Source organism: Dipodomys merriami, unplaced genomic scaffold, assembly GCF_024711535.1.
Source record: "Dipodomys merriami isolate MVZ:Mamm:240054 unplaced genomic scaffold, mDipMer1.0.p SCAF_2, whole genome shotgun sequence".
Classification (NCBI taxonomy): domain Eukaryota; kingdom Metazoa; phylum Chordata; class Mammalia; order Rodentia; family Heteromyidae; genus Dipodomys; species Dipodomys merriami.
The window spans coordinates 121,432,080-121,493,027 of record NW_027203381.1 but is presented as its reverse complement, the minus strand read 5'-3'; the positions used below and the strand labels follow the sequence as shown (position 1 = coordinate 121,493,027).

At 58.1% G+C, this 60,948-nt stretch overlaps 2 protein-coding genes across 2 annotated transcripts; both read left to right on the top strand.

Annotated features, from left to right (window-relative positions):
- The first annotated feature begins 1,394 nt into the window (after positions 1-1,394).
- Itgb2 (integrin subunit beta 2) lies at positions 1,395-33,219 on the top strand. The gene is made up of 16 exons (XM_070030831.1): positions 1,395-1,518; positions 7,334-7,394; positions 8,666-8,754; positions 9,179-9,359; positions 12,860-13,030; positions 13,840-14,081; positions 15,906-16,061; positions 17,529-17,624; positions 21,389-21,478; positions 22,112-22,252; positions 22,710-22,897; positions 27,059-27,303; positions 27,787-28,006; positions 28,291-28,493; positions 31,530-31,696; positions 31,934-33,219. The coding sequence occupies exons 1-16, from the start codon at positions 1,507-1,509 to the stop codon at positions 31,994-31,996; spliced, it is 2,325 nt and encodes a 774-aa protein (XP_069886932.1). The 5' UTR covers positions 1,395-1,506; the 3' UTR covers positions 31,997-33,219.
- Positions 33,220-40,604: 7,385 nt separating this feature from the next.
- Pttg1ip (PTTG1 interacting protein) lies at positions 40,605-56,634 on the top strand. The gene is made up of 6 exons (XM_070030852.1): positions 40,605-40,813; positions 46,526-46,578; positions 47,209-47,317; positions 50,707-50,878; positions 51,944-51,990; positions 54,995-56,634. The coding sequence occupies exons 1-6, from the start codon at positions 40,699-40,701 to the stop codon at positions 55,030-55,032; spliced, it is 534 nt and encodes a 177-aa protein (XP_069886953.1). The 5' UTR covers positions 40,605-40,698; the 3' UTR covers positions 55,033-56,634.
- Positions 56,635-60,948: the final 4,314 nt, after the last annotated feature.

The following is a 60,948-nucleotide window of genomic DNA, read 5'->3' as shown; positions in this document are numbered from 1 at the left end:
TCCTCAGAGAAGGGCTCTTGATGGGCAGCCTGCGGTGGAGGCCCCCTGGGCTCCCGGGTCAGCTGCGAAGGAGCCCGCCTGGCCTCCAGGGTCAGCCGCGGCGCTTCCTGCCGCCTGGGCTTCCGGGTCAGCTGCGCTGAGGCCGCCTGGCCTCCCGGGTCAGCCGCGGCGCTTCCTGCCGCCTGGGCTCCCGGGTCAGCTGCGCTGAGGCCGCCTGGGCTCCCGGGTCAGCCGCGGCGCTTCCTGCCGCCTGGGCTCCCGGGTCAGCTGCGCTGAGGCCGCCTGGCCTCCCGGGTCAGCCGCGGCGCTTCCTGCCGCCTGGGCTCCCGGGTCAGCTGCGCTGAGGCCGCCTGGGCTCCCGGGTCAGCCGCGGCGCTTCCTGCCGCCTGGGCTCCCGGGTCAGCTGCGCTGAGGCCGCCTGGGCTCCCGGGTCAGCCGCGGCGCTTCCTGCCGCCTGGGCTCCCGGGTCAGCCGCGGCGCTTCCTGCCGCCTGGGCTCCCGGGTCAGCCGCGGCGCTTCCTGCCGCCTGGGCTCCCGGGTCAGCCGCGGCGCTTCCTGCCGCCTGGGCTTCCGGGTCAGCTGTGCTGAGGCCGCCTGGGCTCCCGGGTCAGCCGCGGCGCTTCCTGCCCCCTGGCCGTGCTCAGGCCTCCGTCTACTTTGCCTGCGTTGTTAAGCCCCGGGGTTGCGTCCCGGGTGCCACCCTGGGGTCGGCTGTGCGCGGCGCCCGCGGGGTCCCGGGCCGCCCCGGGAAGCCGAGCCCGCTGCCCATCCGTGGGCACCTGCCCATCGGTCAGGATCGATGATGGGTGGCCTCTGTTTGGAGGGCCAGCGACCGCGGACGCCTTTCTTCCCGTGCTCGCTGGACCCCGTGGCAGGCCCGGCCGCCGGCCTTAAGCAGAGCTCAGGAGGCCATGCACCCAACCCCCTCGGCTTCGTGCCTTCTTTCCTTGGCCCGTGCCCGGTGTGACCTCGGGGCCTCTCGCTTGCCGGACTCGGTTGCTCTGCCGCGTGAGCCGGCCTGTGGGGCAGGCCCCTCCCTCGGCGGCAGGCCCAGCCCCCTCGGCGGCAGACCCCACCCTCCTCGGTGGCACCCCTTCCATCTGGGCCAGACCCCGCCCCTTTGCGACAGGCCGCTCCCTTTGGGGCAAGGCCCACCCTCCTCGGCAGCAGGCTCCACCCTCCTTGGTGGCAGACCCCGTCCTTCAGGGGTAGGCCACGCCCATCTAGGCAGTCCCCCTTGCAACAGGTCCCTCCCCTCGGCCAGGCCCCACCCCTTGGCGGCAGGCCCCACCCCTCGGGGGCAGGCCCCGCCCTCCCCGGCGGCAGGCCCCGCCCTCGGCAAGCCGGCCGTGGGGCCTCGGCAGCACTCCTGTCACCACTTCCTCTGAGGAGCTGACTGAACAGGAAGCTTCCACCGCAGAGTCTTCAGATTTGACCGCGGAGCCTGCTGCCCGGAGCAGGCGCCGCCACCCGCCACCCAGCGCGGCCTGACGCCCGAGCTCCGAGATGCTGCGTGGGGTGAGTCAGGTCCCGCGTCGCCGCGGCTCCCGCCCGGGCCTCAGCCCTGGGCGCCCCCCGGCCGCCGCCTCGGAGACCGAGTGGGCCGCGGAGGTCTGGCCTCGTGGTGCTGCGTGGGGCGAGTGCGGGCCCTGGGCCGGGCCGGGCCTCAAGGCCGGGGCGAGTGCGGGCCCTGGGCCGGGCTGGGGCTCAAGGCCGGGGCGAGTGCAGGCCCTGGGCCGGGCCTCGAGGCCGGGGCGAGTGCGGGCCCTGGGCCGGGCCTCAAGGCCGGGGCGAGTGCGGGCCCTGGGCCGGGCCGGGGCTCAAGGCCGGGGCGAGTGCGGGCCCTGGGCCGACGCCGGCCGCGTGGACGCTGGGGGCCAGTCACACGGCTGCCTTGTGGAGGGGCGGCTGGGGATGGCATGTCACCGAGGGACCGGCTCCAAGTGCCGGCCCGGGACTCCCGTGCCACCAGCCTCCCTGCCAGGGGCCGGCACATCTGACCAAACGAGGAAGCCCTCCACGGTCACGGGTGAATGGCCTCGGGGTCCCTGAGGCCACCGGCCGTGTGGTGGGCAGCCCTGCTCAGCTCAGCAGCTGGGGTTCTGCTCCCAGCCCACGGAGCCCACGGGTGGAGGTGCCGGGGTCAGGCTTGCCCAGTCAGGCACCGAGGCCTCCTCCCTGGTGGAGGACCACAGATGGGGAAGGAAACCCGGCTTCTGCCCCCTCGCCCTCCCCTGGGTTGTTCAGCCAAGCAGTAGCCAGCAACCTGCCTGTGGTAGTCCAGCCAGGGGGCCCGGGGAGAGAACTTTGGAGGGGGACTGCCCTGCCTGGTGTGTGCTCACTGGAGGAGCACAGGGAGACAAGTACAAGAGGCCTCTGGCCTCCCTGGGACACATTCCCTGGCCGTGAAAAGGGACGGTGAGCCGGCCAGCTGTGTGGACTCCACCTGTCTCTGAAATCAATCAGAGCGTAAACTCACTTCCTTTGGAGGGACAGCTGGAGCTCCCGGGCCAGCAACACTGTGCACTTGGGGGCAGTGGAGCTCCACAAACCACAGGCTTAGAGGCGCGTTTGCCGGTGAGGCTAGGGCACGGTCCCTCTAGCCTGCTTTTTCACTGGCCAGGGCTGGCGTCCGGGCCCCCAGCAGTCAGAGCAGCCCCTTGGAGCAGAAGCAGGCCCCAGAGAGGGGAGGGATGGAGGCCAGGCCAGATTCCAGAGAAAAGTTGGTGTGGCCTCAGCAGACCTCTGCCCTGGCCAGGCCTCCTCCTCTGAGGGATGGGGGGGCTGGATTGCCCACCCACATGGGGGTCAAGGCAACAGGAACCGAGTCAGAGATCCAAGAGACCTAGCTTCCGCACCAGCCCAGGCGAGAGGAACCACAGGAGGTGCAGGCAGGGTGGTACCCACGGGTGTGTGGCAACAAGCAAAGAAACCCACAGCAGCTCTGCTGCCTCCTGGACCCCAGCCGGAAGTCGAGGCTCCGCCCCCACCTCTGCCCACAGTGCTGTTCTTCAGTTCCTCACGTGTCCTCCCTCGCTCAGTCTTGTCTCGGGCCCACTTGAGGCGTGTCCCTGGCCTGACGGGAAGTGGTCCCCCACACTTCACGAGACAGGCTGTGTTCAGAGTCCACGGGCCTGCTCTAAACACACCTGCGTGGTGATGGCCAGAATTCCGGCCATGCCTGTGGCCCAGTCACAGTGAAATGATATCTACCTCCACAGGGTTCTCTGCTCTCTATGACAAGGGGAGAAACAGAGGCCAGCGGTAGGCGTGACTGTCCATACTCCCTAGACAGCTGGGCAGAGGTGTGACAGACAACCTGGGGCTGGGCTGACAGGCGCTCCAGTCCCTGCTCTGTCCTGGCTGTGTGGTTTGGGCAGTGAGCCGAAGATCTCAGAGCAGGCCCCTAGCAGAACAGGGAGCAAGAATGGCCCACAGAGAGCACACAGGGCAAAGGGCCGGGATGCCCAGTCCTGCTTCTGTCCAAGTCCTGCCCAGTGCTGTCCCTGACCTCAGTGCGGTGGCCTGGACCTTCCACAGTCCTCCTGACTGGCAGATGCATGGGGACTGAGCAGGGTTGGATCTGACTGCGCAGACGGCTAACCAGATGTGCTTCTGCTCCATGAATTATCTTTCCGACAGCGGCCTTTTCTCATATATTTATCTTCTGTTATTAACCTCTAAGGTCTCTTTAGATATCAAGATTAGTTTCTTCTATTCACTTCGTTGTCTATAACATGTTTCCTTTTTTTGTGGCAATACTTGGGGTTTGAACTCAGGACCTTGCACTTGACAGGCAGGTGCTGTACCACTCAAGCCATGTCCCGGCCTTTTGTTTTTGTTCTTTCTAATAACATTTTTGTCTAGGGCTGTACTGGACTTTGGTCTTCCTACCTGTGCCATTTCTGTAGCTAGGTACATGCTACCACACCCAGCTTGCTGGGTTAGATGAAAACTGACATTCTTTGCTCTAGCTGTCCTCAGATGGACAGTAGCTGGGATTGCAGGTGTAAGCTACAGTTCTTGGCTGAAACATGTCATTTTTAGATTCTTTTTTCTTGATGTTTTCCCCTTAGGTTTTACACTTGGATTTCCCTGCTCTGAGAAACATAGTCTTCTATTTGTTGGCTTTATCTGCTAAAATTACATTTATACAACTCATTTTTCTTTGTTGTGCACAATGAAAGCACTGTTGCTGGGCTGGAGGCCCTGCATCCTTCCCCACACACTGGGCCGCCTCCCGTGCAGGACGCCTGTGCAGAAGATTTTATTTCCATATGGACGTGAGAGTGTTTCTCCAAGTGGTTCTGAAGTTACCATTTTGTTGTTGTTGTTGTTTGGTCAGCTATGGGGCTTGAACTCTGGGCCTGGGCACTATCCCTCAGCTCTTCAGCCCAAGGCAAGTGCTGTACCACTTGAGCCAGAGCACCACTTCCGGTTTTCTGGTAGTTCATTGGAGATAAGAGTTTCACGGACTTTCCTGCCCGGGCTGGCTTTGAACCGATCCTCATATCTCAGCCTCCTGAGTAGCTAGGATGACAGGCGTGAGCCACTGGCGCCCAGCTCCAAAGTAATCTTTAAGGAGGCATTTAGTTCCTTTGGTCAGTACCTGTGGCCCTTGAAGCTTTCGGTCCCTGAGACACGAGGGGAGGCTTGCTTGTGTGGGGTTCGGAGTTTTCCTGAGTCGTTCCTGCCCCTTGGGTCTGCCAAGGGCTCTGCCCCAGACCCAGCTGCCCCGGTCCTTTTCTGTCTGTGTGAGGCTGAGATGCTCAGTCCGAGTCCTCTTTTGCATGCGTCATACACGTTTGCTTTTTCTATCTGAGACAGGCCTTGGAGATTGGATTTTGCTTCTCCTTCTCCTCCTCCTCCTCCTCTGCGGTGCCATTTCCCCTGCTTGCTGTGAGCAGGGCAGGGTCACTCCGTGATTCAGTGTTATCAAGGCCCACGTGGCCTCGGGTTTCTCAGGTCAACTGAGTGCAGAGTTTTGCAAACCTTTGTGACAACTGTGGCAGGAAGTGACTCAGGAAGCTTTTATCCAACACCTGCCTCTCAGCCCCTCCTGCTGTTTCATGGTTTTCGTGCTGGGCGCTCCCTCTTTCTCGCTATCACCGTGGGAAGCCGGTGCTCTGAAGACACGAGTCTGTTTCCTTCAAATGCCACTTGTGTCGGCACCTGGACTCCGGATCTTCTCTCTCAGAGACGGGTCTTTTTTGGGCATTGAGGGTGGTGGGCACCCTAAGCACCCTTGTCCAGGGCAGTACAGGGGCTTGACAGTCACTGCTTCCTGAGGTGGCGCCAGCCCTTCCTGAGCAGAGGGTCAGATCAAGGCTCTGGTGGAAGTCAGAGGGTCAAATCAAGGCGCTCTGGTGGAGGTCAGAGGACAGGTCAAGGTGCTCTGGTGGAGATCAGAGGGTCAGATCAGGGCTCTGGTGGAGGTCAGAGGGTCAGATCAGGGCTCTGGTGGAGGTCAGAGGTCAGATCAAGGCTCTGGTGGAGAGCTCTGGTGGCCACTGGGCTGGGGTCCTCTCCCGTCTCTGTCAAAGGCTCTGTCACAGGCCTGAGGCGAGCCCCAGGAGCTTGGCCTGCATCCATCCGCTCTGGCAGCTCCCACAGCTGCCACTGTGTGGCCTCGGCAGCAGGAGACGGCCCGGAGAGACTCCTAGGACCAAGCAGAGTGCAGTGCAGAACAGGAGACCGCTGCCCGCCTCCTGCTTCCTGGGGTCAAGATCTGTCTCTGCGGTCTGAGGGCTGATCTTGTGATGGAGCCCTCTGCGGGGGATAGGCACGCAGGACAGCAGCTCTGCCTCCTGCTGTGGCGGGTCCCCAGTGTCCCTATTTGGGGACCTGAAGCATTCACATGCAGGTTGTGCAGGTGTGTTTAGAGGCTGTGGAAGGAACCCCAGTCTGTGGCTGTGGGAGAGAGCACAAAGTACAGGTTATTACCCGGAGCTGGTGGTTGACTTCGTCTGCTACATTCGTGGTTTAGGGTGTTGTGGGAGGGTGGCTCTCACTCTCTGCTCAGAACAGTCGTGGGCTCCGTGTGCCAGGGTGTGAGTCCTGGGGACAGGGCCATGTCCCCTGTGGGGTCAGCAGACCCAAGGTGGCCTCTGGCATTGCAGCAGGGAGCTCTGCTGCAGCCACCGCTACCTCGACCTGAGCTTGAGTCCTGGGGTGAGGAGGTGAGGGAGTCGGCGGTGGTCTCCGTCCTGGTCAACCAAAACCACCTCCCGCATTGCCAAACAGGAAGGACTGAGGGCTGTCTGGACAGCTCTGGGCTCTGACTGTGATCTTTCCAGAGAGGGACAAGACACCTGAAAAGGGCATGGTTGAGGGTCCTTTCAGGGCCTCTGTCGCCCGGAACCCCAGTGGAGGTCCCCCACTGCAGAGCCAGGGCACACGTGTAGGACCCGTGGACTCCACGCACCCAAGCCCCTTTGGCCACAGCATAGGGCCGGTGTTGTGCCCGGGATGGGCAGTGCTGGGTTGGGGTCCCTTGGCCTGGGGCTGTCCACTCAGCTCTGAGCTCTGAGGCAACTCCAGGGCAGACAGGGTACCCCGTGGGCTCAGTGCCCACCCCGTGGGAGGACGGGCCCTTGCTTGGGGAGGGGCCTGATTTCATTTCTGATACAGGCTCTGGCAGAGAGGAATCTTCTTGCCTGATTGCTAAGTAGGCCTCTGCCAGCTACAAAGTTCTCCTGCCCTGGTCAGTCAGGCTGCCTCACCTCACCCAGAGCCCCCAGGCACCCAGGAGCTGACTCTGGGCCGCTCTGAGCCCTTCTAGAGGAGGGAGGGCAGCACCCAGACAGTTCCACTTTCAGGGAAGGTGCAGCCCGGGCTCCCACACATCTAGTCCTGAGGCCATCTTAGTTACTTGGTGCTAGTCCTGCTACTTGCCCAGGGCCAGTCCCGCCTGTGTGCCAGGCCCAAGCTCACCTACTGACAGGGTGTGCTAGAAGCTCTGCCTGGCCCACTCAGGTAGGACGCCAGGTTTGTTTGGAGTATGTTGTGTGCCTGTGTGGTACATGTGTACATGCAGATGTGTTTACATACATTTGTGTGATGTGTGTATGGTACATTGCACACATGTCTACACGTGTATATGTGCATCCATATGACAGCCAGGTATGCATATCTGTACATGTGTGCGTGGTGCACCTGTGTACACGCATGTGCGTGTGTCCCTTCAGGACATTCCTGGCCCCTGCGGCCCTGCTCTCTCTGGACAGTCCCCAGCACTGGGACTCAGAGTGGCAGGCTGTGTGGGTTGCACCGGGTCTCACACTCTGTGCTAGTGCAAGTGCAGGCCCGCAGTCACCGTCCTCCCCCTCCACAGGCCACGCCCAGCTGCCGTTGCCTCCTGCTCCTCCTGGTGGGGCAGCTTCTCCTAGGATCTGGTGAGTTCTGTGGAGCCAGCCCCGTGGGCAGGACCCAGGTCAGGATTTTGGTGTGTGTGGGCCCCTAGCCCCGTGGATGGGTACCGGGTCAGGATCATGGTGTGTGGGGGGGCACCAGCTCCATGGGTGGGTCCCGGGTCAGGATCACATGGTGTGGGGGGGGCACCAGCCCCGTGGGTGGGTACCGGGTCAGGACCTCAGTGTGTGGGGGGGGGCATCAGCCCCGTGGGTGGGTCCCGGGTCAGGATCAAGGTGTGTGTGGGGCACCAGCTCTGTGGGTGGGTCCCGGGTCAGGATCATGGTGTGGGGGGGCCCTAGCCCCGTGGGTGGGTCCCGGGTCAGGATCATGGTGTGTGGGGGGCCCTAGCCCCGTGGGTGGGTCCCGGGTCAGGATCAAGGTGTGTGTGGGGGCACCAGCTCCATGGGTGGGTACTGGGTCAGGATCATGGTGTGGGGGGGGCACCAGCCCCGTGGGTGGGTACCGGGTCAGGATCATGGTGTGTGGGGGGGGCACCAGCCCCGTGGGTGGGTCCCTGGTCAGGACCAAGGTGTGTGTGGGGGCACCAGCCCCGTGGGTGGGTACTGGGTCAGGATCATGGTGTGGGGGGGCACCAGCCCCGTGGGTGGGTCCCGGGTCAGGATCAAGGTGTGTGTGTGGGGCACCAGCCCCGTGAGTGGGTCCCGGGTCAGGACTCCAGGGCACTTCCATCTTCCTGGTAGAAGCCCTGGGGGCTGAGAAAAGACCATTCCTGCAGAGCAGGTCCCCCATGTGGCCTCTGTCCCCGACATAACAGGGGGTACTTAGTCCTGCATGTCCCTCATAGCTGTGTGCAGTGACCTGAAGTCCCTTCCCAGGCCTCCTCCTCCCTCTTCCTCCCCCTTCTTTCTCCCCCCCTTGTCTTCCTCTTCTCACTGCCCTTCTTTCTCCTCCCCCTCCCCTTCCTCCTTCTCTCATAAGTCTCCTCCTCCTCTTCTTCCTCCTTTTCATTCTCCTCATCCTCTTGTTCCTCCTCCTCTTCTCCTTTTTTCTTCCCCTCTCTGCTTCTTGCTCCTCCTGCTCCTCTTCCCCTCCTCCTCTCCTCCTCCTCCCCTTCTCCTCTGATTCTCTTCCTTTCTTTGCCCCCCCCTTCTCCTCCTCCCCTTCTCCTCTGATTCTCTTCCCCTCTTTGCCTCCTCCTTCCTCCTCCTGTGCCTGCTCCCACTCCTCCCCCTTCTTGCCCTTGAGGGTGGTCATGGAGGGCAGGAGCCACTCACCCAGCCTGTCTCCTCAGCCCTGTCCCAGGAATGCACCAAGTACAAGGTCAACTCCTGCCAGGATTGTATCCAGCTGGGGCCTGGCTGTGCCTGGTGCCAGAAGCTGGTAAGACGCTTGGCCCTGAGTTCTGGTCGTCTCCTGTCCCAGGGTTCCTGGGGGTCCCAGGGCGGTCACACTGCTGGAGAGAATGAGCACATGTCCCCTTGGTGGGCAGCTCCCAGGACACAGGCCCTGCCACGGGACAGTGCTGGTGACGAGGCTGCCCTGAACTGCTGGGTCTCCCAGGCTGCCCTCAAGGATCAGCCCATGGGCCGGAGCCCCTCCAGCTGCCTGGCACAGTGGCCAGGGGTGGGAGGAGGGCCTGTGGTCTGACTCCGGTCTGCCTGGGCTCCCGGGGAAGCTGTCTGGGAGGCTGGGGTCTTCCCTGGCCACTGTACCCCCCCAGGGGGTTCTCTCCCCAAGTCTGAGCATAGACAAGGGTACAGCTGGTCCTACAGCCTCCCCTGAGTCAGCCGCCCCCCACCCGCAGAACTTCACAGACCAAGGGGAGCCTGACTCCACCCGCTGTGACACCCGGGAGCAGCTGCAGAAGAAGGGCTGTGAGGCAGACAACATCCTAGACCCCAGGAGCTTCGCCATGCCCCAGAAAGACCTGCAGAGGGGCAGCACACAGCTGTCCCCACAGCACGTGACCCTTCACCTGCGGCCAGGTAGGCGTGACACCTGTGTGGTGAACTTAGCTCACTTTGGCGGCCAGGGCTGACCACCTGGGCATGTGTCCAGGATGGACAGCTAGGTGGGCCAGGGAAGGCCTGAGGGCTGTGGGGACCTCATGACCTAACTCTGACCTCCACCATGCCCCTTCCTCTCTCTGTGCCCCAGGCAAGTGTCCCCCAGTGTCCTGTCTGTGGCTGAGGGTCTGGCCTCTGTTTTGAGGTGTTATTTAGCACAAAGAACATGCTGTTGGGAAAACACTGTTCTCGTCCACCCTCAGAAGGCCAGTGCACTCTTGGCAGAACTTCAGATAAGAGCTGTGATACGTCCTGCAGCCAAGAATCTGGGGAACCAGGATTGGCCAGCAGCCCTGAGACCACAACCTCTGTTTCAGAGCACAGCCCTGGTGCTGCTTAGGCGGGGCTGGGGAGGGGAGTGGCGGGGAGAGGGGAGAGCGGAAGGCTCTGCTCTCATTACCCAGTGCTGCTGGGCCATTTGAGGTTGGTGAGGACAGCCTCATCCCTGCACGCTGCCACGTGGGAAGGCCAGGGTGGCTGCAGGGAGAGGACAGCGGGTGGGCGAGGAAGCCGTGTCGGAGGGCTCTGGAAGCCCAGGCCGGAGCTTGGCTGTAGACACAGGTCAAAGTCGGCAAACAAGGACATCCGGAGAGCCGACAGCAGGCAAGGCGTGAGGCGCGGGCCCAGGGAGGAGCCCCAGGGCCAGCGCATGCAGGGACAGACGTCCTGGGGCCAGCTGGAGACAGAGCCTGCCCCTCCTGCCTGTGAACTGGCACAGGCCCCTCTGCTTGTGACCTCACGAGTTCCCGTCGACCTCTGAGGGCAGCACCGGGGCGTCAGCGCAGACACCATTTCTCAGCAAGGAAACTGAGTCAGGCACGGCACGGCCACACTTGTGGGATAGAGAGGCAGCTCCCCATGCCACAGGCCTTGGGGACACCACCTCGCACCCTACGCACTCACAGAGGCCCCACCTTCCACGCCTCCACCTCCAGGGTAAATTTGGGGAGAGGGAGAATGCAAACAGTCCGCAACAAATGGCGCCTTTATACTTGGAGTGAGCTGACTTCACACCTGCCACACCGCCCCCAGTCCCAGCCTCTGACCCGCTGGGGTGAAGAGGGAGTCAGTAAGGAGTTGGAGGCTGTGAGGAGTGCAGTGCAGCCAGTGCCAAGTGCTCATGGGTGCCTAGAACATGTGTGGGGAGCGTGACCCGGGGTCCCTGGAACTGTGTGGGGAGTGTGTCCCAGGTCTGGAACGTGTGTGGGGAGTGTGCTCCCAGGTCTGGAACGCGCGTGGGGAGCGTGCTCCCAGGTCTGGAACGCGGGTGGGGAGCGTGCTCCCAGGTCTGGAACGCCTGTGGGGAGCGTGCTCGCAGGTCTGGAACGCCTGTGGGGAGCGTGCTCCCAGGTCTGGAACGCCTGTGGGGAGCGTGCTCCCAGGTCTGGAACGCCTGTGGGGAGCGTGCTCGCAGGTCTGGAACGCGCGCGGGGAGCGTGCTCCCAGGTCTGGAACGCCTGTGGGGAGCGTGCTCCCAGGTCTGGAACGCCTGTGGGGAGCGTGCTCCCAGGTCTGGAACGCCTGTGGGGAGCGTGCTCCAGGTCTGGAACGCCTGTGGGGAGCGTGCTCCCAGGTCTGGAACGCCTGTGGGGAACGTGCTCCCAGGTCTGGAACACGCGTGGGGAGCGTGCTCCCAGGTCTGGAATGCGCGTGGGGAGCGTGCTCCCAGGTCTGGAACACGCGTGGGGAGCGTGCTCCCAGGTCTGGAATGCGCGTGGGGAGCGTGTTCCCAGGTCTGGAACGTCTGTGGGGAGCGTGCTCCCAGGTCTGGAACGCGGGTGGGGAGCGTGCTCCCAGGTCTGGAACGCGGGTGGGGAGTGTGCTCCTAGGTCTGGAACGCAGGTGGGGAGCGTGCTCCCAGGTCTGGAATGCGCGTGGGGAGCGTGCTCCCAGGTCTGGAACACGCGTGGGGAGCGTGCTCCCAGGTCTGGAACGTCTGTGGGGAGTGTGCTCCCAGGTCTGGAACGTCTGTGGGGAGCGTGCTCCCAGGTCTGGAACGCCTGTGGGGAGCGTGCTCCCAGGTCTGGAACGCGGGTGGGGAGCCTGCTCCCAGGTCTGGAACGCGGGTGGGGAGTGTGCTCCCAGGTCTGGAACGTCTGTGGGGAGTGTGCTCCCAGGTCTGGAACGTCTGTGGGGAGTGTGCTCCCAGGTCTGGAACGCCTGTGGGGAGCGTGCTCCCAGGTCTGGAACGCCTGTGGGGAGTGTGCTCCTAGGTCTGGAACGCGGGTGGGGAGTGTGCTCCCAGGTCTGGAACACGCGTGGGGAGCGTGCTCCCAGGTCTGGAACGCCTGTGGGGAGCGTGCTCCCAGGTCTGGAACGCCTGTGGGGAACGTGCTCCCAGGTCTGGAACACGCGTGGGGAACGTGCTCCCAGGTCTGGAATGCGCGTGGGGAGCGTGCTCCCAGGTCTGGAACGTCTGTGGGGAGCGTGCTCCCAGGTCTGGAATGCGCGTGGGGAGCGTGTTCCCAGGTCTGGAACGCCTGTGGGGAGCGTGCTCCCAGGTCTGGAATGCGCGTGGGGAGCGTGTTCCCAGGTCTGGAACGTCTGTGGGGAGCGTGCTCCCAGGTCTGGAACGCGGGTGGGGAGCGTGCTCCCAGGTCTGGAACGCGGGTGGGGAGTGTGCTCCTAGGTCTGGAACGCGGGTGGGGAGCGTGCTCCCAGGTCTGGAATGCGCGTGGGGAGCGTGCTCCCAGGTCTGGAACACGCGTGGGGAGCGTGCTCCCAGGTCTGGAACGTCTGTGGGGAGTGTGCTCCCAGGTCTGGAACGTCTGTGGGGAGCGTGCTCCCAGGTCTGGAACGCCTGTGGGGAGCGTGCTCCCAGGTCTGGAACGCGGGTGGGGAGCCTGCTCCCAGGTCTGGAACGCGGGTGGGGAGTGTGCTCCCAGGTCTGGAACGTCTGTGGGGAGTGTGCTCCCAGGTCTGGAACGCACGTGGGGAGTGTGCTCCCAGGTCTGGAATGCGCGTGGGGAGTGTGCTCCCAGGTCTGGAACGCACGTGGGGAGCGTGCTCCCAGGTCTGGAACGCCTGTGGGGAGCGTGCTCCCAGGTCTGGAACGCCTGTGGGGAGTGTGCTCCCAGGTCTGGAACGCCTGTGGGGAGTGTGCTCCTAGGTCTGGAACGCGGGTGGGGAGTGTGCTCCCAGGTCTGGAACACGCGTGGGGAGCGTGCTCCCAGGTCTGGAACGTCTGTGGGGAGCGTGCTCCCAGGTCTGGAACGCCTGTGGGGAGCGTGCTCCCAGGTCTGGAACGCCTGTGGGGAGCGTGCTCCAGGTCTGGAATGCGCGTGGGGAGCGTGCTCCCAGGTCTGGAACGTCTGTGGGGAGCGTGCTCCCAGGTCTGGAACGCGTGTGGGGAGTGTGCTCCCAGGCCTGGAACACGCGTGGGGAGTGTGGGTGTGCTTCCTGAGCCCATCTCACCACAGGTCAGGAGGCTGCATTCAACGTGACTTTCCGGCGGGCGGAGGGCTACCCCATCGACCTGTACTACCTCATGGACCTCTCCTACTCCATGCTGGACGATCTCATCAACGTCAAGAAGCTGGGGGGTGACCTGCTGCGTGCGCTGAATGAGATCACCAAGTCTGGCCGCGTGGGTGAGACCCCACTGCCGTGGCTGGCTCAGCTCTGTCCCTGTCCCCATCCGCCCCACCCCACCCCCACCGCCCTGGGCAGTTTGCACTCCACACACCTCCAACACACAGAGGAGCTCAGACCAGCATCCTCTGGGGTGGCCGTGGGGCCGGGGAGGGGCCTGCATCTCCACTAGGCCAGACCTGGTCCCTGAACCCCCTCAAGTGCGCATCATTTAGCCCTATTTCTCTTCTTGTTTCTGATATGCTCTGCCTCATTCTCTGTGTGCAGCGAGGCATACACACATATTGGACCTTGTGGTTCACAATCTCACCTGTGGGTGTGTGCATGCAGTGTTCTCACAGTCACATGTAGCTGACTGCATTCTGGGCACACGTGTGTGCACATGTGGCTATGATCACATGTTCAGAGGTATGAGTGCATGCACACGTGTCACACATTCATGTCCACCCAGGTACATGGTCACAATCAGTCCCTCGTGCATACCCAGGAACATGTGTGTAGAGTTCACACACCTATGCCCATATGTACAGACATACATGTGCACACACTCACACTCACATGTGTAGACCATGTATCTGGATTCATGTGCGTACATTGATATGCCACACCTATACTCACATTACACGCACACACTCATGCTCAGAGGTGTGCATGACTTGCACATGTGCACACACATGTTCCTCGGGGCCCTGGTGTGCTTTCTCCCTTGTCCTCCGATGATAACAAGGTCACACTCCCTCAAGGCTGGCTGCTTGCCTGTATCCCCTCCTGTTCCCTGTCCTCCTCAGCCAGTGCCATGTGTCCTCAGGCTTTGGGTCCTTCGTGGATAAGACAGTGCTGCCGTTTGTCAACACACACCCTGAGAAGCTGAAGAACCCGTGTCCCAACAAGGAGAAGGGGTGCCAGGCCCCGTTTGCCTTCCGGCACGTGCTGAAGCTCACCGACAACTCCAACCAGTTCCAGACGGAGGTTGGGAAGCAGCTGATTTCTGGAAACCTGGATGCCCCCGAGGGTGGGCTGGATGCCATGATGCAAGTGGCCGCCTGCCCGGTGAGTGCCCGGCCTGCCTGGGTCCTGCGGGCCCACCAGGGGCTGCGGGCCTCGGGCCCTGGCACCACAGGCCGGTGGGCTCGGACTGGCCCTGCCTGCTGGGTCCTGACCTTACCTGCTAGTGGGGCCTCAAGAGGACAGCACCTGCCTTGGGCTGCCGCCCTCCCCCAGCCTCCAGGCCGCAGAGCCAGGGACATGAGGCGCAGGGTTTCATGGCTAACTGGTGACCCCTATGCTCTTCTGAAGTCTAACGTCTTCTACAAAAGGTCCTTGGGAGCCAAAGCTGATTTCTCTCCTTCCTCACCAGCCAAGAGGGCTCTGCCAAGCTGTGTCCTCACCATGTCCCGTGTCCTCACCCACGTCCCGTGTCCTCACCCATGTCCCGTGTCCTCACCATGTCCCGTGTCCTCACCATGTCCTGTGTCCTCACCCACATCCCATGTCCTCACCATGTCCCGTGTCCTCACCATGTCCCGTGTCCTCACCATGTCCCGTGTCCTCACCATGTCCCGTGTCCTCACCCATGTCCCGTGTCCTCACCACGTCCCGTGTCCTCACCCATGTCCCATGTCCTCACCATGTCCCGTGTCCTCACCATGTCCCGTGTCCTCACCATGTCCCGTGTCCTCACCCACATCCTGTGTCCTCACCATGTCCCGTGTCCTCACCCACATCCTGTGTCCTCACCATGTCCCGTGTCCTCACCATGTCCCGTGTCCTAACCCACATCCTGTGTCCTCACCACGTCCCATGTCCTCACCACGTCCCGTGTCCTCACCATGTCCCGTGTCCTCACCATGTCCCGTGTCCTCACCATGTCCCGTGTCCTCACCCACGTCCCGTGTCCTCACCACATCCTGTGTCCTCACCACGTCCCATGTCCTTACCCACATCCCGTGTCCTCACCATGTCCCGTGTCCTCACCATGTCCCGTGTCCTCACCCATGTCCTGTGTCCTCACCCACATCCCGTGTCCTCACCCATGTCCCATGTCCTCACCCACGTCCTGTGTCCTCACCCATGTCCCGTGTCCTCACCATGTCCCATGTCCTCACCCACGTCCCATGTCCTCACCATGTCCCATGTCCTAACCATGTCGCGTGTCCTCACCCACGTCCCATGTCCTCACCACGTCCCATGTCCTCACCATGTCCCGTGTCCTCATCCATGTCCCATGTCCTCACCATGTCCCATGTCCTTGCGACGTCCTGTCTACTCACTCATGTCCTGTCCATACCTGTTGCAGGCTGTCTCTGTAACTAACGTTGATGTGACTATGGTGTCCTGACATGCACAGCCTAGTGCAGCCACGCTGGGGTCTGGGGCACTTGGTGCTCGTGCACGTTCTAGATGAGCCTTCCATGCTGTGAGGTCATGAATGTGTGTGAGACCTACATCGTGCACATGGGCCCCGCCAGGGACACACCAGCCACTCCTGTGGACATCCCTCGGGCTCTTCCTTTCACTTGGAGTTTTCCACACTGGTGGATGTTTCTACACTGTGGTGGATGGTTGTCAACTGTGGTGATGTTTCTATACTGTAATGGATGTTTCTGTGTATGTTTCTTCTCTTTTGGGATCTGTTTCTGGCTAATCAGGTGGCTAATCCAGGCTTTCTTTTAGACTGTGACCTATGTTCCAGCCCCTACCTCCCACGGAGCAGGCCTGGGGGCGTCAGCTTGGGCACGTTGCCTGCTCTGGCCTGTCCCTTTCTTCCTGTTCTCCTAGCTGTGAGAACGCAGGAGGGGCCACTGCTGCCCGGCCCAGCTACCAGAGGGTCCGGTGGGAAGCCAAGGCTGGCAACACCCGACCTTCTTCCTCCAGGAGGAAATTGGCTGGCGCAATGTCACGCGGCTGCTGGTGTATGCCACAGATGATGGCTTCCACTTTGCGGGCGACGGGAAGCTGGGCGCCATCTTGACCCCTAATGACGGCCGCTGCCACCTGGAGAACAACATGTACAAAAGAAGCAATGAATTCGTGAGTGCCCTCCTGGCCCCCACCTCGAGGGTCCCTGGGGTGGGTTAGGAGCCCCTGGGGCTCTTAGGGACCACTGGGGAGAAGCAGGGGGGCAGCGGGGAGAGCAGCCTCTGCACACGGTCTTGTTCGGGTCACCTTGTCAGAGCCTGGACACCTCCTTCCAACCTAAGAAACTTCCAGAAGCCCTGAGTGTGCCCAGTGAGGTCCTGGGGACCTAGTGGCAGGCTAGGAGAGGACAGTGGGTGGCTGAGGCGTCTCTGGCCCTGGACTTCATGCAGGGATCCTGCCTTCGCAGCCTCCCCCTCAGGCTGCCCCAGCTCCTGTCCCGGGGCCTGTAACATCGGTACAGGAACCTTCGCCCACAGTCCTCCTGGACTCCATCCAGCCCTCACTAGAGGAGACGGGCCAGGGCTGAGGCCATCCCTGGACACCCTCTCACTCCCCCGAAGGATTGCAAAGCTGCTACAACTCGGGCTCCCCACCAGCATCCCGCAGCTGAGCAGTGTTGAGGGGAGAACTGGGGATCCAAGACATAGACAGAGAGTGTGGCACCTGATATCCAAGAGGCTCTGCCTCTTGAGCGTCTCCCAGAGATGTAGACATCACTTTGGCCAGGGTAGTATCAGAGTGCTACCCTGGGGAGACCAGATGTATGCCCCATATCCCCAGCACGGGACCATCAAAACGCTGCTCTCAAGCCTGTATGTCTGTGCCTCACACTTGTAATCCTAGCTACTCAGGAGGCTGAGATCTGAAGATTGTGGTTTAAGGCCAGCCCAGGCAGGAAAGTCTGTGAGACTCTTATCTGCAATGAACTACCAAGAGCTGTGGCTCAAGTGTTAGGGTACTAGGCTTGTGCAAAAAGTAAAGGGACAGCGCCCAGGCCCTGAGTTCAAGCCCTAGGATAGTGCATGCATGCATGCAAGCACGCATGCGTGTGCGCGCGCACGCGCACACACACACACAGAGCTCTCACTTTAGCTGGCTTTAAATCAAGAGTGGTTATTCATGCTCCATTCTATATCAAGTGTCGATACAGAAAATTGTAACTGTGGGCTGGGAAGGTGGCTCAGTGGTAGAGTGCTTGCCTTGCATGCCTGAGCCCCTGGGATCGATTCCTCAGCACCACATAAGCAAAAAGAAAAAAGCCGGAAGTGGCGCTATGGCTCAAGTGCCAGAGCACTAGCCTTGAGCTGAAGAGCTGAGGGACAGCGCCCAGGCCCAGAGTTCAGGCCCCACAACCGGACCCCCCCCCAAAAAAAAGAAAATTGTAACTGTGTTTTGATGGAGCCAGTTTCCTGCACAACTTACAAACCTTATTCAGAGAAGAGGCCACCATAATACCAGATGGGCAGGCCTGAATTGCCAGCAGCTGGTGCAGGGGTCTTGGACACTGGCTTTCTTAAACAAGGTGACCTGGAAGGCTTGCTCTCTGCCCCAGGCACCATCTGACAGGTGTCTCTCCAGGACTACCCATCGGTGGGCCAGCTGGCACACAAACTGGCAGAAAACAACATCCAGCCCATCTTTGCAGTGACCAAGAGGATGGTAAAAACCTATGAGGTGAGTGGGGTGGGGTCTTGGGCAATGTGGGGTAGGTGGGGGAGGGCGGACCACGTCACTGTGGGATGACAAAACCCAGCCTGCTGGGGCGTCGCCTCATTCTGCTTCCTGTGCTGGTGTGTGGCCCCCTGGCCTTGGCCACGCTGTTGTGGGTGGGATGGTGGTTTGGGAGGCGTGGGGAGCTCTTTGTGACATGGTGTTCATGTGTGGCGTCCAGCAAGTGTTTCTCCTGACGTGAAGTTCTGTAATAATCATGGCATAGGTCTTGCTGGTGGTGTTCCTGTTTTTTTTTTTTTTTTTTTTTTTTACTGGAATGTGGCAATTCTGCAGATCTGATTTGTTAATTTGGGGGAACTTCCTTGTTTTCTGCTCATATGCATTTGAATGGCGACATTTCACACAGAGTCAGACATTGCGAAGGAGCCCACACATCCGGGGCACAGTGGGGTGGATTTCATATAGGGGATCTAGCTGGGTGACCAGAGCCTGGTCCTTCTGTAGCCACCCGGGGGAGGCCTGGGCAGGGCCTACCACTAACGCCTCTTCTTCCCATGGTTGGTTGGAGCAAGTGTCCCCTAAAGACCCTGGAAGGCGGGAGCTGAGACATGACCAACTGTGGAGGGCATCGCTCTGAGACCACCTGTCACTTTGCTTTGAAGCAGCCAGACATCTTGCCTGGGGAAGGACGCAGCCCTCATCTGTACGCTATGTTTTGGGTTTAGACAGTGCAGTTGGAGCCGGGCGCTGGTGGCTCACGCCTGTCATCCTAGCTACTCAGGAGGCTGAGATCTGAGGATCGAAGTTCAAAGCTAGCCCAGGCAGGAAAGTCCATGAGACTCTTATCTCCAATAAACCACTAGAAAACTGGAAGTAGCACTGTGGCTCAAGAGGTAGAGAGCTCATCTTGAGTTGAAGAGCTGAGGGATAGCGCCCAGGCCCAGAGTTCAAGCCCCACGACCAACAGAAAAGAAAGAAAGAAAGGAAGGAAAAAAGAAAGGAAGGAAGGAAAGAAGGAGCGCACAGTTGGAGCTGGATCTGATTTCCCCAAGCTCCCCACTCTGGCGCTGATCTCAACTCTGCTGATGTGGGCGCCCAGGCCTCGGGATGAGCCCAGGCCTCGGGACGCAGGCAGCGTCTGCTGCTTGCTGAGGGGTGCCCCACCGTTCCCAGCCCATATGGCAAGGGTTCTGCCTCTGTCCACGTGCCTTTGAAGAGGGAAGTGACTGGGTCCAGTGGTGTCAGGACATAAGCAGCAGCAGCAGGAGGGACGTTTCCTGTGTCTGTAGTGACTTCCCATAGCCCTCACCACCCTGTCTCTGTCAGAGCAGCTGGGCAGACTTGGGCTGTGCCAAGCGCTGCCCAGTGCCTTGTCCCACAGTGCTGCTGCTGCTGCTGGTGGCGCATGCGCCTGGATTGGTAAGATAGCCACTGGGCAACGTTCCCAGGAGACACACTGATGCACTCAGGGAGCTCCGGTGTGGTCAGGGCTTCTTGACCCTCTCCTGTCCGGTGGTTCACTGGTCATGCCACAGGACCCAACAAAACCATAGATTCACAGGTACATTTATTAGTGTGGGATTCAGATTAAAAGCAGCAAAGAGGAAAGAACAGTTTGTGGTGGAGTCCAGAGACTAGGCACAAACTTGCAGCTGTCTCCCGAGGAGCATGGACGGCTCTGGGCGCGGTGTGTGGAGCCCGGCATGGAGCCTGGTGTGGAGCTGTGCGTGTGTGGAGCCGTGCGTGCGTGGAGCCCGGCGTGGAGCCGTGCTTCCGCAGTCACATGCTGGAACATCAAGGTCCAGCCATGCCGATGTGGCCAGCTACCTTTGAAGTTGACCTTGGCCTCCAGCCCATCTAGATGATAAGCTCACCCCCCCCATCCTGTGCCTGCCCGCCCCGTCGCACTGCTGAGCTCTGAAGTGGTCTCTGCCGGGGTTCATCGTCCTTGGGAAGGTGTAAGATGCGGATAGCCCGTGCCCGTGGACTCACAGTGCAACAGGGGTTTGCAGAAAGGGGGAGATTCTGTGCCTTCTCCCCTAAGAAGCCTCCTCCAGTGGCGGTGGCCTGAGAGGCGAGTGAGGTAGAATGAGGTGTATATGTTGGACAAGGGACGGTGTGGTCGTGATTGTTTATAGATCTGTGTCAGGTTCTTCAGCGCCAGCGGGGTCCTGGACAGAAATCCCAGACCCCTGCTCTATTGCAGCCAAACTACCTGGGCCAGTCCTCAGCAGGCCTCCTTTTCCTGCCTCTGTAAGGAGCAGCGCTGCCGCCGGGGAGGCGGTCCCAGTGTCCCTGCGCCAGTGTGCTCAGTGACTGCCAAGAGTGGCTGTCCATGCTGAATTCTCACGTAGACACTGCCTGCTTCTGTTGTTACTACCATCTTCGTCAATGCGAAGCGCAAAGCCCCAATCCACCTCTCTCTCCTGTGCATGGATGGCCCCGGGCATGGCTCCTGCGGCTTCGGACTGAGAGGCTGAGCTCAGGCTGGGGAGGGCATGCAGAGTGCCGGGTGATTGCCTCTGTGGAATGGGCATCGCTGAGCCTCAGACCGGGAAGTCAGGTTCATATCCAGGATAGCCATCATAGCCTTGCTGTGCACAGGGCCGGAAGGAAGGCCAGCATTCCTGCGGCCGGATCCTGGGATCCAGAGAAGGGCAGGAGCCTCAGAGGCAGAGGAGGAGGGCAGGTGTCTGGGTGAGCGGTGAGAGCTGGCCACGCAGCCAGCACAGCGGGTCAGCTCGGCCCAGGGCTGATGGACAGGACGGAATAGGAGGAGGGACTTCCCAGCAGTCAGGACATGGCGGCCCCCACACCGTCCTCTGTGGTGAGGCCGTGGCGTCCCTCCTCAGGTGTCACAGCAGGTCCTGATCTTGGCTGCTGCCGCAGGAGCCATGGCCAGTCCCCCAGGCCGCTCCCTCCCCGGGGCCACAGGCTGTCGTGCATTTCTGTTGCTGGGAATTGGCCAAGGCAGCAGGGAGCAGCCTGGACAGTACGGTCACGCTGTCCACAGCTACTGGCCTGGGCAGAGAGCAGGTTCCACAGGCAGAAGCTTCCCAGAGCTAGGGCTGCCTCTCACACTGAGCCTGGAGGAGGTGACAACCAGGCTGTGGTGGCCTCCCTCGTGACTCCTTAGAGGGGACTGGACTCCATTCTTTGGAGTCACCGTTGGCCGGAAGCAGCCTTGCCACAAGTCCTGTGTCCTTAGAGGGGAAGTGTTTCTTTTCATGAGACACACAGACAAGGCGGGTGTGGGAGGGGCTGGCTTGTCTGTAATGGGGGGCTCTCTGGCCAGTCTACCCCTGGGGGCACTTCTGGGCAGCATGGCTGTCTGCTATGGCTGACCATTGCAGGAGTAATACAGCACGGTCACTGTTAAAACTGTCACTCAAGCCCTTGAAACGCACAGGACTCACCACTTCCCAGAGATTTTGCCTCATTTTATGGATAACTGTACCCCTTGGGTTATTTCTGCCCACCACACTGGTGTGGTGGAAATGCTGTCCCCTGGTGAACCAGGCAAGGGTCCCAATTAGGGACATGGCCAGTTCAGCAGTGACCCCGGGAGCATTCTTACCAAACACCCGGGCTGCTTCGTTCCTGAGAGCCGGTTGTTGAAATCCCGCCAGTGACCACGTGCTCCGCAGTGGTGGTCTCACCTGAGGATGGCCGAGCCTCCGCACAGGCACCAGAGGCCCCTGGACATGACAAGCCCCCACCCAGGGGGGCCGGTGCTAGCTGCACCCACCTGTCCCTCTCACCGACAGAAACTCACCGAGATCATCCCCAAGTCAGCTGTCGGGGAGCTGTCTGACGACTCCAGCAATGTGGTGCAGCTCATCAAAAACGCCTATAATGTGAGTCGCTGGAGGGCGCGGTGCGGGGGGCTGGGCTGGGCCCCAGAAGGCAGCCCCCCTGCCCCCCTGCTGGCCAGCAGAAGGATGGGGAGGGGGGAGCCCTGTCTCATTGGACCCCTCAGCCTGGTGGCCACTCACACAAAACCCCATCGATGGTATGGGGGTGCCACCCAGTCTCCCCCCCCCCTCCTCCCTCGGGGCTCCGCCCACTGATCACTCTGGAGAAGGAGGGTAGATGTTTTCCCTATGGGGGAGGCCCCGGAATTCCTGCAAAGATGCCCATGGGGTGGGGTACCCCTTTTTGCCAGCCTCCCTACATTGTCCTACATGAGCCCTGCAGGGTCTCTCCTCCTCCTCCTCCTCCCCCTCCTCCTCCCCCTCCTCCTCCCCTTCCTCCTCCCCCTCCTCCTCCCCCTCCTCCCCCTCCTCTTCCTCCTCCCAGGCTCCTGGCCCACCCTGCTGCTGCCCCCAGAGCTGTGCTGCTCCCAGGACCGGGGTCCTGGTACCTGTGGGAGTGAGCCAGGCTCCACTCAGGGCCCGGCACCAGTGGGTCCCCAGCTGCCCTAGAAATCTCTCGGAAGTATGCGGTGTTCCGAGAGCTCTCACCCCTAAGCCTGGCCGCTCTGCCTGCAGAAACTGTCTTCCCGCGTCTTCCTGGACCACAGCCCCCTCCCCGACACCCTGAGGGTCACCTACGACTCCTTCTGCAGTAACGGGGCATCTCACATTGGCCAGCCCAGAGGAGACTGTGATGGCGTGCAGATCAATGTCCCGGTAAGCTGGGCCTCCACCCTGGCCCGGGAGCCCTGGCCTCCATCCTGACCCAGGAACCCAGGTCTCCACCCTGGCCTAGTAATCCCGGCTTCCACGTGGCCTGTGATGTCAGCCGCTGGAAGGCCTGTCTGTGCTCCCTGGACTTGGCCCTACCAACAGGGAGGGGAGCAGGGGTCCCATGGGAATAGCAGGAGGGTCACAGCAGCCATCCCAGCAGTGAGCCAGTGTGTGCCGGCTCGAGATAGTGCCTGGGGGTGGCTGCAGGGTGTGCAGAGCATGGCGCCTCTGTCCACACAGGGAGGGCGTAGGGCACCCACGCCTCTGTCCATACAGCCCCGTGGACACCTCCATCCACAGGAGCTCCCTGGAGGGTACGGGGCGCCTGGACCGCCGTCCACATGGCCCTGCGGCGCGAGGCCTGCCTCCCCCTCCCCACTGTGTCCTGCTCTCCCCACAGATCACCTTCCAGGTGAAGGTCACGGCCACCGCCTGCCTGCAGCAACAGTCGTTTGTCATCCGGGCCCTGGGCTTCACAGACACGGTGACCGTGCGGGTCCTCCCGCAGTGCCAGTGCCAGTGTCGGGACCAGAAGCAGGACCGCGGGCTCTGCAGGGGCAAGGGCTCGCTGGAGTGCGGTGTCTGCAGGTGAGGCGGGCACGCACACCCACAGGGCAGGGCAGGGCCGGCTGTGGGGCAGGAGGCGCCGCGAGCCTCGCTTTGCACCATGCCCTCACTGGTCTGGGTGTGCAGAGTCTGAGGACAACTCCTTGGAGCACATGGCCACTGGTCAATGATCCAGAAGATTCCTCCTCCCCGAGGCAGGGCAGCCCATCTCAGCATCCTCTCTGAGCACACCTGGACACACCAGTGTCCTGGCTACTGCCCCCATGTTCCTACTGAGCTGCGTGTGCCACTGCTTCCTGCCAGCTAGTGCTGTGGGAGACAGCACCACGCATCCTGCCACGCCCTGAGGACTGGGGAGGGGGCACGCGCTGTGTGTGGACGGCGCTGAGGACTGGGGAGGGAGCACGCGCTGTGTGTGGATGGAGCTGAGGACTGGGGAGGGAGCACGCGCTGTGTGTGGACAGAGCTGAGGACTGGGGAGGGAGCACGCGCTGTGTGTGGACAGAGCTGAGGACTGGGGAGGGAGCACGCGCTGTGTGTGGACAGCGCTGAGGACTGGGGAGGGAGCACGCGCTGTGTGTGGACGGAGCTGAGGACTGGGGAGGGAGCACGCGCTGTGTGTGGATAGCGCTGAGGACTGGGGAGGGAGCACGCGCTGTGTGTGGACAGAGCTGAGGACTGGGGAGGGAGCACGCGCTGTGTGTGGACAGAGCTGAGGACTGGGGAGGGAGCACGCGCTGTGTGTGGATGGAGCTGAGGACTGGGGAGGGAGCACGCGCTGTGTGTGGATAGAGCTGAGGACTGGGGAGGGAGCACGCGCTGTGTGTGGATAGAGCTGAGGACTGGGGAGGGAGCACGCGCTGTGTGTGGATAGCCCTGAGGACTGGGGAGGGAGCACGCGCTGTGTGTGGACAGAGCTGAGGACTGGGGAGGGAGCACGCGCTGTGTGTGGACAGCGCTGAGGACTGGGGAGGGAGCACGCGCTGTGTGTGGACAGAGCTGAGGACTGGGGAGGGAGCACGCGCTGTGTGTGGACAGAGCTGAGGACTGGGGAGGGAGCACGCGCTGTGTGTGGATGGCGCTGAGGACTGGGGAGGGAGCACGCGCTGTGTGTGGACGGCGCTGAGGACTGGGGAGGGAGCACGCGCTGTGTGTGGATGGTGCTGAGGACTGGGGAGGGAGCACGCGCTGTGTGTGGATGGCGCTGAGGACTGGGGAGGGAGCACGCGCTGTGTGTGGACGGCGCTGAGGACTGGGGAGGGAGCACGCGCTGTGTGTGGATGGAGCTGAGGACTGGGGAGGGAGCACGCGCTGTGTGTGGATGGAGCTGAGGACTGGGGAGGGAGCACGCGCTGTGTGTGGACAGCGCTGAGGACTGGGGAGGGAGCACGCGCTGTGTGTGGACAGAGCTGAGGACTGGGGAGGGAGCACGCGCTGTGTGTGGATGGAGCTGAGGACTGGGGAGGGAGCACGCGCTGTGTGTGGACAGCGCTGAGGACTGGGGAGGGAGCACGCGCTGTGTGTGGACAGAGCTGAGGACTGGGGAGGGAGCACGCGCTGTGTGTGGACGGTGCTGAGGACTGGGGAGGGAGCACGCGCTGTGTGTGGACGGAGCTGAGGACTGGGGAGGGAGCACGCGCTGTGTGTGGACAGAGCTGAGGACTGGGGAGGGAGCACGCGCTGTGTGTGGATGGAGCTGAGGACTGGGGAGGGAGCACGCGCTGTGTGTGGATGGCGCTGAGGACTGGGGAGGGAGCACGCGCTGTGTGTGGATGGCGCTGAGGACTGGGGAGGGAGCACGCGCTGTGTGTGGATGGAGCTGAGGACTGGGGAGGGAGCACGCGCTGTGTGTGGACAGCGCTGAGGACTGGGGAGGGAGCACGCGCTGTGTGTGGATGGAGCTGAGGACTGGGGAGGGAGCACGCGCTGTGTGTGGACAGAGCTGAGGACTGGGGAGGGAGCACGCGCTGTGTGTGGATGGCGCTGCCCACCTGGCTCAGGCTGTCTGCACAGCTCCACCCGTGCCAGGGTCACAGTGTGCCCTAGAGATGACCTGGCCAGGTTCATGGGGAAGCAGACTCAGAGCTGATAACACTGCCAGTGTGGACCAGTGGTTGGGCCCTGAGCATAGGAAGTGTCCCCACCACAGGGGAGGGCCTGAGGACAGGAAGTGTCCCCACCACAGGGGAGGGCCTGAGGACAGGAAGTGTCCCCACCACAGGGAGGGCCTGAGGACAGGAAGTGTCCCCACCACAGGGAGGGCCTGAGGACAGGAAGTGTCCCCACCACAGGGGCGGGCCTGAGGACAGGAAGTGTCCCCACCACAGGGAGGGCCTGAGGACAGGAAGTGTCCTCACCACAGGGGCGGGCCTGAGGACAGGAAGTGTCCCCACCACACGAGAGGGCCTGAGGACAGGAAGTGTCCCCACCACAGGGGCGGGCCTGAGGACAGAAAGTGTCCCCACCACAGGGAGGGCCTGAGGACAGGAAGTGTCCCCACCACAGGGGCAGGCCTGAGGACAGGAAGTGTCCCCACCACAGGAGCGGGCCTGAGGACAGGAAGTGTCCCCACCACAGGGAGGGCCTGAGGACAGGAAGTGTCCTCACCACAGGAGCGGGCCTGAGGACAGGAAGTGTCCCCACCACACGAGAGGGCCTGAGGACAGGAAGTGTCCCCACCACAGGGGCGGGCCTGAGGACAGAAAGTGTCCCCACCACAGGGGCAGGCCTGAGGACAGGAAGTGTCCCCACCCAGGGGCGGGCCTGAGGACAGGAAGTGTCCCCACCACACGAGAGGGCCTGAGGACAGGAAGTGTCCCCACCACAGGGGCGGGCCTGAGGACAGAAAGTGTCCCCACCACAGGGAGGGCCTGAGGACAGGAAGTGTCCTCACCACAGGGGAGGGCCTGAGGACAGGAAGTGTCCCCACCACAGGGGCGGGCCTGAGGACAGGAAGTGTCCTCACCACAGGGGTGGGCCTGAGGACAGGAAGTGTCCCCACCACAGGGGCGGGCCTGAGGACAGGAAGTGTCCCCACCACAGGGAGGGCCTGAGGACAGGAAGTGTCCTCACCACAGGGGAGGGCCTGAGGACAGGAAGTGTCCCCACCACAGGGGCGGGCCTGAGGACAGAAAGTGTCCCCACCACAGGGGCAGGCCTGAGGACAGGAAGTGTCCCCACCCAGGGGCGGGCCTGAGGACAGGAAGTGTCCCCACCACACGAGAGGGCCTGAGGACAGGAAGTGTCCCCACCACAGGGGCGGGCCTGAGGACAGAAAGTGTCCCCACCACAGGGGCAGGCCTGAGGACAGGAAGTGTCCCCACCACAGGAGCGGGCCTGAGGACAGGAAGTGTCCCCACCACAGGGAGGGCCTGAGGACAGGAAGTGTCCTCACCACAGGAGCGGGCCTGAGGACAGGAAGTGTCCCCACCACACGAGAGGGCCTGAGGACAGGAAGTGTCCCCACCACAGGGGCGGGCCTGAGGACAGGAAGTGTCCCCACCACAGGGGCAGGCCTGAGGACAGGAAGTGTCCCCACCCAGGGGCGGGCCTGAGGACAGGAAGTGTCCCCACCACACGAGAGGGCCTGAGGACAGGAAGTGTCCCCACCACAGGGGCGGGCCTGAGGACAGAAAGTGTCCCCACCACAGGGGCAGGCCTGAGGACAGGAAGTGTCCCCACCACAGGGAGGGCCTGAGGACAGGAAGTGTCCTCACCACAGGGGTGGGCCTGAGGACAGGAAGTGTCCCCACCACAGGGGCGGGCCTGAGGACAGGAAGTGTCCCCACCACAGGGAGGGCCTGAGGACAGGAAGTGTCCTCACCACAGGGGAGGGCCTGAGGACAGGAAGTGTCCTCACCACAGGGGTGGGCCTGAGGACAGGAAGTGTTCTCACAAGAGGGGTGGGCCTGAGCACAGGAAGTGTTCTCACCAGAGGGGTGGGCCTGAGGACAGGAAGTGTCCCCACCACAGGGAGGGCCTGAGGACAGGAAGTGTCCCCACCACAGGGGCGGGCCTGAGAACAGGAAGTGTCCCCACCACAGGGGCGGGCCTGAGGACAGGAAGTGTCCCCACCCAGGGGTGGGCCTGAGGACAGGAAGTGTCCCCACCCAGGGGCGGGCCTGAGGACAGGAGGTGTCCCCACCACAGGGGAGGCCCTGAGCCCAGCGCCTCTCGCCGCAGGTGTGATGCTGGCTACATTGGGAAGAACTGCGAGTGTCAGACACAGGGCAAGAGCAGCCAGGAGCTGGAGGGAAGCTGCCGGAAGGACAACAGCTCCCTGGTGTGCTCGGGGATGGGGGACTGCGTCTGCGGGCAGTGTATGTGCCACGCCAGCGACGAACCCCACAAGGAGATCTTTGGGCGGTACTGCGAGTGTGACAACGTCAACTGTGAGCGGCACCAAGGCCAGCCCTGCGGTGGCCCGAGTGAGTGGCGGCCCGGCCTGGGCCTTCTTGTCCCCGGCGGCTGTAAGGGACTGAGAATCGGATTTGGGACATAGACAGATGGGCAGATGCCTGTGTGTTTCACGGGGCCTCTCAGCAGGCCTGGCCGGCAGGTATCTAGAAGACCAAGCAGTGTGCCGAGAGAGAGGATTCTGTTCACTGGTGGGCTATGGAGGCCCACACTGGCTGAGCGGCCGCTGTGGGGCTGTGTGGCCATGTGGCCTGCCCAGGGTCTGGTGCCTTTGCCCAAGCTCAGTGTCCTTTCTGGGGTTGTGGAGCCCAGGGAGGGCAGGCAGAGGGTGGAGGAGGGGCAGGAGGAGGAGGGATGGGCAGCTGGCAGGGAAGGGCGGGTGAAGGCTGGACATTCCGACTTCCTCAAGAGGCCGTGTCTGGGGAGGGAGCAGCCCAGGGGGTGGAGTGGGCTTCCCGGCTGCCCGGTGAATCCCCGGACCTCACTGTCTCCAGAGAGGGGTGAGTGCTTCTGCGGCCAGTGCCAATGCAAGCCGGGATTCGAGGGCTCTGCCTGCCAGTGCTCGAGGTCCACCACAGGCTGCCTGAACCCACGCCGGGTGGAATGCAGCGGCCGCGGCAGGTGCGAGTGCAACACGTGCAAGTGTGACCCTGGCTACCAGCCGCCCCTGTGCGAGGAGTGCCCGGGCTGCCCAGCGCCCTGCAGCAACTACACGTGAGTGTGCCACCGCCCAGGCCCGCCTGGCTCCGGGCACGCTGGGGACGCCCGGGAGCACCCGCTTCGCAGCAGTCCCAGGCAGGGTCCAGCTGGCCGGGGCCGTGCGCCCCGGCTCCCTCTGAGCCCCTCAGCTCCCCAGCATGCACTCCCCACACCCCCATCCACTGGAGAGCCAGCACCCAGACCACACCCCAGGTGTGCACCCCACACACCCTGGCACACCCCTCCACACGCGTCCCGTCTGAAGCCCCCTCACACCTGCTCACCCCTGTCCTCCGCAGCTCCTGCGTGGAGTGCCTGAAATTCGCCAAGGGCCCCTACGAGAAGAACTGCAGCACTGCGTGCGTGAACGTGAGGCTGCAGAACGCCACCAGGAAGGGCAAGTCCTGCAAGGAGCGGGACTCGGACAACTGCTGGATCTCCTACACCATGCAGCAGCGGGACGGGAGGGACAGCTACGACATCTACGTGGAGGACAGCCGAGGTGAGGCTGGCCAGGGGGACAGGATGGGAGGGACAGCTACGACGTCCACATGGAGGACAGCCGGGGTGAGGCTGGCCAGGGGGACAGGACGGGAGGGACAGCTATGACGTCCACGTGGAGGACAGCCGAGGTGAGGCTGGGCAGGGGGACAGGACGGGAGGGACAGCTACGACGTCCACATGGAGGACAGCCGGGGTGAGGCTGGGCAGGGGGACAGGACGGGAGGGACAGCTACGACGTCCACGTGGAGGACAGCCGAGGTGAGGCTGGGCAGGGGGACAGGACGGGAGGGACAGCTACGACGTCCACATGGAGGACAGCCGAGGTGAGGCTGGGCAGGGGGACAGGACGGGAGGGACAGCTACGACGTCCACGTGGAGGACAGCCGAGGTGAGGCTGGGCAGGGGGACAGGACGGGAGGGACAGCTACGACGTCCACATGGAGGACAGCCGAGGTGAGGCTGGGCAGGGGGACAGGACGGGAGGGACAGCTACGACGTCCACGTGGAGGACAGCCGAGGTGAGGCTGGGCAGGGGGACAGGACGGGAGGGACAGGTACGACGTCCACATGGAAGACAGCCGGGGTGAGGCTGGGCAGGGGGACAGGACGGGAGGGACAGCTACGACGTCCACATGGAGGACAGCCAAGGTGAGGCTGGGCAGGGCCATAGTGTGGGCAGGTGGACTATGGTGACAAGAACTCCAACCACAGATGTGAAGGGGCTACAGGGTTGGTGTCTGTGGGGCGGGGCAGGCTGGCTGCTGGACGCCTGCCCTGCCTCCTGGCTTTCTCCCCCGCTCCCCCAGCCTTAGCTGGTACTGCAGTGGGCGGTGAGCAGGGTCCTCGGCAGGCACGCCGCCTGCACTGAGCATGGAACCACACCACTGGGTGGGGCATCCCCCCACCCTGGCTGGGCACCTCTCACGTGACGGGGCTGGGGGCTGCCGATGCTGGCAGATGCCCCACATGGGCACAAGTGCTGACAGCCCCAAGCTGCTGTCCCTTCATGGGGCTCTGGTCCCTGCCCGTGGTCCTGGGGCCTCCAACCTGGGCTTCCTGGGCTCACGTGCCAGGGGCGCCAGATGCCAGCATCCAATCACATGGGTCTGTGGCCAGGCTCCCAGGATGTGAAGACCAGAGGGGATGGGCCCCTGAGGCCAAGCCTTCCAAGGGGAGGGCAGCCTGCACCAGCCCTGGGGGTGTGGGTCTGTCCCTGCCCGTGCCAGGAAGCTATTAATGAGCTTCCAGAAGAAAAGGGATGTACACAGGTGTGTTTATAAAAGCCCGGCTGGCAGCAAGTGGACACCATTCCTGTGAGGGCTCAAGATGGTCAGTGTCCTACCGTCATGTGAGAGGCCAGGTGGACGTGGTTCTGACAGGAGCAGGATGGACATGGTCCTCCTGGGGGTGGACTGAGCACTGTCCAGTCAGAGGCCAGGAGGCTCTGTACTTTCTGGGGAGCTGAGCACTTCTGCAGTCAGAAGGTGGTTGGACGCTCTCCTGTCCGAGGGTGGGTAGACAGCCCAGTGGCTGGTGTGTGGACACAGCCTGTCAGAGGCCAGGTGTCACCTTCCTGTGGGCCGGGTGGCATGGACAGAGCCTGCCTGGGTGTAGCATGGCGGGATTGCACCAGGAGGGATGGTGATGGTTCGAGGGCCCAGGTCCCCAGAGATGGAGGCAGAGGCTTGGGATGAGGGTGTTCAGGAGGTGGGTTGTGTGCCATGACCATGGATGCGGGACAGAATGACTGGTGAGGGATGGGCCTTCCAGGGTGTTAGACAGGCAGCTCCCAGGGTCCAGACACCTTGCCCCATCTCAGCTCGGAGAGCTGGGGATCTGGGTGGGGAGGCTGCTCAGGTGGTCTCAGGAAACCCGGGCCAGCAGCACCCCAGAACTAGCACCACCCTGTGCCCACCCCTCCTCAAGAGGACACCAAGGAGTGCCAGGCGGGCCTCAGACTCTCTGTGCGATGTTCCTGGGGCTCATGACCTGCTCTGGGTCCTGAGGCCACAGGCTCCAGACTGTCTAGGTCATTCTGATGTACAGATTTGGGCTCACAGCTGGTTTAGTACCAGACTGGCTGTTACCTAACCCCTACGAGGTCCAGGGCTTCCCTGCGGAGGCCAAGATGACTGGAGAGGGACCCAGAAAATGCTGGAGTGGGCCGCAGAGGAGCTCCAGTGACCAGGCGCATCTCTGTCCAGGCCAGGCCTGCGGTGTGGCTCTGCGGCCCGGACCCTGCACTCTGGGGGAGGCCGGGCACAGTGCGTGCACTCTGCCTGTGTGCAGCCGTCTCGGCTGCCTGAGCACAGGCCTCTGGCTCCTGCTGGCTATTCCTGTTGGACCCACACAAGTCCAAGTAGAGGAGTGCCACACGCAAGTCCTTTATTGAAGCCGATGGTTGTGAGCAGGCTCTATTGGCACACACCTTTCCACTGCCGAGGGGAGTTGAGTGAGGGTTTAAAGGCAGAGAGGCTTGCTTGGCACGAGCCAATTGGTGGTTACTGACCAACTCAGAAGACAGCTGGGGCAACAAAGGGCTGGCCTGGGAGGGGCTGTGTTTTTCTTTCCTCCAGATGGCCTTTGTTGTGGAACTCTGCATGTCCCTGTGCTACACAACTGGGGTTGGGGGGAGGTTAGGTATCTCATTATCAGGATCACCTTCCCGAGTGCCTGGCATGAGCAGAGACCACGCCGGTCCCCTTCCTGCTCCACTGTGGTGACGGGGAGCCCCTCAAGCATGTCCCCACAAAGTATCAGTCACCATCGGCAGGCTTAGGGACAGACTGTCCCAGAGCTGGTGCTGGCGCGTTGTGAGGGTCTGCTTGGGATGGCCTGCGTCCCGGCCTCCTCTGTGAACAAGGGGCCATGCTAGTGTCATCTGGAGCCACAGGCCTGGCCCGTGTTCTCTCCTCCACCGTCACGGTGTGGTAGGTGGTGAGCCACGCAGCGGCCCTGGCCGTAGGAATGAGGCATGGTTAGTGTCTGCCGCCTTTGAGGCAATTGACCCCTGGGACATGTTCTTCCTACTCAGAGTGCGTGGAGGGCCCCCAAATCGGTGCCATTGTAGGGGGCACTGTGGCAGGCATTGTGTTGATCGGTGTCCTCCTGCTGGTCGTCTGGAAGGCCCTGACCCACCTGAGTGACCTTCGGGAGTACAGACGCTTCGAGAAGGAGAAGCTCAAGTCTCAGTGGAACAATGTACGTGCTGTCCTGGGCTCCTCCACGGAGGGAAGGCATCCCTGTCCCCTGCAGCCCCCTGGTAGGGCCTGGCCGTGGCTGTGGGAGACGCACACACCACACCAGCTGCTATCTGAGTTTGCCCTGCCCCACAAGCTTTGTCCCTGAGGCCTGAGCCCTGGAAAGGACTTGCCCTTGGTGTCAGCGGCTGGCTCTGGAGACCCCCTGCCCTGACCACCATGCTCACTCTCTCCCCAGGATAATCCCCTTTTCAAGAGCGCCACCACGACAGTCATGAACCCTAAGTTTGCTGAGGGCTAGAGCACAGTGAAGATGAGGCTACGGGGCCAGCTTGCCAGGACCCTCAAGACCCGCCTCCTCCATCCTGTGACCCCCCCAATCCCTGCCTCCTCCATCCTGTGACCCCCAAGCCCCGCCTCCTCCATCCTGTGACCCCCCAATCCCTGCCTCCTCCATCCTGTGACCCCCAAGCCCCGCCTCCTCCATCCTGTGACCCCCCAAGCCCCGCCTCCTCCATCCTGTGACCCCCCCAAGCCCCACCTCCTCCATCCTGTGACCCCCAAGCCCCGCCTCCTCCATCTTGTGACCCCCCCCAATCCCTGCCTCCTCCATCCTGTGACCCCCCAATCCCTGCCTTCTCCATCCTGTGACCCCCAAGCCCTGCTTCATCCATCCTGTGACCCCCCCAAGCCCCACCTCCTCCATCCTGTGACCCCCCCAAGCCCCACCTCCTCCATCCTGTGACCCCCCAATCCCTGCCTCCTCCATCCTGTGACCCCCCAAGACCCGCCTTCTCCATCCTGTGACCCCCAAACTCTGCTTCATCCATCCTGTGACCCCCAAGCCCCGCCTCCTCTATCCTATGACCCCCAAACCCTGCTTCATCCATCCTGTGACCCCCCCAACCCTGCCTCCTCCATCCTGTGACTCCCAATCCCTGGTTCCTCCATTCTATGACCCCTAAACCCTGCTTCATCCATCCTGTGACCCCCCAAGCCCCGCCTCCTCCATCCTGTGACCCCCCCTAAGCCCCGCCTCCTCCATCCTGTGACCCCCCAATCCCCACCTCCATCCTGTGACCCCCCAAGCCCCGCCTCCATCCTGTGACCCCCAATCCCCGCCTCCTTCATCCTGTGACACCCTAAGCCCTGCTTCATCCATCCTGTGACCCCCTAAGCCCTGCTTCCTCCATCCTGCGACCACCCTGTTACTTGACAGGCCTGGGGATAGTGAACCAAAACCCTCCTTGCTTCTTTCTGCCTTCAGAATGAGGATGGGGCCGGGTTTTATGTAGACTCCTCTTCAGATACAGTCTCCCCTTCTGATCCATGCAGCTGAGAGGATCTCCTGGACTTGGGCCTCCCTGTGCCGGTCAGAAGGCCAGTCTCCCTAAAGGCGGCGCAGGTTATTTATATTTAAACTTACAAGGTATAAAGCTATATCCCACTGCTTATACTGTTAATGAATCTTATGTGCATGTATGTGCGTGTAAAATAAATATTCCACACAGGATGTCCACAGAAGCTGGGCTTTGTGGTGTTTTCTGGGACAAACTGACTGAATTCCAAGGGTCGCCGCCACCTGCAGGCTCTGCTGAGGGCACAGGCAGGGCTCAGCTCTCCCCCGTCCGCTGTACGGAGGGAACCCTTCTCCCAGCCTCTGTCCCAGGCCCGCAGCAGCTTGGTCCTGTGAAAAATGACAGTGTCTTTCTCCCCAGCCCGCATCTGCTGCCAGATAGGGAGCATGGCCAAGAGGGTTTTAAAAGAAGTTTCACATAGGTTATTTTGGGGGGTGATCTGGAAGTCGTTGCTGATCTGAGCTCCACGATGCGCGAGCGAACCTGTCACACATAACTGCCGTGAGGGGTCGGCAAGGTAAGAACCTGGCATGTGAGTGCTGCCTGGCACAGTGCCGCGGACCGGGTTCTGTCAGGACGACGGAGGATACCTGGGGAGGAACCTGGAATAGGATGGGGAGATGGCAAACAGACAACTCACACACATTAGGAGTGGATGCTGAGTGCGATTTAATGCAGAGGATAGCAAACTTTTATAACAAAAGTCTTCATGAGAGAGGGCAAAAGGTTACACAATCTTGCTGCATGGCTTCATTTTTGGGTGGTCACCAGCTGATCGCCTGATAGGCACTTGTTTCCGGCTTATCTCTAAGAAATACAACGATTACGATGTTTGTCACCAATTAACCATTACCTATCTTTACAGAGGCCTTAGCTTTCCCAAATAGATCTTTCCTGTTTCTTCTTTAATAGTAAACCTCAAGGAGACCTGGATCTAGCAATTCTCTAGGTCTAGCAATTCTCTTAGTAAATAGCAGGAAATTCTTTCTCCTAAATAATTATCTCAGCAATTGCCATACATTCTTTCTGTTCTAGCTGAGCCTACAGCTTCTTGTAAATCCCTTACAAACAATTCCTTCTGTTGAAGTGACTTTGTGAAACCCCTAATACTTTTATATTTACTTATAACTTGTCTACTAGCCTCCATAAGAGGGGCTTTCAGGGTAGCACTTAACTCTGGTGAGTTAGTCATATTTTTAAGACACTCATCAGATATTGGAGTCGTCAACACTCTTAAGAAAGAGCTTTGAATAAGGGAACATTGACAATGAGCAAGTACAAAAAGCAGTAAAAGATTAATAGGCACTCTTATGAGGGAAAGAAAGGCAGAAACACATCTTTCCCAGGGGTTTGCCAGCCTTTTCAGGAGTAGGCCTTTTAGAAGCCCTATTTTCCGAGGTAGACTTCGGTGAAGTCCCAATACTCGGAGATAGGTTTCTGTAAAGCCCTATTCTCTGAGGTAGACTTCGGTGAAGTCCCAAAACTCAGAGATAGGTCTCTGAAGCCCCTATCTTGGTCTGATAGATGGTTTCCCATGGTAAGCAGACTCCACTGGAGTCGGCGTGGCAGCACAGGAGTTGATTAAATGGCATCCCATTCATTAAGAAGTGCTGTGTGGGCTGGGAAGGTGGCTCAGTGGTAGAGTGCTTGCCTAGCATGCATGGAGCCCTGGGTTTGATTCCTCAGTGCCACATACACAGAAAAAGCCAGAAGTGGTGCTGTGGCTCAAGTGGTAGAGTGCTAGCCTTGAGCAAAGGGCGCTCAGGGACCATGCCTAGGCCCAGAATTCTAGCCCCAAGACTGGCAAAAAAAAAAAAAATGTTACATAAAATTTAGCCAGGTGTGGTGGCTCACGCCTGTAATCCTAGCTACTAAGGAGGCTGCGATCTGAGGCAGGAAAGTCTGTGAGACTCTGATCTCCAATAAACCACCAGAAAAACAGAAGTGGCACTGTGGCTTAAGTGGTAAAGCACTCACTTTGAGCTGAAGAGCTGAGTGACAGCGCCCATGCCCAGAGTTCAAGCCCCACAGCCAACAACAAAAAAAAGAAGTGCTGTGTGCCGGAGTATAGCTGAGACCGGAGGAGGGACAGATAACCCTGCTCCAGACCAGGCCCCCAGCATGGCACACTGTTCAGACATTGATGCTGCAGAATAGAATCCATGACAGACCGTGGAGAGTCGGAAGGAGACAGCATGGGCAGCCACAGGCTTCTCACCCCATCCTTCCCGACTCACCAGCTGCTTGCTCTTGCTTTGCCCCGCTGGAAATGGTGGATAGGCAAGAAGCTTCTCCAGTTATCTTAGGCCCTGGAATGACAGCAGTGAGCGGCAGCAGGGCTGTTCACAGCAAGAGCAGCAACGCAGGCCTGAGGCCCCGACAGGTGCATGCTGGGCTCTGACCCCGATCTCTTTGTGGCGAGAGGTCAGATCCCAGGCAGCCAGCGGCACTTCTGCTGTCTCCACAGCCGACTCCCACCGCGGTGCTGCTCACTGGCTTCTCTGCTGCGGCCGCTGCTCAGCCTGCCACTGTGCTGGCTTCCTCCACATGATCAGCAGGGGCCACTCAGCTCTCACGGTTGTACCACCGCTTGCCTTGCTGCCATTCCTTCTCTTTTTCATCACTATCAGCTCAGTGAAGTCAGGCAAGACCCCTCTAGAGCAAGTCTTTATAGGGACTGAATATTGTAGCACCAGAAGAGGGCAGCACAGGAAGGGGTCTGCACCAAGGGGGCAAGCCCTTCATGCAAATGAAGTTCTGAGTTTGCACCAATCATGGCGAGCCCTTATGCAAATGGACTGTCCTTACACCAATCATGAGTCTTCTGCTGGGCCACAAGGGGATGAGCTCCCCTGAGTGGCCGGCGTGGGAATAGACTTGGGATCATGGAGAGTTTGCTGAGACTTGAAAGGCCGAAAAGTCCCGTCCAGTCCAGGCAAAGGCCTTTGACGGCACAGTGCCTTCCATGTGGAGCTCCTGGGTGTGTGTGGGGGGGGGGGGGAATTCAAGACAGCCAGCGCAGCATGCGGGCTGGCAGGCTGGTGCCCACTCTAAGTCCTTCATGCATAAAGCATCCTGGGCCAGGGAAGGGCCAATTAGGGAGCTAAATCACCCCAGCCCCCAACGTTTCAAACACGTTTAAGAGAAAAACAAACTTTCAGACAGGTGCTTACAGCAAAGCCTCGTCTTAGGGGGGTTTAACAACAACGCTCTAACCACGCTTGACTCCTCCCAGGGCCCAGCGGAGCCCTGCCACTAGTGCCGCCTGCTGGCTTTGCTCACCACTGCGGGCTGCTGACACCCTCCTCATTCGTCCAGAGGGAGGTGGTGTTCTCTGCAGTGGTTGGGCAGCCCAGGACCCTGTCAGACCCTACTCAGATCTGCTCTGGCTGCAGCCCGTCCCGCCCGGCCCCAGTGCCCTTCCTGCCAGCATCCTCCTATCCACAGGCTTCTACCCACCCGCTTTCCCAGGCCCCTCCCTGTGAGTGAGCCTCACGCTGGGGTCTCCACCATGCAGCACCCCCTGAGCCAAGTGGTGTTAGAAGCACATTTGGCGTACAACCATCAAAGACCAACTTTTACCCATAGCACACAGGACTGGTGAGTGCTCTCACACCAAGGACTGTGTACAGACACTGCAGAGATTCTCACCATGCCTTCTGGCCTTGACCCCCACAGTTCCAACTCAACACTTAGGTTCAGCTGACCCACACGGGCCCGTCAGATGCCTCCTCCAGACACCAGGGAAAACAGTGTTCTCATTTGCCTTTCATTTTAAAGTCGGCCTTTCATTCCTAAGGTCAAAGTTTTGCATCAAGGACCTAAGGCAATGTAGTTATTGTGCTCAATGTGAACTAACTTGTGTCGATCTTGTTCTGCATTGTGATTATCTTTTGGTGCTGCTGGTTGAACCCAGGGCCTCCCGCATGCCTTGTAAGCACTGTCCCTCTATGCCATACCCCTGGCCCTTATTCTGCCCATCTGCGAGCAAGCCTTGCAGGATACTCCTGTTTCCCCTGAGCCCGGTCAGAGTCTGTGTGACCAATCTCAGTCCTCAGAGATGGCCGGAACCAGACATCACCCTAGCCCTGCTGTCCCTTCCAAGCCAATGTGGAACCTGAATTCTCACTGTGACATTCTGTGACCAAGGCCTGATGTCAGAAGTTATCTCAAGCACCACGCCCAGTCCTGTCAGCACCCTTACTGCTGAGACACGGGGAGGAAGGCTGGACCCACAGGTGACCCCTGGGTTCATCCCCAGCTCTATTTCTCCCCAGCAGCTGCGTGGCCTTGAACTAGCAATGCTGTTCAAACTGCAGGGTTCACAGAAGGCCTCGTCTCCAAGAAGCCCCTGAGCGGCTGGTGGCTAGCCCGACGCTGCTGACACCCGAGCCTGAGAGCACCAGCCAGCTCCCAGACCCTTGTAGTCAGCAACAGACCAGGCGGGCTGCGGGCTTCACTGGGGCCGTCCCACGTTCCGGGATGCACGGTCCAAATCCTTGCTTAATGCAGCCATGAAAACTTCTCCTGGCCCAGAGCTCCGGCTCTGGTCTCAACCATCCCCCCTCCCACCCCATCCCCGCTGACCCCTGCCTGACCAAGGACTCCCATACACTCCACTTCTTGCCAGATATCCTCCAGGAGTCCAAAGCCCTGGGCCCCCGTTTTGCCCCAGTGAGTGCCCTCTGTCCTGCCAGGGTTGAGGACCGGCAGTTTCATGTGCCATGGTCCAAGCAGAAGCTGTCTAGAAGTAATTCTTTAACCCATGGAGGAATGCACGCATGATAAGGGAAGACTCAGGTGCGTAGATACTTAACTACCAAATCAAGCTGGGTGCCAACGCCCTGCAGGTGGCTCTGAGATGCACTGGGGAGGAGCCCTGGGATCCCAGAAGCCTGAGTGTGACCTGAGCGGTGTGCCTGGCCGCTCTGTGGCCCTGCGGTGAGGCGGCCGCTCCTCAGAGCTGAGGCCCTGGCGGCCAGCCAGCCAACTGTCATTCTTTTTGGAAAAACAGGCTTTGGGTCGTGGACGTTTCTCCAAATGTCTGTGCAGCTTGTGTACTCTGCATCATATGCCACACGCGCGCGCTCGCGCGCACACACACACACACACACACACACACACACACACTGGAAGTCTGTGTGGTGACCGCTCCAGCACACACACACACACACACACACACACACACACACACTGGACAGTCTGTGGTGACCACCTCTAGTGCACACACACACACACACACACACACACACACACACACACACACACACACGGGACGGCTCCATGTGGTGAACACCTCTAGCACACACGCGCATACACACATGCGCGCGCGCGCACACACACACACACACACACACACACATACACACACGGGACACCCACTGGACGGCTCCGTGTGGTGACCGCCGCCTCCAGCACCCTGTCCAGGCCCTGTGGCCGATGCAGTCCTAGTCCTTGCATTCTCAAACGAGCTCCCTCACAGGAGACTGGGCTATTTCTGTTTGCTTTGATGCAGGAGCACACCAAAGCCACAGTGCCCTCCTGACCGAAGTCCAGCTTTCCTCTGTCGGGGGGAGGGCAGCTTCAGCAGCAGCGTGTGGTGCCCTCTGGACACCTCCCATTCCACACAGCTGGGTCTCCGCCACATCCGTCCCACAGTCCCGCTCTCCCCCCCAGCCATCCTGCCCCTGTGCCCTGGGTGGGCACAGAGCAGGTACAGAATATGACTGAGAACCTCAGGATCCAGAAGACCAGAAGGACAAAGATGGCAAAGACTGTTGTCCGTGGGTGGGGTATCTAGACATTCCCCAGTTCTTGGTACAGTGTTCTATGTGCGAGACTCCACCCCAGAAGAGCAGGAAGATAAGAGTGATTTGTGGAGGGTTGAGGTAGGCAGGTAGGACTGCAAGGCCTGAGTGGTGCCTGCCAGGACCCGGAGGAGTGGGTTATTGGGTGGCAGGAAACTGAGATGCTCCCTCCCCAAATGTGTGTTAACTGCACAGTGGCTGCCAGGTTGTGGGAAGGCTTCCCTGCCCGTCTGATCCTGAGCCAGGAGAAGGGCATGCACACATCCCTCCTTACCATGTGGAATGTTGTGCTGCTGCTGCTCTTGATGGCAGAGCCCACGCCGACCTGCTCTGCAGCCAGCACAGGCCGCTAGGGTTGCAACTCTGGAGTGGGCAAAACCTGTGGAGTGTTCCAGCTCAGTGGCAGACTCTGCCTGCCGGTGCTGCACCTTCACCACCAGCACCTGCAGCCTGGGAAGAGGGCCATGGACAACCAAAGTTGATTGTGAAGAACTCTATTCAGAAGAGAAGCATTGTATGTGCCGTCAGTCTTTTCTTGCTTTTATTATTTCTTGTTGTTGGTCATGGGCTTCAAGCCTGGGTGCTGTCCCTCAGCTCTTCAGCTCAAGGCTAGTGCTCTACCACCTGAGCCCTGGCCCACTTCCAGTTTATTGAAGAGTCTCATGGACTTTCCTGCCCAGGCTGGCTTTGAACTGTGATCCTAAGAGCTCAGCCTCCTGAGTAGCTAGGACGACAGGCGTGAGCCACCAGCATCCAGCTTTTTTCTTGTTTTTTAAAAATTTTTCTCCCCAAGTACTCTTAAGCTTTATCTTCACCAACAGGCCAGACTTGTGGAGAACAACTCTTTCTTGGGCTGTAACCCTTCTACCCCCAAATTCTACACCTGTCACAGGTGTGGATATATAATTTCTTCTTCTTTGTTACCCAGCGATTCCATTCTCCCTTCTCCAGAGCGGCCCCTCCTGCCACCGTGGCTCTGACGCTCGGGTCCTCATGGCCCACGCTCTGATGGGTTAGTGCTGTTACAACTGGGCGGCTTCCCACGTCGCACTTCGCTGTCGGGACCGGTTAATTCGGCGGCTCCCCCGTGGTCACGGGAAGGCCACGGGCAGCAGGAGGGCTGGGGCGGAGCCTGCCTGTCGGGCGGGTCTTCCTCTGGCCCAGGGAGGGTGAGGCTCCCAGGGCGGAGCGTGGAGCCCCGGGAACTGCCCCTGCCTGCTGCCCGCACCAGCCCCTCGGGGCGGACAGGCCCCCGGAGGGGGGGGCCCCAGCGACCCGGCCCGTGACCCCACCCGCCAGTAGCCCCGCCCCTCCACTGACCCCGCCCCACCCGTGACCCCCTCCCGCCTATGACCCCACCCCCAGCCAGTGACCCCGCCTCACCAGTGGCCCCCCCACCCTGCCCGTGACCCGGCTCCTGCCAGTGACCTCCACCCACAGCCAGCGGCCCCACCCAGTGATCCCCACCCCCTGCCAGTGACCCACCCGCCGCCAGTGACCGGGCGGGCTCACGCCTGTCATCCCGGCACTCGGGGGCTGAGAGCCGAGGACCGCAGTTCGAAGCCAGCCGGGGCGGGGTGGGGGGGGGTCCGCGGGAAGGGGTGCGCTGCGTCCCGGCCCGGTCCTCCGCCGCGCATGCGCACTGGGTAGCAGCCACGCCCCGACGCGGCGGCGGCCGAGGGGCGGGGCGAGCCGAGGCCCGCGCCTGCGCGGTCGCCCGGCCCCGCCTCCTTGCGCCTCTGGCGCCGCGGCTCCTCAGGGCGCGGACGGCGCGAGCGACGTTGGCGGCGGCGGGCGGCGGGCTCGGTTCTCGTCTCGGCCGCTGACGGGGCCCGGCCATGGCGCCCGGCGGGACCCGCGGCCCGACGCCGCGCTGGGGGCTGCGCCTGGGCGGCGCCGCGCTCTTCCTGCTGCTGCTCCTGGAGGCCGCCGCGCAGGACGCGCCGGGAGCGGGTGAGGCGGGCGCGGCCGGGGAGGCCGGGGCGGCGGGGCCCGGGGAGGCCGGGGAGGCCGGGGGGCCGGGGCCCGAGGAGGCCGGGGAGGCCGGGGAGGCCGGGGGGCCGGGGCCGGGGAGGCCGGGGGCCCGGGGAGGCCAGGGCGGGGGCCCGGGGAGGCCGGGGGGCCGGGGAGGCCGTGGCGGCGGGGCCCGGGGAGGCCGGGGAGGCCGTGGCGGCGGGGCCCGGGGAGGCCGGGGAGGCCGTGGCGGCGGGGCCCGGGGAGGCCGGGGGCCCGGGGAGGCCGGGGGGCCGGGGAGGCCGTGGCGGCGGGGCCCGGGGAGGCCGGGGGCCCGGGGAGGCCGGGGAGGCCGGGGCGGGGGCCCGGGGAGGCCGGGGGGCCGGGGAGGCCGGGGCGGGGGCCCGGGGAGGCCGGGAGGCCGGGGAGGCCGGGGCGGGGGCCCGGGAGGCCGGGGAGGCCGGGGCCCGGGGAGGCCGGGAGGCCGGGGAGGCCGGGGCGGCGGGGGCCCGGGGAGGCCGGGGCGGCGGGGGCCCGGGGAGGCCGGGGCGGCGGGGGCCCGGGGAGGCCGGGGGGCCGGGAGCGGGTGAGGCGGGCGCGGCCGGGGAGGCCGGGGGAGCCGGGGGGGGGGCCGGGGAGGCCGGGGACTTGGAGAGGCTGGGGGGCCGGGGAGGCCGGGGACTTGGGGAGGCTGGGGGGCCGGGGAGGCCGGGGACTTGGGGAGGCCGGGGACTTGGGGAGGCCGGGGCGGGGGGCCCGGGGAGGCCGGAGACTTGGGGAGGCCGGGGACCGAGGAGGCCGGGGCGGGGGGCCCGGGGAGGCCGGGGCGGGGGGCCCGGGGAGGCCGGAGACTTGAGGAGGCCGAGGGACCGGGGAGGCCGGGGCGGGGGGCCCGGGGAGGCTGGGGAGGCCGGGGACTTGGGGAGGCCGGGGGGCCGGGGACTTGGGGAGGCCGGGGGACCGGGGAAGCCGGGGACTTGGGGAGGCTGGGTGGCCGGGGCGGGGGGCCCGGAGAGGCTGGGGAGGCCGGGGACTTGGGGAGGCCGGGGGGCCGGGGACTTGGGGAGGCCGGGGGACCGGGGAAGCCGGGGACTTGGGGAGGCTGGGTGGCCGGGGCGGCGGGGCTCGGGGAGGCTGGGGGGCCGGGGAGGCTGGGGGGCCGGGGCGGCGGGGCGGCGGGGCTCGGGGAGGCCGGGGCGGCGGGGCGGCGGGGCTCGGCCTCTCCCAGGGTGGGCCCCGCGGACACCCACAGCCTCCCTGGGACACCGACCCCGGGCTCCGGGAGGCCGGGCCCGCGCCGAGCCGGCGGGGCTCCGGAGGGTGACGCCCGGCCCCGGACCTCGGTGCCCGGCCCCCTCCGCGGCTCCGAGCTGGGCTCTGCGTGGGACCAGCTGGGCCTGCGTCCCCGTGCGTGTGCGTGTGCGTGCGTGTGTGCGCGCGCGTATGTGTATGTGTGTATGTCACTCCCGTGGTTCGTAGAGCCGCAGACACCCCATGACTTGCTTCACAACCTCCAGTTAAAGCCCGATTGGGCCTAGCTCAGGAGCCGGGCATCTTCCTCCACCCTCAGCTTCCCTCCACCTGGAGCCGGCCTGGCCCGTCTGTGATCAGTGTGGATGTTGCCAATTCCTGCTGTCTTGGGCTGTGTGAGGACCGGCCGACTGGTACTGCGCAGGGGTCCGGGGCACAAGCTGGGTTCTGGGCACAAGTGCAGCGTGAGTGCTTTTCATCCCACAGATTATCAGTGGCTGGAGGGTGTGTTTGCTTACACTGCTGGAGTGTGCGCCAAGGCCTGGGTGGCAGCTGTTCCTGGTTTCTGTTCTGGCTTCTGAAGGGCAGCTGGGATGTCCTCCAGACGCATTCCTTCTTTGTGTCCTCTCTGGGTGGCAACTGCGCTTGTTGGGGACACCTGGGGAGCAGGCATTAGGGTCACTCCTGTGTGGCTGCTTTCTGCCCAGGCACCCAGATGGGCACTGTTTAGAGCACTGCTGTTCTCCACACGCAGTTGAAGTTCTAAGTACTGATGAGTAATTTTAGTCTTTACAAGAAAGACTGCACAAACCATACTAATCCAAAACACACCCTTTCAATATTGCTTTGTGTGCATTGTTGGAGGTAGACATTGTGAACCCATGAACCATGTGAAATTTATGAAATTTCGACTCAACCTTGTCGGTAAGCTTCATCTGGGGAAAGGCAAGCCCCCACTGGAGCTTCCTCACCGGGAAGTGTGGTTTAGAGCCCGATCTGTACTTCTCCCGCCCCCTCTCCAAGAAACTGCTCTGTACACTTGTGATGTAGGGGCCTTGCCTCTTCTCGCTTCTTGTGGAAGTGGTGAGGTGACCGGATTCTCTGCCCTTACCTGAAGCGGACAGCAGAACTGCTCTCCAGACGCCTGTGCTGAGTACTCCCTTGTAGAGTACTCACAACCTTGGGACAGAAACCCCAGGCTCGCCCAGTAACATTTACACTTCTTTGCCTATGGCAGTGTGTCCTTTTTTTATTTAATCAATATTGACTCTACTGAAACTTGGAAAGCACTCCAAAGTGAGTCATGATTTATGGTATCCTGACAGGGGAACTTTTGTTTTCTTGTTCATTCAATTTCTAAAGGGAATGAGTCTGGAAGTTTTTAAAAATCAATAAATAGGTGGCCCATGCCTGTAGTCCTAGCAGTGTAAGTGGCTAAGATACAGAGACCACTCTGGGCAGAAAAGTTTGCTAGACTTCATTTTTAAAATAACCACCAAAGCTGGGTGCCAGTGTAATTCTAGCTGTTCAGGAGGCTGAGATCTAAGACTCTTGATTCAAAGCCTGCTTGGGGCAGGAGAGTCTGTGAAACTTTATATAGTGTTTTTTTTTTTTTTTTTTTTGGCAGTTGTGGGGCTTGAACTCTGGGCCTGGGCGTTGTCCCTCAGCTCTTCAACTCAAAGCTAGCACTCTACCACTTGAGCTACAGTGCCACTTCATCTGTGAAACTTTTATCACCAATAAACTACCCAGAAAAAGCTGGAAGTGGCACTGTGGCTCAGGTGGTAGAGTACTACTAGCCTTGAGCAAAAGAAGCTCAAGAACAGCACCCAGGGTGAGAGACTTGGGACCAATGAAAAATAAAATAACCAGCAAAAAGCAGGGCTGAAAGTGTGATTCAAGTAGTAGCAGGCCAGACAAGCAAGTTCTAAGGCCCTGAGTTCAAGCCTCAGTACCACCAAAAAACAAAGCAGTCTAAGCTGAAACCTCAAAATCATAAGACCTCTAAAGTCAGGCATTTACATTCAGTTCCACACTTAAGAAATACAAATGCTTTCCTTTATATCCCACAGCACATGATTTTCTCCATCTTATGATGAGCTCAGAGATCCAGTGTGGCTCTGAGAAAGGCACACTAGTTGTCTGGAGAGCAGGGGCCATAGGCCAGTGCATTCCCTTCTTGCTGCACAGGACGGAGCTTTCCGTGAGCACCACAGGGAACCAAACAAACCTTCCCAAGCCTGGAATTCTTTTAAAGCTGACTGTCCCAACATTTGTGTTTCCTGATACTGAAGACAGGCCTTGTTCTTGGCCTGTAGAAGAGGAGGAGGAGCAGGCTGGGCAGCCAGCCTGATTCTTTGTCCTGGCCTCTTGTTGACTCACACTGGCCAGTAATCAAGAGGCCCAAGGGTAGACAGAATTGAGGGTGTGTCTCTCGAGGTTTCTTTCTTTCAGTTCACACAGCAGTTATGAAAACAAAGATCCTGTGCCTCTTCCTCACCGAGGCCGCAGTCAGGACTGACCAGAAGGAGGAGGCTCCTTTCTTTTAGTAGAGAATGTTTGTCCAAAGGCTGAAAGTGGATGTGTTAAGCATAGCATGTGTCTCCCTCCCAAGGGGAAGAGCGGGATCTCAGCCTGGGCACTGGAGGAGCGGGCCCCAAGTCCCAGTGGCCTTTTGTTGCCTGGATGTTTGTACCACGCCTTCCATCTACTAGTTCTGTAAAATAGCTGGTGTCTTCATTTTTTTAATTGACAAACTATAATTGCTTGTTATACGAGCAAGTTGTTGAGGAGGCCTTGTACTCCAAATTCTTCAAAAGTCATTTCTCCAAGATGGAGGGCTTCCTTCTGCACAAGTGGAACATTATTACCAAAATCTGCACATTGAAGATTGATGAGGTCCTTGAATGCTTGGTTTAGCATACAGACTATACGCAGACCTCAGCCAGCTACCAAACCCCTGACATCCAGGACCACAAGGTACCTGAGTTGTCTCTAACCTCCAGTGCCTGGAACCAGCTCCTTTGTCTGTTGTCTTTTGAGGATCTCAATTTGGTATTGTCCTGTCTGGGTCAAGTTCTGAGTTTGTAGCAGCTTCTGAGAGCACCACAGTGCACAGGCTCAGGTGTTACTCAGCTATGCCAGGGGCGGGAAAGTGCAGGGAGCCACCTCAAGCTTTTCACCACCACAGTCCTCCATAGGTGTGCAACTCAGGAGACATATCCACTCTTGTTCTACACCATCCCTGCTAGTAACCAGCGCCCAGCGTTTTTGTTCTGACAATGAAACACAGAAAACTTAGGTGTGCCTTTGGATGAGTTAGTCCTGTGTGGCCCAGGCACCTGTCCAGATGCAGAATACACCCCCCCCCCCCCAGCCCACCGTCTGCATGCTGGGTGGATAAGTTCCCTTAGTGCACAGTGTGTGTAAGGGTTCTTTCTGCTCCCAGGCCTTAAAAGACCATCCATTTTGCTCTTGTCTCTAGTGTTGGGTCTTGTTTGGTGTTCCTCCTGGAGTTAGACATGTGGACATCTGCAATGTGGAGCTGTAAAAATGTAGTTGGTGTACACACACCTGCCCAGGTGTAGCTGGATGTGTATTCTAACTTCTCTTGGATAAAATACCCGGGGTGGAATTATGGAATTACAGAAAGGGCACCTGTTGTTTTGTCAGCAGCTGCAGCCATTTTGGGAAAGGTTTGAGCTAAAATCCCTGCCAGCCCCACCTGAGCCTGTCTGTCCCTTCAGTTATAGCCATTATGCGTCTCACTGCAGTTTTAATTTGCCTTACTTCAGCAACTTCAGTACATAGACAGCTAGATAGGACGTATGTTGTAACTTTTTAGAGAGGGAGGGTGAGGCCTTTTCTCAAAGTGTGTGTGTGTTTCGGGTGGGGGGATGCTGCTAGGTGCTGTTTGAGTGCACGTGGGGAGGCTTCCCTCACTGTTTCTTTTCTCCTGATGGGCTCTGTTCTGTGGCTGTTAAGCACCGTGTGCCCTTTCCTGAGCACTGAGCTGTGCGGAGGAGGTGAGTCTGTCCCGGGCTCCTCTTGGCTGCCACAGCACTTCCCTTGTGCTTGGGGAGTGCTCCCCTGTCCAGGACCCAGGAGGATTAGAGCGAAGTCAATGTGCATGCTGTGCTTCTGGCCATTATCACAATATTGCTGTGATCTTATCTCCCAGGAGAGTATGCTGTTAGGGCTAATGATGGGGAAGTCACCTGGCACACCTGTTTTCAGGGAGAGCTGTTAAATCTGGAATCTTCCTTTCTGGAGGAGAGCCATATTCTGGCTCTTCCCAAAGGCCTGTGGGCAGCAGTCACTTGACTGGACACTGAAGCAGGCTGGCTCCAGGAAAGTTGGTGACTTAAGTCAGAGGGTCACAGCATTGGCATTCTGTGCTCGTGCTGGCTCTGGCACCTCTTGGATCTAGTGCCCTTGGTGATGCTCTTGTTTCCCCCGCAGGTTGTTCTCAGAATACAAACAGATCTTGTGAAGAATGCCTGAAGAACGTCTCGGTGAGTGGTGTGGTGGGGAGCAGGCCCAAGGCAGACCTGTTTCCTCAGCTCTGGGAGGCTCGACAGTTGCTAAAGATGACTCCAGCCTTTGGAAACAGGCTGCCCCTGACCGTGGTCACTGACCCTGCCTTCACTCCTACTTCAGGCGGGACCCTCCCTGGAGCTAGCTGAGAAACATATGGTATGCTGGTATTAGTAGACAAGGCCTAGACTGCAGTTGGTACACCGCCACTTGCCTATGACCAGGCTTTCTGTGTAAACTTGAGAGGTCTGTTGGGCTGTAACACCGTGTGGCAGAAGGTGTAATATGTGATGGCACTCAGAGGACCTGCCTGTCTCTGCAGTGCAGTGCTGTGGGGCCGGTGCCTGGTCCCTGGCCATGGTTGTGCTGTGGTACCTGTGCTCCTCACACAGCAGGAGGGGAACAGGATTCTGGCGAGAGGCAGCCATCTGGTCCACTGGAAAGACTTGGCTACTAGGTTTGAGTTTTTCTCCATGACAGGGTCACTGACCATGACATTGGGCATTCCTGAAGGGCAGCGAGGCCAAGACAAACCATTTGGTGGCCAGGGTCTCTCCTCCTTTGGAGGTGCAGAGGGCCTCACGTCATCTGCTTGGTCATTCTTTCAGTGTCTGTGGTGCAATACTAACAAGGCCTGTTTGGAGTACCCTGTGAGGAAAATCCTGCCGCCTAGTTCCCTTTGTGAGCTGAGTTCTGCACGATGGGGCGTTTGCTGGGGTAAGTTGTTTTCATTTAGGTGTTGCAGAGTGAGTGCTTTTTTGAAAGTTGTAGTTGGATGGTGACTAGTTAGCCTAACATGATATAATCCCTGATATTAAGCAAGAGGTCGGAAAATGGTGGCAGGCTAGAGCCCAGGCAACTATCTAGGCTCCCCAGGTTCGTCCTGAGAGGGGCTGGAGAAAGGACATGCTGGAAGCTTTTGACTATCTGCCTTCAAGGCCACCCTGGAAGCCCACGTGTGGATTCCTGCCACCAGCCAAGGGCCCCTTTGGTGTGCACACTGCTTTCATGGCTGCAGTTGCTCTCACAGACACCGCCTCATGAGGAAACTAACACTTCAGGGATTTGGATAGTCCCTACCTTGCCTTTTAAATTAGCTGGAGTGTGTCTTGCTCCCTGGAGCTCACTTTTCTGCAGACCCCTCTGTGGCTTACTCCTTCCTTCCCTAGCTATTTCCTTTCTAGTCATTTCTATCTCAAAAGCCCAGTAGCTTCTCTCTGAAAGGATACCTGCTGTTAAGGCCAGAAGTGTGGGGTGGTGATTGTGGGGGTTCTGCCTGGTTCTGCCTATCCTTTCCTTTGCCTTTCCTTCTTCATTTGCAAAGATGGCTCTGGGGCCGGGAAACTGGCCGTGAAGCACTAACTGCTTTTGATTTTGCAATTTTATGCTTTTTAGACTAAGTCATAGGAAGACAGAACATATGATTAAAACCTTAAAGGCATCTGAGCAGATGTAACACCTCCTTCTGATTTTAAAATGTTGGGGGCTGGGAAGGTGGGCTCAGTGGTAGAGTGCTTGCCTTGCATGCCTGAGGCCCTGGGTTCAATTCCTCAGCACCACATAAGAAAAAAGCCGGAAGTGGCGCTGTGGCTCAAGTGGTAGAGCGCTAGCCTTGAGTGCTAGCCTTGAGCTGAAGAGCTGAGGGACAGCGCCCAGGCCCAGAGTTCAGGCCCCACGACCGGACCCCAAAAAAAAAAAAAAGAAAAATGTTTGATGAGCTAAAAAGAAGTCCGCTAGTCAATGTCAGTAGCTCATGTAAGGTATATTAAGTAGGTAGGTTTCATTAGGTAGCCACTGAAGAAAACACCATGTGCTGTTCAGGCAGGAGAAGAAGTTTATTTACCGGACTGCTGCCCCCGCTGTGCGTGGTGGAGAGGCATGGCTGAAAAAGAAGGGGAGACTCACCCCTTGGCCAGGACTTATCTAGGCCAGGGACAGGAAGAGGTGTGGTCAGGTGGGGAAAGGTGTGGCCACACTGGATCCGGACTTGACCTCAGGGTCTGGGACCCTCCTACAGTCAGGTGGGAGGCTTGTGACCTAGCAGGAGAAGGTGACTGCTTCCAGGTCTGCCAGTTAGCTAGGTAACAGATACTGGGCAGAAACTTAGCCAAGAAGCTACTCAGGAAGCTGTGATCTAGAGGATAGTAGTTCAAAGCCAGCCTAGGCTAGAAATGTCACTAGACTCCATCTCCAAAGTAACTAGCAAAAAGTAGGGCTGAAGACATGGTTCAGGTATTAGAGCACTGGCCTAGCAAGCATACATAGTCCTGAGTTCAAACCCCAATACTATTAAAACAACAACACCAAAAACTGCTAAATGAGTAGCTCACAAGAAGAGTATGTCAGAGTCTACCAGGGTGGGGACAGGCCTCCCCATCGTCTGGCTCAGACCTGTAGTCCTAGCTACTCAAGAGGCTAAGATCTCCAGATTGTGGTTCAAAGCCAGCCATAAAACTCTTTTTTTTTTTGGGGGGGGGGTCCAGTCATGGGGCCTGAACTCTGGGCCTGGGCGCTGTCCCTCAGCTCTTCAGCTCAAGGCTAGCGCTCTACCACTTGAGCCACAATGCTACTTCCGGCTTTTTTCTTTTTGCTTATGTGGTGCTGAGGAATCGAATCCAGGGCCTCATGCATGCAAGGCAAGTGCTCTACCACTGAGCCACCTTCCCAGCCCCATCCATAAAACTCTTATATTCTGTTAACCAGCCAGAACTAGAAGTGGAGCTGTGGCTCAATAGTAGAGCTCTAGCCTTGAGCAAGAAAAAGCTAAGTTCAAGCCCTAGTACTGAAAAAGCTGAGTATAAGCCCTAATATTGCCTCCTCCCTCCAAAAAAAGAAAAATTCCAGTTGTGTGGCATTGGTTCTTGAATGAATTTAGTTTTAACTAGATAATTGGAACACATGCAAAATTAGTATAGGGAGTTCCTCAGCTCTGGTTTGAACTAGCTGGTGTAACATAAAGGGCTTTAGAAAAAGTAAAAAGAACCATCAAACTCATTATAGTTTGTATCTGTCTGTGTAGCTCGGCTCTTCCAGGAAATCGTACCACCGAGTAGCACTAACTGGTGGCCATTTTCAGGCCCAGAGTATCCATAACTCTGAGATACAAAGGTGGCTGCTTCTTTATGGTCCTTTCTCATGGTCTGTGTGGCCTCGTGCTTCTCTGTGGTCCTTTCTCGTGGTCTCTGTGGTCTCGTGCTTCTCTGTGGTCTTTTCTCGTGGTCTGGGTGGTCTCCTGCTTCTCTGTGGTCCTTTCTCGTGGTCTGGGTGGCCTCATGTTCTTTGTGTCTAAATGAACTTTCTTTCCCTGGACAATAGGTATAATTTTGTTGACTGGCCAGGGCACGCACTTAACCTCCATTTGCATGAGAGCCACTAAATGCAGATTCATTTGTATGAGAGCTACTAAAGTCAGATGCAGAGTATCTTAGTCTCAGTAGACAGTTTGGTCTTTTTCTTCTTTTTGGTTTTTGTTAACTTTCCTCAGATGTTTCCTCACAAAGTATCTTTTTCTTTTTCTTTTTCTTTTTTTTGGTCAGTCATGAGGCCTGAACTCGGCCTGGGCGCCGTCCCTCAGCTCTTCAGCTCAAGGCCAATGCTCTACCACTTGAGCCACAGCGCCACTTCTGGTTTTCTAGTGGTTTATTTGAGATAAGAGTCTCACTTTAAACTTTTCCTGCCCAGTCTGGCTTTGAACCACGATCCTCAGATATAAGCCTCCTGAGTAGGATTACAGGTGTGAGACACCAGCGCCTGGTGGTCTCACAAAGTTGTTTTTTTTTTCAGTCTCAAGTAGCTGCTGGCCTTGAGCAAAAGAAAAAAAGGCTCAGAACCAGTACCTAAGCCCTAGGACTGGCACACAAAAAGTCACCCTGTCCCTTCAATTCACTGATAATACTCTAGAAGTGTTTTAAGGCAAACGGTGGCTGAAGGAGGTGAGGGCACCATGGACCCACAGCAGGTGGAGGCGGGACTGCCTTGGGCCCTGTGTTCCAAGATTGTTGGTGGGGTGAGAGTAGTGCTCTTGGAGGTGGGTGTGAGCTTGGCATGGTGCTCATGGGGGTAGATGGGATCTGGCATGGTACTGACTGCACACATTGGGCTTTCAGTGAATTTTGAGGCGCTGATTATCGTCATGTCGGTGCTGGGAGGCTCCATCCTCCTCAGCATTGTTGTCTGTTGCTGCTGCTGCTGCCGCAAGAAGAAGGGCAGGAAGCCAGACAAGAGCGACGAGCGGGCCATGAGAGAGCAAGAGGAGAGGAGAGTCCGACAGGAAGAGAGGTGAGCTCTCAGTGGTTTCTGTCCCCATCTGGAGAGACGGGAGATGATGCTAGGCTCATGAGCTTTCTAAAAGTGTCGGCCAGACTCCGTGTCCGCAGGATTTTCTAGGCTGTGGTTGGAGAGGACAAGTGTCAGGAACTTTGCAAACTCGGTCTGTTTCCTGTCGTGGCTACAGGAGGATGACAGCTGACAGTGCCGCGGGCCTAGAGGTCTGTTTGCTATGTTGGGCTGCCCTTACTGCTGCCTGGGTGGCCCAGGCCTTTGATAACCAAGGAGCACTGAGGTCGGAAGGATGCTCCGGGCTCAGTCTCCCTGGTGCTTTACAGAGTTGGGCTGTGCTGCTGGTTCTGAGGATACCATACTTCTCTCCTGAGTGCTGGGCCTGGGAGGAGTCCTCCCCTTGCAGGCTGGCACCTGAAGTCAGGTGCTACTAAGTAGATGTCAGTACATTTTCCTTCTGTGAAAAGAACTTTTAAAGATGATATTAGGCATTTGACGTTTTTTGTAGCGTAGGCTGGCCATGGTTTCCTCATCCTTCTGCTTCAGCCTCCTGAGTGCCGGAGTTGCAGATATGTACCATCAAGCCTGAACTAGTTTATTGGAAAGAATAGAATTATTGAGCCAGATGCTGGTGGCTCAAGCCTATAATCCTAGCCACTCACCAGGCTAAGATCCGAGGATTGTGGTTCCAGGCCATCCCCAGTAGTACAGTTGGTGACACTCTTATCTCCAATAAACTACTAAAAAAATGGAAAAGGAGCTATGGCTCAAGTGGTACTGTGCTAGCCTTGCGCAAAAGCAGCTCAGGGACAGTGTCCAGACTCTGAGTTCAAGCCCCACGACTGACACATACCTGTGCACACATACACAAGAATAGAATTAGCCTCGGGAGACTCTCTTGGTTGACACTTTGCTGGTTCTGGTGATCTCATGGTCAGGCACACCCCCACTTTATTTTGGGAAGCTGGAGGAAAGCCACCAAAGGAAGAAACCGTAAGGACCCCTTCGAGGTGACCTTGCATGCTCTAGTTTGATGCTACTTGAATACTGCTTTTTATTTTTTAGGAGAGCAGAGATGAAGTCAAGACATGATGAAATCAGAAAAAAATATGGTAAGAACCAGCGGTTTCTCTTAGATTGGCTGGGAGGTGCCAGCAATGGGACTTTGATCTGTGACTGTTTCTTGGGGCCAGCACCTGGTCATCACTCAGGGCCCTGAGCCTCTCCCACAAGGCCAGCAGCTGGTTCTGACCATCACATTCCCGGGCAATGGGTGAAGTATGCCCATGCATCACCTCAGAACATTTGTTATTTAATCATTAATATTCCAGTTCGACCATAGGGTGACCACAGACATGACTAAACCAAATATTTCTCCTCTGCCTCACTTTTATGGGCTCAGATTAGGGGATTGGCTCTCTTAGGGGAGTTATGGGAAAATAAAAGAGCACATTCCAAGGAGTAGATGAAGAGAACTCAAGAATCACTGAGGTAAGCAGTTTTTGGTAACACATTACATACCAGGAATGACTGAGATAAATATATATGAAGATTTCTCCTGTTTCTTGACTGGATTACTGAAGAAGGCCAGATACTCATAGTCCTGCGTCTTTACGTACACTGGAGAAACAACCACACAGCCAGTTTTCCCTGGTGTTGTTCACACTCGAATCACAGTCAGAGCTGTAGCCAAACAGTCCCCAGGGCTCTCGGGCTCCCACAGCAAGCCTCACAAGGCTTTGTCTCAGCAGACGTGATCACTCAGGGGAAGGATGGAGATTTCTAGGAGGACTGTCCATTCCTGTCAGCCTGCTTGCCTTAAAGTAGGCTACACTGCATAGGTTCTTATCTCTGCAGCCCTTCACCCTCATGTGTTTCTGTCTCCTACGTACTTCATGTTGGCTGGTTTTGTTTGTAGCGATTTCTTCAGGGGGTGAACCTGAAGGAATGGAATGTGACCATATGTGCATGGGTACACCTTTTGTTCTGTTGAAATGAACTAGATGTAAAATGACTGATGCCCCCTAAGGCTCATGACAGTAACTAAACATTAAGCTAAACAGCTGCTCCTGCTTAGGTTCTGCGCTTACTTTAAAGCCCATGAAGTTTGCTAGCTTTCTGCAGTGGACTTTGGGGTTGCCTAACCTCTCACCTGCCTTCTCTGAGGCAGCAGTCCTGAGGGTGGTCTGTAGTTGTGAGCTACTGTACTGGCCTTAACACTAGTTTCTAGACGTGGAGTATGATTAGGGAAGTTTGAAAATTCTCCCTACAGATGCGTGTCTGAGACTTAGGTTTGTGTGAGATGCTGTTTTAGTGTGTATGTCAGTATCTCGTTTACCAGGGACATTATGATGTCACTGTGTGTGTGAGGTTTTCCTGCTGAGAAAAGAATACCTCAGATAAACTGTTGACAGGAGGAAAGGTAGCTTTTGGCCCACACTGGCCATGGCCTCTGGCTAGGCAGGCTGTCACCTCGCCACCAGGAAGCCCTCCAGCCTGCTTCTTCCAGCCAGGCCCCATCTCTAGTTTCCACCCCCACCCAGTTAGGCATCTGTGTGAGCCATTAGTGGATTAATCCGCTGATGACAGATCCAGTCACCAAAAGTCTACCTCTGACCATTGCAGTAGGGACCAAATCTTCCACACAAGAGTTGGGGAGGACACTTGCTCTCCGGACCGTGGCTCTGATTGTCTTGGTCATCTGTGAGGAGTTGCAGCAGCAGCAAAATGGGGCTAGTAGGCTCCAGCTGAGATAGAAAATGCTCACAGGGTGGGCCTGTTGAGGCCTCTGCCTTGTGGACCGGTGGTCTATCGGGTCTGGCCCCTCAATATCATACTACACTGAGTACTGAGGCTGGGCTGCCCGGCTGGGCTGGACTCCAGCCCTCGCAGTACCTAAAAGCCAGTGCCTGTCCCTTGCTGGACCTTGGCTGCTGGTGTCTCCAAGACTGTTAGACACCTTGCTCAGGGGTCCGATGGGCTTCTCAAAGGTCATGGTGTCCTACTTGAGCCTGCTTCTTTCTGACTGGCCCATTAGCTCCACTTCTCCCCAGCGCCGGTGCCTTGCCAGTGCCATTGCCCTGCCCCTGCCCCGCCCCTCCCCCAGGTTCCCAGGGTTCTGGGTGTGTGTAGATGCTTGGCTTCCAGTGCTGTTACCCTGCCTTGTGGTGGGGGCACAGCTCCTACCCAGCCCTATGTGGGAAGCAGCCTGCTTTCCATGAAGTTCAAGCCTTTTGACATGGACAATCATTAATGTGAATCCTTGACAAGATGAATGGATATACTTCACCCAGCGCCCAGCACCCTGTGGAAGTCCCTCAGGTTTAGTGCTGACCTCCAGCATGGGCAGGGATGTAGAGCCAAGTCTTCTGTCTCCCTTGACCCTCCTGTGTGGCTAAGCCGGTCCTGTAATTATACTGATGAGGTCAGCTCTGTGTGCGTGCTGTGTGTTCATGTGCGTGCGTGCGCGCGCATGCACCCAGGGGAGCAGCATGTTGGTTGGAGAAGATTGATTCCAGTGTGAAGAAGGACTCTGAGGCATGGGTAAGCACACCAGTGGGTTAAATTGGCATTGCATCAGGCACATGGCAACATTTGAGTTAATTTGGTAGTCTTCATTCTGCAGTTCAACAGCAAATCTAAAGATGTATAGTTAAGATGGTTTTGCTTAGTTTGCTGTGTACTTTATAGCCAGCCATTGTTGGGGGAATAAAAACACTTGGCTTAACTTTAATTTCTATTTATCAGCAACTATGTGTTTGTTTCTTAACCCATTTCGGAGAAATGAAATTTTATTTCAGACTTTCATTTGCTTTCCTTTTGCTCTTTTGAGACAGTCTTGCTATGTTCCTCTAGGCCGGCCTTAAACTCATGATCCTTCTGCTTCAGCCTCCCAAGTGTTGGGATTATAGACCTGCAACACTACTTCTGGCTGAGTTCAGTTTTAAAGCCAACTGTGTTTGACTTCAATAAAGGTCAAGCTTAGATAATATCCAAAGCTGTTTAGAACTCGTTTTTCTCACAAGCTCAGTAAATCTTACTATAAAATTAGCCATCTTACATTTGGTGAATGTTGTTTCCACTTGAGGAAGTAACTTTGTCGTTTTTGTTTTTCAGGTCTCTTTAAAGAACAAAACCCATACGCGAAGTTTTAAAACAGCTGCGGTGTACTACCTTTGGGCCAGGCAGTCCTGAAGCTTCCTGGGAGAGCTGCCTCTCAGCACAGCCCGCAGGCAGACACCTGCGTGGGTGGGCCTCCCAGTGTCCAGCTGGGACATGGGGAGCAGCCTTGAAGGACAGTCCTGCCCCTGTCTGCACGCTGTGGCCTTCCCTTTTCCCTTACTGCTGTTTCTGTAGCTAAGAGCTTCAGACGTGAAACTACCTGGGTTTCTCTGGAGGAAGTGTATTTGTTTGCAACTCAGTACCAGCCACGTTGGACCCACCCTCCCTGGCTCCCAGCTGCAGGAGCCTGCCCTGCTCTGCCCCAGGGGCACATGAGGGTCACCTGTCTGTCTTTTCATCCTGGGGAAGACTGATGGGTGTCTACCCATTTCTTCTAATTCTGGTGGCATCTGGGGCACAGTACTTGCTAGCCCATTTTTATTGAATAGTTTTGGAGATAATCAAAATCACCTTAAGTCTCTTAAAAAGCATTTTAGATTCCCTCAAACAAAATATCACCAAAAAACTTAGATGTGAAATTTCAGGCCCTACAAGGTGGTATTTTTATATCTATCTTTAATAGACGATGAGTCACTTTCCCATGGAAACCCAGTTCTAAATGTGGTTTGACGTCCTCTCTCAGGAGCGCCACCTGTCTGCCTCCTGTCCAGCTGCATTCCAGACGGGTGGTCCTGTGTCCTCCACAGGCCCTGGAACCCAACTCAGTTTTCTCCTCTTGTCGGGCTGTGGAGGGGCTCATCATAGGGGAGGCTGGGGGGGCCATGTCCATCTAAGGAGGGTGAAGGCCATGTGGCCATGTGAATTGGAGGCAGGTGCGTGGGGTCCAGCCGGAGCAGAATCCCCACGCTGCCCAGCTCCGTCACGCTTGACGTTGGCCTCTGGAAGTGCCTCCGTGGGACTTCAGCCCTCTACAGTGCACATTGCTTTAGATCAAGAGATGTGACTTTAGCAACCACCATATGCTTGCTGACAGGAAAGAGAGCAAGAGACACCCTCAAGTTACTGGACACTGAAGAAAATCAAAAATAGTCTCGCCAGATTGCTTTGAATTAAAATCTTTGGGGAGGAGGCTGGCACGCTGGTGGGTGTGCTAATAAGCTTCCAGATTTGTCCTGTGCGTCCGCCACGGTGCCTCCAGCACTTGTGATCTGTCACCACCCACGTGGCTGGCGGCTGCCATGCCGCTTCGCCCCTCTCTACCAGAGACTTCACAAACCTTTCATATGTTATTTTTCTGACTTCTTGGGCTTTCGATAACAATTTAAAGTATTATAAACATTCCGGAATATTTTATATTTTCAGATTTTGACTTTCTACTATTTGTTGATAAAAGAAACTGAGATAGACCTTAGTGAACTTCGTATTGGCACAGTAGTTCATGTAAAGTCATGCTGTGCGTCGCTTCTGTTGCTGCGTGGAAGGTAGAGGTGCGTTTGAGCCTCACTTTGTGGAAACATGGCAGTCAGTCAGCCACAGGCCCGTGCCTTCCTCCACACCACACCAAGCAGTCACAACGCCGGAAGGTGCCTTGCTTTCTAACCTCTTTCCAATAAAATGGTTTCATACTGCTCTGATCGCCTGTGTGCGCCATCTCTGTGGTGTGAGTCTGGGTAGGGCGGCAGGCCTCCACTCCAGGTAAGGGTGACTGCTGGATCCCCTCTGTGACCCCCAGGGTGCTGACCCTCATTGCTCAGTCCACCAACCAGACTGGCAGTGTCCTGCAGCCAGTTCCACGGCCTGTGTCCTGCCCCCAGTGTCCCTACCGGTGCTGGTACCTGGAGAGAGCCATGGCCATCACCACCAGCAGGCCACCCCAGTGTGGTGCGCGGCTACCGACAGCCGCGCCTTTGCTCCTCACCCGATGAGCTCTGAGATAAATCCTCCGTGCCTCCCGGGGAACCACCCCTCCAAGGCTTGCAGATCCACTCATCCTGGGGGAAAATGGCACGGCAAGTCTGCTTATTCAGTTAGTGACAACGCCTGTGCACACCAAACATTCTAGCTGGGGACAGGAAAATGGGACCCACCGCATGACCTCGAGTCCCTCTTCCATGTGAAGGGAATCCCACAGTGTCCTCGCGTCCCTCTTCCACGTGAAGGGAATCCCACTGTGACCTCGCGTCCCTCTTCCACGTGAAGGGAATCCCACCGCGTGACCTTGCGTCCCTCTTCCACGTGAAGGGAATCCCACCGTGACCTTGCGTCCCTCTTCCACGTGAAGGGAATCCCACCGTGACCTCGCGTCCCTCTTCCACGTGAAGGGAATCCCACTGTGTTCTCGGGTCCCTCTTGCATGCATTTAGTGTTGGCTGTGCACTTGCTAGACTCCTACCACTTGAGTTGCTCTTGGAGCCCTGCTCTCTACTAGTTATTTTGGAGGCATCTCCTGGGTTTTTCTGCCCAGGGTGTCTACAGTCCTCTGGGTTTTAACCTCCTGAATGAGTAGGTGAGAACCTGTAGCATCCAGCTTCACATTATGTAGGTTTTAAAAACTACTTTCTTGTTCCTATTTTTCTAGGAAGTCATCCAATTTTTTAATCTAGACTTTAAGTGCATTGGTATGAATATTAGCAAAAAGAATGCAATCTCGTTCGTTCGTTCTTTGGATGACAGGTCACCACTCCCAGGCGGCCTGTAAGGTAGGCGGCCAATTTAGAACTGCTACCTCAGGAGCAATTTGTTTCACACCAAAAGTGAAGATGCAGGGTCACCCTGACCACTTCCTCGTGGATTTAAGGCACATTTCTAATCTTACTCCTGCTGCTTTTCGCCTATTTGGGGGTTATGGGCCTCGTAGATGTAGGGAAAGGCCTGGCCACTGAGCCATCCCCCTGCTCTTTTGTATTTTGTCAGATGTCTGTTCTTCGATTTTGTTTCCTCTCAGTCTGGAACTGGAGCCAGACCTTTCTCATTACCTTCCTGTCACAGGTCTGTTTGTGGTGCTGGCCTGGCGGGCAGGCAGCGCTTCTGCCAGGAGGATGGGATGGAAGTGGGTGCCTGGCTCTGAAAGCCAGGCCTCGGGCCTCCCACTTTCTGTTCCCTCCAGATGTGTTCTCGGGTGGAGGAGCCCAGGCTATCCTGCTGTTTGGCTGACCACATGCCACACACCAGACGTGGCTGGGACTGCGGAGCAGCTGGCAGAGTGCGGCCACCTGAGGGAGCCCAGCCCACGCTGCCAAGGGCACCTGGTACGTCCAGGCCAAACTGCTCACCCGGATAACTTGCCTTCCAGTTAAGGTGCCAAATTTTGGATAGTTCATGATTCAGCAATAGATGCTTGTTACTAGTAGAAAACTCAGCTAGTCTATGCATTGGGCTCTTTGCAAAATACAAGACCAATATTTTTATAAACTAGCCAAAAATGGTAAATGAAAAATCTGAAAGGAAAATTTACAATAGGAACCAGATGCTGCTGGTTGACGTGAGTAAAGCCTATCTATCAGGAGGCTGAGGTCTGAGGACTGAGGTTCAAAGCCAGCCAGAGCAGGAAAGGGTGAGACTGTCTAAACTGCAAAAGCAGCCAGACAAGGCTGTGGCTCAAGTGGTAGAACACCAGCCTTGAGTGACCGAGCCAAGGGAGAGGGGAGTCCTGAGTACACACAACACACACAACTTACTGTAGCATTGAGAACAAAACAATGCATTTAATAAAGTCACTGAAAACAGGCGTCACTGAGAAGTTAAAGCTCACACAACCCGATTCATGGATCAAATGGCTCAAGTTCCCTTTTTTAAATATAGTAAGACATTTTGATAAACTGCACATTATAAGCTGGGTGCCTGTGGCTTACACCTGTAATCCTAGCTACTCAGGAGGCAGAGATCTGTCTGAAGACTGAGGTTCAAAGCCAGCCTGGTCACAAAAGTCCATGAGACTCTTATCTGCAATTAACCACTGAAGTTAGAGGTAAAGCTGTGGCTCAACTGGTAGTACATGAGTTGAGTGAAAAGCTCAGGGACAGCAGCTAGGCCCTGAATTCAAGCCCTAGGGGATACACACACACACACACAAGCTAAGCAAGAATTCAAAGCTCTTGTGTAAAAGCCTCAGTACTGGCACACGCACACTCACAAATAGGTATCTGTAACATGAAATTGACTATCTTAACTTTGTTTTTTCAGGAACATTGAGAAAATCCCGGGGCCTCCCGTTTGCCTGGCAAATACTCCACTACTTGGGCCCACACCCTCAGCAGCATCTTAAAAGCCATTTGTGGGTGAATAGTTCAGGGGCACTAAGTACTTGCATGTTTTGTGCAAGTCACCACCACTGGTTTCCAGAACTTGCTGATCTTGCAAACAAAACCTCTGAAGCCATCAAGCAACTCAGCTGCTGGCCGTGTCTGTCTGTCTCCACAGACACATGGCGTCCTAGGTAAGCATTCATCTTGCCTTCTTTATAGCACTTGCTTCCCCTTTACGTGCAACATTTTTTTCCAGTCTTTCAACCTACTCTGCCTCTAGATTTAGAATGATCTTCTGGAGAGCATGTCCTTGCAGCATGTCTGTTTGAAATCTTTTCTCCTACTCTGTTTTTGTAAGTGTATTTGTTTTATTAAGTGGTTATACAGAGGGTTTCAATTCCATGCATCAGAGTTTGAGTACAATGCTTCTTGATGTCCCCCCTCCCTCATCTCTCCCATTCTGCCCCCCTTGAGCTACACAGTTCAGTTTTTACATAGTGTACATTGAATATGATGACTGCATTTTCTCACTTCTTCGTTCATGTCTTTCCTCTCCTTTTACCCCCTACTTCCAACAAAACACGTTTCTGCTTCCTTGTATTCATTTTGTTCAATGCTTTGTTAGTTCATAGGTATTATACTGTTGGACTCTTCCCCTCAGTAGACTATCCTATATAATTTGTGTATATATTCATAAAACCCTGTGTTTGTTATCATGCATGTTTTTATTTTAGATCTAACTTCTACATAAGAGAGAAAATACACACTATTTGTCTCTCTGAGTCTGACTTTACTTAACGTAATTTTTTCTAGGTCCATGCATTTCTCTATAAAAAACATATTTTTTCTGATGAGTAATATTCCATTGTGTACACATATCACATTTTATAGACCCATTCATCTATTGCAGGGCATCTGGGCTGTTTCCACAGCTTGGCTATTGTGCAGCAGTGACCATGGGGGTACAGGTGTCTTTATGGCTCTGGGCTGGTGATGTTCTGGGTAGATGCCCAGGAGTGGGTCACAGGGAAGCTCCAGGTTTAGTTGTTTGAGGAACCTCCAGACCGCTGTCCAGCGTGGTTGAACCAGTTTATATTCCCACCATCAGTGCAATAGGCTTCCTTTTTTTATCCCCGTCAGCATCTGTTGTTGTTCAAGTTCTTAAAGCTGGCCCTTCTTACTGGGGTTACGTGGATTCTTTTCTTTCTTTCTTCTTTCTTTCTTTCTTTTCTTTCTTTCTTTCTTTCTTTCTTTTTCTTTCTTTCTTTCCTTCTTTCTTCCTAACACTTTAATGCTTCAATTTAAATCTTAATTGGCTTTCCTCCCCCCACCTCCCCACCCCGGTCCTAAGGCTTTGGTCTGAACTTTGGGCTTGGGGCGCTGTCCCTGAGTTCCTTTTTGCTCAAGGCTAGTACTCTACCACTTGAGCCACAGAACCACTTCTGGCTTTTCTGTGATTAACTGGAGGTAAGAATCTCATGGGCTTTCCTGCCAGGACTGGATATCAGCTTCCTGAGTAGCTAGGCATGAGCCACTGGCACCCTGCTTGGCTTAATGTCAACAATAGAAAAAAATGTTCTGGGGCTGGGAAGGTGACTCAGTGGTAGAGTGCTCACCTTGCATGCCTGAGACCCTGGGTTCGATTCCTCAGCACCACATAAGCAGAAAAAAAAGCTGGAAGTGGTGCTGTGACTCAAGTGGTAG

Coding starts and splice junctions, on each gene's coding strand:
- Itgb2 (XM_070030831.1), top strand. Junction 16,062..17,528: donor ACAAAAGAAGCAATGAATTC/GTGAGTGCCCTC, acceptor GTGTCTCTCCAG/GACTACCCATCGGTGGGCCA. Junction 21,479..22,111: donor TCATCAAAAACGCCTATAAT/GTGAGTCGCTGG, acceptor CTCTGCCTGCAG/AAACTGTCTTCCCGCGTCTT.
- Pttg1ip (XM_070030852.1), top strand. CDS start 40,699: ATGGCGCCCGGCGGGACCCGCGGCCCGACGCCGCGCTGGGGGCTGCGC. Junction 40,814..46,525: donor GCAGGACGCGCCGGGAGCGG/GTGAGGCGGGCG, acceptor TTTCCCCCGCAG/GTTGTTCTCAGAATACAAAC. Junction 51,991..54,994: donor TGAAATCAGAAAAAAATATG/GTAAGAACCAGC, acceptor TTTGTTTTTCAG/GTCTCTTTAAAGAACAAAAC.